The sequence below is a fragment of the Salvia splendens genome, chromosome 5 (genome assembly GCF_004379255.2).
Source record: "Salvia splendens isolate huo1 chromosome 5, SspV2, whole genome shotgun sequence".
NCBI classification, from domain to species: domain Eukaryota; kingdom Viridiplantae; phylum Streptophyta; class Magnoliopsida; order Lamiales; family Lamiaceae; genus Salvia; species Salvia splendens.
In genome coordinates this window covers 1,434,139-1,503,317 of record NC_056036.1, presented here as the reverse complement: position 1 = coordinate 1,503,317, position 69,179 = coordinate 1,434,139, and the positions used below count along the sequence as shown (strand labels likewise).

General features: G+C 36.8%; 11 protein-coding genes and 1 pseudogene across 14 annotated transcripts in view; 8 read left to right on the top strand and 4 right to left on the bottom strand.

Annotated features, from left to right (window-relative positions):
• LOC121801809 (eukaryotic peptide chain release factor subunit 1-3-like) overlaps positions 1–217 on the bottom strand; it is a 3,247-nt gene extending 3,030 nt beyond the window's left edge. Inside the window, exon 1 of one of the 2 annotated variants that reach the window (XM_042201225.1) lies at positions 102–217. The gene's annotated coding sequence lies outside the window, so the exon portion shown is untranslated. The remainder of the gene's footprint in view (positions 1–101) is intronic. The other variant, XM_042201226.1, reaches the window with a different exon arrangement.
• Positions 218–2,883: 2,666 nt separating this feature from the next.
• LOC121804650 (beta-1,3-galactosyltransferase 7-like) lies at positions 2,884–6,390 on the top strand. Its single transcript, XM_042204280.1, has 11 exons — positions 2,884–3,183; positions 3,274–3,373; positions 3,664–3,722; positions 3,796–3,998; positions 4,071–4,134; positions 4,589–4,661; positions 4,742–4,862; positions 4,950–5,037; positions 5,122–5,247; positions 5,522–5,631; positions 5,810–6,390. The coding sequence occupies exons 1-11, from the start codon at positions 3,095–3,097 to the stop codon at positions 5,956–5,958; spliced, it is 1,182 nt and encodes a 393-aa protein (XP_042060214.1). The 5' UTR covers positions 2,884–3,094; the 3' UTR covers positions 5,959–6,390.
• A 1,596-nt stretch (positions 6,391–7,986) lies between these two features.
• LOC121802619 lies at positions 7,987–8,457 on the top strand. Its single transcript, XM_042202298.1, has one exon. It carries the CDS (start codon positions 7,987–7,989, stop codon positions 8,455–8,457), a length of 471 nt encoding a protein of 156 aa, XP_042058232.1.
• Positions 8,458–14,062: 5,605 nt separating this feature from the next.
• Positions 14,063–16,286, top strand: LOC121803057 (annotated as a pseudogene).
• Positions 16,287–20,676: 4,390 nt separating this feature from the next.
• LOC121805762 (putative late blight resistance protein homolog R1B-16) lies at positions 20,677–25,525 on the bottom strand. 2 transcript variants are annotated; one of them, XM_042205753.1, is made up of 2 exons: positions 22,868–25,525; positions 20,677–21,249 (listed from the first exon to the last, which is right to left on the bottom strand). In XM_042205753.1, exons 1-2 carry the CDS (start codon positions 25,438–25,440, stop codon positions 21,228–21,230), a joined length of 2,595 nt encoding a protein of 864 aa, XP_042061687.1. In that variant the 5' UTR covers positions 25,441–25,525; the 3' UTR covers positions 20,677–21,227. The 2 variants fall into 2 exon arrangements, with proteins under 2 accessions (XP_042061687.1, XP_042061686.1); XM_042205752.1 differs by lacking the exon at positions 20,677–21,249 and adding an exon at positions 21,260–22,592.
• Positions 25,526–28,619: 3,094 nt separating this feature from the next.
• Positions 28,620–32,540, bottom strand: LOC121803037 (putative late blight resistance protein homolog R1B-16). Its single transcript, XM_042202746.1, has 2 exons — positions 29,830–32,540; positions 28,620–28,963 (listed from the first exon to the last, which is right to left on the bottom strand). Exons 1-2 carry the CDS (start codon positions 32,413–32,415, stop codon positions 28,961–28,963), a joined length of 2,589 nt encoding a protein of 862 aa, XP_042058680.1. The 5' UTR covers positions 32,416–32,540; the 3' UTR covers positions 28,620–28,960.
• A 1,425-nt stretch (positions 32,541–33,965) lies between these two features.
• LOC121805450 (transmembrane protein 50 homolog) lies at positions 33,966–35,864 on the top strand. Its single transcript, XM_042205299.1, has 4 exons — positions 33,966–34,350; positions 34,423–34,510; positions 35,285–35,437; positions 35,542–35,864. Exons 1-4 carry the CDS (start codon positions 34,218–34,220, stop codon positions 35,576–35,578), a joined length of 411 nt encoding a protein of 136 aa, XP_042061233.1. The 5' UTR covers positions 33,966–34,217; the 3' UTR covers positions 35,579–35,864.
• A 2,006-nt stretch (positions 35,865–37,870) lies between these two features.
• On the top strand, positions 37,871–41,860 carry LOC121801905 (mitogen-activated protein kinase kinase kinase 1-like). The gene is made up of 9 exons (XM_042201366.1): positions 37,871–39,080; positions 39,394–39,478; positions 39,596–39,658; positions 39,819–39,976; positions 40,277–40,349; positions 40,486–40,545; positions 40,797–40,901; positions 41,225–41,430; positions 41,633–41,860. Exons 1-8 carry the CDS (start codon positions 38,113–38,115, stop codon positions 41,420–41,422), a joined length of 1,710 nt encoding a protein of 569 aa, XP_042057300.1. The 5' UTR covers positions 37,871–38,112; the 3' UTR covers positions 41,423–41,430; positions 41,633–41,860.
• Positions 41,861–44,406: 2,546 nt separating this feature from the next.
• Positions 44,407–47,716, top strand: LOC121805280. 2 transcript variants are annotated; one of them, XM_042205084.1, is made up of 2 exons: positions 44,407–44,639; positions 46,526–47,716. In XM_042205084.1, exon 2 carries the CDS (start codon positions 46,556–46,558, stop codon positions 47,525–47,527), a length of 972 nt encoding a protein of 323 aa, XP_042061018.1. In that variant the 5' UTR covers positions 44,407–44,639; positions 46,526–46,555; the 3' UTR covers positions 47,528–47,716. The 2 variants fall into 2 exon arrangements, with proteins under 2 accessions (XP_042061018.1, XP_042061017.1); XM_042205083.1 differs by having other exon boundaries at positions 46,522–47,716.
• A 1,076-nt stretch (positions 47,717–48,792) lies between these two features.
• On the top strand, positions 48,793–53,788 carry LOC121802567 (mitogen-activated protein kinase homolog MMK1-like). The gene is made up of 6 exons (XM_042202256.1): positions 48,793–49,074; positions 49,155–49,284; positions 51,659–51,796; positions 52,619–52,951; positions 53,118–53,298; positions 53,409–53,788. The coding sequence occupies exons 1-6, from the start codon at positions 48,860–48,862 to the stop codon at positions 53,582–53,584; spliced, it is 1,173 nt and encodes a 390-aa protein (XP_042058190.1). The 5' UTR covers positions 48,793–48,859; the 3' UTR covers positions 53,585–53,788.
• Positions 53,789–54,681: 893 nt separating this feature from the next.
• LOC121802764 (probable calcium-binding protein CML29) lies at positions 54,682–55,297 on the top strand. Its single transcript, XM_042202458.1, has one exon. The coding sequence runs from the start codon at positions 54,683–54,685 to the stop codon at positions 55,175–55,177; it is 495 nt and encodes a 164-aa protein (XP_042058392.1). The 5' UTR covers position 54,682; the 3' UTR covers positions 55,178–55,297.
• Positions 55,298–62,506: 7,209 nt separating this feature from the next.
• On the bottom strand, positions 62,507–66,647 carry LOC121803608 (phosphatidylinositol 4-phosphate 5-kinase 1-like). The gene is made up of 8 exons (XM_042203239.1): positions 65,170–66,647; positions 64,912–65,076; positions 64,602–64,767; positions 64,332–64,442; positions 64,044–64,237; positions 63,826–63,956; positions 63,660–63,753; positions 62,507–63,224 (listed from the first exon to the last, which is right to left on the bottom strand). The coding sequence occupies exons 1-8, from the start codon at positions 66,339–66,341 to the stop codon at positions 62,915–62,917; spliced, it is 2,343 nt and encodes a 780-aa protein (XP_042059173.1). The 5' UTR covers positions 66,342–66,647; the 3' UTR covers positions 62,507–62,914.
• Between the last annotated feature and the right edge of the window lie 2,532 nt (positions 66,648–69,179).

The following is a 69,179-nucleotide window of genomic DNA, read 5'->3' as shown; positions in this document are numbered from 1 at the left end:
TCTCAGAAAAGAAACACATCAATCAGAAACCAAAAATCGGATACCCAGATATTCAATCAAATATGTAAAAACAAAAAAAAGGGCGAAAATCAGAGAATTACCTCGGACGATGAGAGCAAAAGCGTAATGGAGACGCGGCAGCAGCGGTTGTAGATACCGAAAACAATCTACCAAATATATATAGTGTGAAAAAAGGGAGGAAAAAAGTAAATGAAAAACCCTTCTTCAATTAGGAATTGTACACGGCGCCTCAAAAATGCCAAAAAAAAAAAGGAAAAAACACTTTATTTTAAAAAACCAATTTTTATTTGTTAGGATTTTGTCTTTAATTTTAAAATCCAATTTTTATTTGTTAGGATTTTTCCTGTAAAAAGAATCTGATTCCTTAATTTATAAAATCATTTAGGATTTTAGAAGTACACTTAATCTTTTAAAATCTAGTGTTTATTTGTTAGGATTTTGTTTGTGAAAAGAATTTGATTACTTAATTTTTAATTTTTTTTTGTTTTAATTTTTAATCAAACTGAAAAATTAATTAGAATACTGACAATAAAGAAAGTAGTATAGTACAACTTTAAACTTTAGATTCCTAACTTTTATTAGGTATTCCTTTTTCCGATTTTGAAGATTCTTATATAATTAGATGGAGTATTTAATATAATATATAATTTTATTACTTTACACAATAATTATTATTATTACTACTACTATAAATATAATATAAAAGTAACAATTATATATTACTATTATTATTTATACTATTAATTTTTAGTATTATTATACCATAAAATAATGAATAATATATTAAAAATTATAATATAATTATCTATATTATCAATCATAGTATAAAATAAAAATAATAGTTTATTGTAATTTAAACTAATCATAAATTATTAATGAAATTTTAAAATTATAAAATCATAATAATAACCATAATTATTATTACAGTTGTAGTTGTTGTTTATTGGTACTATTATAAAACTTATTAGTAAAATCTTAAACCAATTACTAAAATTATATTATTATAATATAATTAATATCATAATTTTTTAATAAAATTTTTATTAAGAAAACATTTAATATAATTTTAAAATTATTGATTATATGATTATTTATTATTATTTTAGTTTAGTATTGAAATTTGTAAAACTTAAAATCTTGAATTTTTCTAAATTAAAGTTGTTAATAATCATATTCCAAATATTTATTTTTTTCATAAATTATTTTTCTTGTTAGCTTTACTTTTCCGTAAAAAACATGACCTTATTGTATTTTTCACGTATATATGTTTGGAAATTCAGCTTTTTAGAGAGTATTCGATGGTCGATTCTTGGATAGCTAAATCGATTAAGGTAGATTATTGATCAATTAATAATTAAGAAAAAAATTAGTTATACTATAGCTAAATAAATGAAAATATTATAGATTTAATAAAATATTATAAAGATAGTTATTTATATGTATAGTGTTTGTTTCTACCCATAGGTGTTGTAGATTTTTTATCGTGGCCAATTGATTGGGGTTATAGTTATGAGTTTGGATTCGACACAAATTCTTCCTTTCACAACCCTAATCCCTAATCCCTATGCAATTGGACAAAGTTCAAAATCTATTTATTCATAAATAAAATTTAAAAGTTCAAAATTTATTTATTCATAAATAAAATTAATAACCCATGAGTTAAGAGAACATTCCGGCCACAAAGCCCATCTTCCAACCTATTGGGCTGAGGGTGGATAGATGTTTATGATTCTGTGTTATTTTCAAGTTCAATTTATTTTCAATTTCATTTAATAGCATGGTGGACATGGATCCCTTGCAGTGGCAAAATGAACGGCAGGGGCTGCTGTGCAGATCAAAGTCACTCATTTATGAATAAAAGAAAATAATCTAACTTAATAAAAATTAATGGAGGGATATGATCTGCACAACAATCTCTGCTGTGCATTTTGCCACAACAGGGATCCAATCTCTAGCATGGTTCCAAAAAGTGTATATTTTACTCATATTTAATATTGGTCTTTTTAACAATACATGTGATTTCTCATAATTCCATAAGTTTTTTTTAGCCTAAATAGTTTTGAATTTGAGAAGAGAGAACGTGCAATGTTTCATTTTAACTGGTTTTGATTCTCACTTTGTATTATGTGTGATTCACTCACCCAAAGTTTTAAAAAATACTAATGGAGAAATATTTACCTAAAGAGCTTGATTTTAATTATATTTATTATTGCATATAGACTCTTTCACTTTCGTTCCTCTAAAGAAAAAAAAATATTTTGGGTGAGGTGTGTCAGGTACTTACTCCATTATCAAGTTAATAAATAGACCATTAAACAATCTTCCCTCTTATTTAAGTGCCTAGTAAATACTCATACTATAACTAACCACTAATAAAAATATAAATATGAAACTGCAGCTTCATTAAATGTAATTAACATATCATTTATGGAACTTTGATTTAATTTACCTTATAATTCATATTTTCGGGAAATTATGTTTTTAGCACCATTTATAGTAAAAAAACAATTTAAATGACCGCAAACTACTCTATAGCATGATATAGATTATAGTTACATCAAATAACCCCATTAAGATGAAATTAAATAGTTACAACACAATAAATTTAACATTCAATAAGCTAATTTGACAAATTGTGACACTAGCATATCTGCATATGACACATGACCCACCTAACTTCTTGCCAAACATAAACTCAGTCAACAATTCTTCCAATAAGAGTATTACTTACTATATTCATCCAAAATACTAGTACTACTATTTTAATTATGATATGGGCCAAAATTTGAAGAAAATTGATAATTCTGGTGGCAACTTGGCAACTTTTAATAAAACAAGAATTCGAATTTTCAAATTAGACGTATTTCACATTACTATAATTATCTTGTGATTTTATTCCCGAATTTCAATAGACATTCTTCCTCCATTTTCTCCCAGCTCAATCTCAATCTCCGAGTTGATTCATCCCAGATTTCGAACAAATAATTCAGTTCGAATTCTGGATTTTGCCTCTTCTCCTTCTCCTTCGTGATTCCGTCTACCGAATCGAAGAAGGGGAAGAAGAGAAGAAGCGATGAAGGGTAAAAATGCCAAGGTTTCAGCGAAATGGATTCCCATTTTCTCCATTTCCTTCTTCCTGATTGGCATGGTTTTCACCAACAAGTGCGTGATTGCTGCGAGAATTCGTGATTTTCTATTGAAGATTTTGGGGATTTAGGTGTAATTATTGATTCCGTGTGGTTGATTTTGCAGATTTTGGGTTTCGTTGGAATCGAATAATCAGCTCATAACTCAGCAGAGAAGGGATCAGGAGCTGCAGATCGTCTCCGAGGATTGCAATACTAAGAAAAAGGTTGGATTTTTATTCTATTTTTCAGGTTAGAGATTCAGTTTTTTTTGGATTAGATCAGTTAAAGTTATCTTACTTTCCCTAATCTGATTGCTATCACTCCCATTTTTGCCCAAGATTCTAAAGCCCTTTTTGATTCAAATATCTCTAGTTTTTTGAGGCACTTGTGAATTGCAAAAATTGTCATTTAAATCACAATTTTTCAGAAGTTATGGATTTGACTTGAAATTAACGGTTATCCTTATAAATTTTTATGTATTCAATTAATTGTATATTTGTATGTACATCTGTAGAAGGCAGAAGATAGGAATGATGTAATGAAGGAGGTTTATAAAACACATGAAGCAATCCAGTGAGTTGTCTTCCCATATATAAAAGTATCAAAGCTAAATGATGGGTAAAATCTAATTGTGATGTTGATTCAGAGGATTGGACAAATCGATTTCGATGCTCCAGATGGAGCTCTCTGCATCTAGAAGTGTTCAAGAGAAGAGTAGAGACGATGTCCCTTTGCCAACTGCTAATCAAGAGCCTGTCAGGAAGAAGGCATTCATGATCATTGGTATAAACACGGCGTTTAGTAGTCGAAAGAGGCGTGATTCTGTCCGGGAAACTTGGATGCCTCAAGGTAACGCGTCTGAATGGAAGCATATTCTTGTATGCTTACGAGAAAATGATCTGTGATTGGTTGTGTTTTCAGGTGATAAACTCCGCAGATTGGAGGACGAGAAGGGGATTGTTGTGAGGTTTATGATTGGCCACAGGTATATGCTACTGCTAATCGTAAAATTGGAAATTTTGTGCCATTTAATTTTCTTCTTTATATATGCTTCCTTAAAATATTGTAGAATATTATAGAATTTCCTAACATTGATTTCATTGGTTTGAATATTTCCTCTTTATCTTGATTCTTACCTTAAACTGTGAAGTTTGGATAAGAATAAGTTTTGGAATTAGTCCTGCTAGGTTGTGACATAGATTGTGAGATTCGAGTACTCTTTAAGGGACTATATTGATGTGAATCGAGGACATTATAAAAAATGTAGACGTGGATAGGCATTATGTGACAGGAGGGTATTGTTGCTAGTTGCTGAATAGTTCTTCGCGATTAAATGGACGAAGTCCAGTTTTCCATTCGATGATTTTCTGAATATTTTTTTTCAAATGTTTACTGCATGAAGTGAAATGAACTAACAGGGTAGCTTCTTGATTGATCAGTGCAACGTCGAACAGCATATTGGATAGAGCTCTCGACTCCGAAGAAGCTCAACATAAGGACTTTCTGAGGCTGGTAAAAAACATTTCTGCCCAACACCCTTTTTTTGTTTTCTCCCTCATTGAAAACCTTCATCGCGTCATAAAATATTGCAGGAGCACATTGAGGGATATCATGAATTGTCGGCAAAAACAAAGATTTTCTTTGCAACTGCAGTTGCGAAGTGGGATGCTGATTTTTACGTGAAGGTGGACGATGATGTTCATGTTAATTTGGGTAATTGCCCCCTGCCATTAATGCCTCACCTTCATATAGTTCCGTCTAAATCTTTATCTCGCAATTGAACTGTGTGTGATCCTACAGGTACTTTTGCTGCAACTCTTGCTCGTCATCGATCAAAACCCAGAGTCTACATCGGTTGTATGAAATCCGGACCCGTTCTTGCTCAGAAGTAATCTTCAAGACTCAACGAATTGATACCCTTTCGTGTCCCTTAATTTTGGATTTTTACTAACTGGATATGTTCTTTCTGTAGGTCTGTTAAGTACCACGAGCCCGAGTACTGGAAATTTGGAGAAGACGGAAATAAATATTTCCGCCATGCAACTGGGCAGATTTATGCCATTTCGAAAGATCTGGCAACTTACATCTCGATTAACCAGTAAGAATCTCCTGCTTTTGGTCTAACACACTTGTGCTTCTTTTGTTTTGTGCATCAACTGGTATTTTCGAAACAAAACTCTTTTCTCATGAACACAGAAAGCAATTGATGAAGCTAAAAAACTCCTAAAACAAAGTTGGAGTTTTTCATTTTTCCTATATTTGGTTTATAGTTGCCATGATAAGTACATATGAAGAGGCGTGGTGTGTAGTCGAGTTCGAATTTGCTTTCTATCCATGCAATTGCAATATAACACGACAATTGCAATCTGTAGGCACATACTGCACAAGTATGCCAATGAAGATGTGTCGCTTGGTTCTTGGTTTATTGGTCTTGAAGTCGAGCACATTGACGAGCGTAATATGTGTTGTGGTACTCCGCCAGGTATCGTCTTCTATACATGCCATCTATATGAGAACTTCATAGAAACAGAAAAACGAAAAAAACACTACTAATGGGACACAGAAAAGTGTGATAAAGGATCACGTGTGTAATTCCAGGCAAAGATAAGCTTCTCCACTATAATGCCTCGAGATTTATACTTCGTGTTGCCAATTTGCAGATTGTGAATGGAAGGCACAAGCAGGCAATGTGTGCATCGCCTCGTTCGACTGGAGCTGCAGTGGAATCTGCAAATCAGTAGAAAAGATCAAATTCGTACACGAACAATGTGGTGAAGGAGAAGAGGCCCTTTGGCATGCTTTATTGTAGGATCTCTCACACAAGAAAAGAAAGAAAGAAAAAAGAAACGCACGCAGTAGACTGCACAAGGCTCGTAGATCATCAACACCATCATCACACAGCAAGACTTGTATGCGTATAAACAGGTTGTATACCTTACTCAAGATATTTCTTCAAATACGAATAGACGAGGAGCTATATTGAGTAGACTACGTTTCTCCTAGCCGGGTTCTTTTTCATGAAATGGGAGGTCGGATACATGTATACATTGTTTAGATACTTGAGAGAAACGCGAACTTGCACGCGTTTAGTAGGAGTAGGGCTGGTGGTTTTCGCCATTCGAGTTTGTTGTAGTGGCGGTGGTAGTGTTTCTGCATTGTTTGTGGAAGCACCTTTGTTGGATTTTTGTTGCTTGTATGGACTACTATAAGTTTTGTGCGTGCCTATTCATCTCTTCATCTATGTTCCCTTGTCTTTTTCGGAGGAACGGGGCCGAATTCCATCCTTGGCCCCGAGCTGACCGATACATTCCTTTTTTTTTTGGTAAAAAAGAATTATTTTCTCTCCTACTTTATTTTTCATTATATTTTCATTTTTTTGTGCTTTATTATTTTCTGTGCTATTTATTTATTTAATTTTCGGAAATGTATTACTCAGGTGAGTTAGGTCAGGATGGGGAAGAATTATTTTTTTGGTATCTGCGCGATTAGAAATGTTTCACGTTCACTTGTCTGCTAATTAATTGGATCACAGACTAACAGTAACATAATTTTTTTTCATTTATTGAAAATTAAAGAAAAATGACAAAATAATCTTGTTCGTTTGATTTGATTAATCCATTGGATCTGCAAGCAGAAATGAAAATATTAGACAATACGATGACAACCTGCAAACACAAGCAACTATAGCTTAATTATTTTAATTTTGTGTCAGTTTTTGCCTCTTCAAAACCAGGCATCACATTGATGTAGTATTTTTTTTCTTAGTAAAAGAAGACAATTTTTTTTTTAGTTTTTCCATATACAGTCGTAGTAACAATTAGATCTATATTTATTTACCACGAGCAATCTATTTTTCAATACTCCATATATTAGAATGAAAAATATTTATTAGAGGAATCACGTGTTTTCCACATGATGTCGGCTTTCAAGACGCGTGTCCACCGCCAACCATGTGCCAGGCTTACACCATATAGTTTAATTTATGCAATTTATTTTGGAGAATATGGAGTTAAAAATATTTAAAGAATTGTAGATATTTATTTTTGTTGTTCATTTAACAATTTAAGTAATAGAATTGGCTAATTTAAGCAAAATTTGACTAACACCATATAGTCTTGATTTATGCAATTTATTTATTGGAATTAGATATATTAAAGAACTGCATATTTATTTTGTTGTTCATTTAATAATTTAAGTACAAAAATTGTCTAATTTAAGCTAAATTTGTGTCAAGAGTCCGATATTAAAATTGTTGACATGCGAATATTTTATATATTCAATACCTTAAGTTTTATTCGAAGCAATGGCGTTCTTACATTACCCATTAATAATAAAAATAAGTGTAAATGGATTGGAAAATCCATGAATTTTGGTAATGATCCACTGCACAATTTTAAAATTAGTGATAAAAATAATAATGCAGTTGAATTATTTGTTAAGTATATTAAGAAAAAATAGTAAAATTTACAGGTAATATGTAGAAATTTTCAGACTCATACAATATTTACTAAAATACAATTCACTTAAATTAGATTCCATGACAATATTGAAAGAAATACTATCAAAATTCATTAATATATCGTTGGCAATTTACCTTAAAAACAAGATTATATTTTTGTAATTTATTGGTTGGAAGGTCATAATGATTCATACTTTTGGTGCCCAAAAAAGACACGGTAATTAATTTCCCTTCGAGACACGAGTCATATTTAAATACAACTATATATCTACAGACTCGAATCTCGATCCAGCCCTTCACATTTGAATCTACCATTCTCAAAAACACACACATATACATAAATACACACATCAACACACACACAAAGAAAAACAAAACATGGGGAGCGTATACGACCGCCGCTGCCGCCAGCAGCAGCAGCTCATCCACCACAAAACCATCTTCCTCCCACTCTTCTGCCGCTTGTCCCTCAAAGACATACGCCGCCGCGATCCATCCCCCTCCTCCCCCAGAGTCGGCTGCATGGGCCAACTCAAGAGAAGCAGCCGCCGCGATCCATCTCCCGCCACCCCCCACAACCGCACCTACTCCAAGCTCAGGAAACTCTTCTCCAGCAAAACCCTCCTTCCCTCCACCACCGGGATTAATTGCGGGAGTAGGAAGGTGAGTTCGAAGGATGATAGGGCGAAGGTGGTGGATGTGGGGGAGCTTGATCCGCCGCTGCCGGTGGTGAAGAAGGCGGAGGGGAATGCGAATCTGTGGAAGAGGAGATTTAATGGGGCGCCGATTCAGACGTTGCAGATCCGAAACATGACTCATATTGCTGCTTCTCCGCCGCCGACTGTGTGAATGCATCAAATGTAGAAATAATTCCAGGTGATTGATAATCATATTTTGTTACCTCTAGCTCTAGTTAATGAGGCTGTAAATGGATTCAACAATTTTTAGATTCTTTTTTAAATATTTCTTAAGTACAGCATGCTTAATATTTTTTAGATTATGCTATTGTCCCATTTTTGCAGTTCATGCTTAATATTTTCTACTGCATGCGTACTAAAAATATGTACTGCTCTGTATATTTTTTTTGTCACTACTACTAGCATTTAAGGAAGTTGAAGAATTAAATAAAGTGATGACTGATACAGCATCAATATTACCCACGAAGATACTGGGGTGAGTTGGATCTTGCTAATAAGTTCTGTGTTTTTCAATTTAATATTACCACTGTTTGACTGTACTTAATGATAAAATTTGTTTTTTACTTCAAACTGAATTATTGTGATTGCTTACAAACTAATTTTAAATCCAACTAAACGATTAATAACATGCGCTTATTGGTCTGGCCACGATCAGCAAAGTCGAATAGAAGTAATACTCCAAAATAATAAACTCAAGAATTTATATCTAATAAATGTTATTTCAGTATACGTATCACACTAAATCATAATATTACAATATTAAAACAAAAAGTTTTTTCTTTTCAAGCCCTAGCAACAATAATATTAAAACAAAAAATTACTACTACTAACATTTTTACAAAAAAAAAAAAAAGGTCAAGAGCCACTTTTTGACCATGTAAATAACCATTATTGTACAGTGTCACGCGTCCATTTACACGCTACAATAATTGACCACACTATATAATTACACGAAATTCAAATTAGTCACAAACTATGTAATCTAATAATTTAGCCCTCAAATTCGAACTTTATAGGTATGAAGTCTATGAACTATGCATGTTTATGTTTATATAATAAAATAATGTAATCAAAATTTGAATATTAAGGCTTTATGAAAAATATTAAACAAAAATATTAACTTTTAAAAACTAATGATGAGAATTTTAAAAAAATGATGATGAAATTAATCAATATAATCAAACTTCCTCTATAACAAGAGAAAGATAATGAAAAAGTACTATTCAATGAAAGTTTTATGTGAGACCATCCACAATGCCGCCCAGCCGAGCGCCGGCGCTGGGCGGTCGCGTGGCGCTGGGCGGTCCGCTCGGCGCTATTGCAGCGCCCGGATCGCCCAGCGCACCGCCTAGCACGAAATTTAATTTTTTTTCCGAAACACTATATATACGCGCTTTGCTCGTCATTTTCATTCGCACCACTTGTTTTAACGAGTACTCTCTCTATCTTAATTTCTGTACAAGATCAACAACGCGAAATGAGTAACGCTGGTGGTGGTAGCGGAGCGGATGCTGAGGAGTACGAACGTCGAATGGCCGAAGCGTTGGACGCCTATACGACCAACGCGATAAACCAATGGATGGAAAGGGCCTTGCAGCCGGCGATACCTCGACCTCCCCCAGTGGTCCACCGCCGCAGTGTGTTTGATCGGGATCACGTAGCTGCACATCAGCGCCTATTAATTTTTTTTAATTAATGTACTTTTTAAATTTTATTAATATTAGTGGATTTTCTTGTTTTTGTGTCGTAAATTTAATTCTGTATATTGTGTGATTGTTAATTATTTCATTTTGTATATATTTGTTAATAGTTATGTGGATATTATGTGGCTAGGCTATGACTGGGCTATTGCTGGGCTATTTGCTTGTTTTGATGATGTGGCAGGAGGATTTTTAGTGCTGATGATGTGGCAGTGGCTAGGCTATGACTGGGCTATTGCTGGGCTATTCCTATTGTGGATGGTCTGAAAGGTAGTACGTAAGAAAAAATTTAAAGGAAAACGGTTAATACACAAATCCAAAAAAACCCTTCGTCCCCACACCGCCGCTGCCGCCACCTGCTCCGCCGCATCCCGCGCGATGGTTAGGGTATCCACTACGGGGTGCCCGCGGCTATAGCCGCGGGTTGGGGCGGGTGGAGGGCGCGGGCGGACGGCGATTTGGGGGCGGTAGGGGGCGGACAGGCTTCAGCCGACTCCGGGGCGAGGACGCGCCTATAGCCGCGGCGCCTATAGTGGAGGCACCGACCGCCGCGGCTATAGCCGGAATTTTTTTTTTACATTTCAATTCACCTATAAATACACCCCACTCCATTCTTTATTTTCACACCATTCCAACTCTACAGTTATAAAAATTTCTCTCACTACAATTTGGGGTCGGAAATGAACAATTTTAATTTTAATTTTAATTTAATTTTAATTAATTCTAATTCTAATTCTAATTCTAATTCTAATTCTAATTCTAATTCTAATTCTAATTCTAATTCTAATTCTAATTCTAATTCTACTTCGTATAGTCGTGTTCTTCTAATTACGTATAGCCCGATAAGTTTGTTCATAATTACTTGAAACATTATAAAATGAAAGTTGATTATAAATTTGAGGATTATTGGAGGTGTCCACTATAGTGGTGGAAATAGAATTTTAGGGCTATGGACAACAAAACTGGGGCTATGGACAAAAACTGGGGCAGGGCTATTGTGCGTGTCCACCTTATAGTGGACACTCTTAGGCCATCCACAACGTTGTTCCTATACCGTTCCTAAACCGTTCCTTAAACTACTATTTGCGGGCCCCACTGTACTTTTTTACTCCATTCCTTAACTAAGGAACGGAACCTGCAACCCCTCCGTTCCTTAAATTACTATTCATTCAATTTCATTTTTTATTTTTATTTCCAACTCAATTCAATTAAAACAAACACACTTTAATAAAATTAAAATAACATTACAACTTAAAATTTAAAAAAATAGAAAAAGAAATAATTAAAATCCTAAAAAAATAAAAATTGACATAATTTAAAATACAATTTTATAGAGAGAACCAAGAATAAGTTTGTCCCACATCGAAAGTGGAACATAAAACATTCAAGGATGTCTCTATAAAATAGAGACAACCAAGAATGAGTTTGTCCCACATCGAAAGTAGAACATAAAACATTCAAGGTTGTCTCTATAAAATAGAGATAACCAAGAATGAGTTTGTCCCACATCGAAAGTGGAACATGAAACATTCAAGGATGTCTCTATAAAAGAGAGACAACCAAGAATGGGTTTCATAAATTCGCAAGCCCATCAAATATATATGGGCTAATACGAATTTATAGTATTCATTTATTTGTAAAAATTGTTTTTAAATATAAAAAACAATTTTTATAAATAAAAAATATTTTTTTTATTAAATTCGATTTTTTTTTAAAAAAAATTGAATTATTGCGTCACCGTGACGACGCCCACTCGCGGGGCAGCGAGTGGGCGTCATGCGTCGAATGGGAGGCCGCCACGTCGCCTCGGCGCGTGGCGGAACGTGTCGTGCCGCGTCTCGCGGGAACGGCACCCGGCACTGGCACGGAATGACGACGACACGGGCGGCTGCAACGCGTGCCACCGCGATTCCGTTCCTCCGGAACGAAATAAGGCACCGCAACGGCACGCGTTGCGGGTGCTCTTAGTCTACCAATCACCGCCGGAAACCAGCGCTTTTCTCAATACATGACAGAAAAAGCTTAGAGCATCCACAACCGTGCTCTTGCCAGCGGCACGGTTGTGGGCCCGGGCGGTACTATTCATGCCTGCTCTCTGGCAAGAGCACAACACCCACAACTGTGCTCTTCCGCAAGGACGAGCACAATTAATATAAAATTCAATTACACAACAACATTTTCATAATACTAAAATTCATTAAAAAAACCACAATAAAAATTACAAATTACAAATAAAATAAAAAGACATAATTAAAATCCTAAAAATTAAAAATTACATAATTAAAATACTAAAAATTAAAAATTACATAATTAAACTCCTAAAAATTAAAAATTACATAATTATTGGCTAATATAACCCGAGGAAGACTACGCATCCGGCGGCACCAACCCCAATTGTTTTTGGAGACCCAATATCATGGACTCGTGCGTTTGAAGTTGCGTGGGGGTCATAGTTGACCTATCGGCCATATTGAGTTGGGCCAAAAGGGCCCACAACGAGTTGTTCGGGGGTGGAGGTGGAACATAGGGTGCGGGTTCGGGAGCAGGGGCAGATGGAGTCGCGGCGCGACGTCGTTCGGCCGCCGCCTTCTTCCTACCTTGCGGTCGGCGTCGGGAACCGCTTGGTCCGGCATCGGGGCTACCCAAGTTAGCTCCGGCGAGTTGGCTAGCCACTTCTTCCGAGCCGGAGTCGGATAGTGCTACCGACCGTGAGCGTTTGGAGGAGCCGCTAGAGGAGGATGTTATGCCTCCCTTATACTTCGGGTGCGTCCGCGTCTCCTGCCAAACGTTAAGATATTTGAACGACTTACCGTTCATGGATTGGTAGGTGCTCAGCGAGGCGGTGATGATGTCGACCTCGCTTTGGCCGCTCCCGGCATTCCGGGACTCCTGGATGAAATAGCCGTTGAACTTGCCAATTTCTTCGTTGGCTCGGCCGATGCAGTTGCGCACCATACTCTCGTTGCGCTCGATCGTTCCCGGCGGCCGGTGTGCATTGTACCGGCTAGAGACGCGCCACCAAAAGTGATCGCCGGATTGGTTCGTTCCAACCACCGCATCTTCGGAGATTTCCAAGTACGCCTTGAACAATCTTTCCATCTCCGCCGGTGAGTACGGTGTGCGGACACCGGCGCGAGATGGAGGATTCGACATTTGGGAAGGGGCGCGAGGCCTAGGCTCCGGTGTCCACCCGTAGCGCCCATCGGAGGCACCTTGATCGTCGATTGGGTATGGCCGGTAGCCACTCGGAACGCCCGAATCTTGGGTGAGAGGAGGGGCCGAATATTCCGTTTCCGGACTAGGAAACGGTTGCGAACCGAACCATTCGGGGGTTCCAACCGTGAGAGCCGCTTGGGTGTCGTCGTTACCGGACATAGTGGTGTTGTAGGGTGTGTGAGAGGAAGATGAAAATGGATATGAGAGATTGAAGATGAGAATGGAGATGAGAGAATGATGATGAGAATTGTGTAGTGAAAGTGTGAATTTTTGGGAGTGAAATTGGGGGTATTTATAGATGAAAGTGTGTATTTTTGGGGGTAAAAAAAATAAAAAAAAAATTAAAAAGTGGGGAAAAACGGTTATAAACGGATATAATTTTTTGGGGAAGTGAAAATTTTTTTTTTTATTTTTTATCGGTTTTTTTAATAAAAAACCGATTTTTTTTAAAAAAAAATAAAAAATTGTTTGAAACCAACGGCTATGCCGTTGGCGAATGGGAGAGTGACACGTGTGCGTCCGCTGGCACGGACGTGCTCGATACATCGAGCAGCGCCGTGCCAGCGGCGCGGTTGCAGCGGCGGCGGTTCTTCGCCTTGCCGCTGGCACGGACGGCGGTGGCGCCAACCGCCACCGCTGCGGATGCTCTTATTAGGTTGTTTATTTACCGTCAGTAAATTGTAGGTTGAGTTGAAATACATTAATTAATTGTTAATTACATCAATCTAAGTCATTAATTTCGTCGATTACTGTCATTAAATTGGAATTTACCTTGAAGTCGGTGTTTTTTACTTGAAATCATTAAAATAGGTTGAATTACAAACATGAATCCTAGGGTTATCTGGAAATTTCGCGCTTCTAATACTTTTATTCAATGATTAACATAAATTATTCAATAATAGTGTGTATGAACACATGATTTCTGGCTGGGTTTTGTGGAATCTGTTGAGCTTCAACTCTTCGGCTGATATGTGGAATTGGCAGTGGAAAAATTGTTCTGCCTGAGGAGGAGGTGAGGCGGTTGTTCAAAGCCATGAAAACGGTGCTGCAAATGCTGAGGGAGAGGGGTTATGTGGTGACTGATGATGAGATTGCGATGACCATGGAAGGATTCACTGCCAAGTATGGTGACAATATGAAGAGAGAGGACCTTATGCTTGTCAAAGCCAAGCGTGACAGTGGAGAAAAGGTATTCTTGCTAAATTTTGTTGAGTTTTTTGGAGCACAATCTGTGTGTGTCGATTTTATTGAGGCGTTGGATGTCTATTAAATGCAATAAGATGACTGAGATGTATTTTTGGTTTGGTTGATCTTCTTAACATGAGTCTGGTATATGGAATTCCGAAGTGATCTATTAGTCCACTAATAAGTCGTTTCATGGCAGTTCCGTCAGCGAGCCCTCCTTTGAGTTGGCCTTATTCTGCATCGGGTGCATAATCTCCGTGTGTGGGTATTGTGTGACATAAGTGCATTACACAGTGGATATTTGTCCAATAAATTCAGATTTTCACATCTTATTCCTAACTCTGTCCAATCTCTCAAATTGGATGTCACATGCTTTGATAGTTATTTGACTGTTAGGCTTTCATGCTTGTAATATCTAGTCTCTGCTTTTGTCCAGTTAGCCTTCAACTCTTGCACAGACGATGGATTTTAGGGGATATTTTTGTTTCTCTAAATGGATCGTTAGTGCTTGGTGTGCTTGTGCACAACTATCTATCATTTCTCTTTCTTTCCCCAACTTATTTATAGTTTTTTTTACTTATTTCCAGATATATGTGTTCTTTCCTGAGGAGGCCAAGGTTGGAGCTAAGACAATAAGGACTTTGATCAGTCGAATGAACGATGACAATGTTACTCGGGCGATCCTAGTTTCACAGCAGAATTTGACTCCTGCTAATAAAATGATAAAGGAAGTAGCCAAAATATTTCAGGTGGAAGTTTTCCAGGTAAATGTTTTCCAGTTCTATTGTTCTTTAATCACACATGTGTCATGTTTTGGATAAATGTATGGCCTTGATTATTCCCAATATTTATAAAATGGTGGGTTGATTTGTTTTAAGATGTGATACACTAGAAGGCGGAGATGAGTAAGTCGTATCGCAACCTTTTTAGGTGGGATATATATCCCTCATAATCAATCAAATCTAAAATAAGCATGGGAACTTGATTCATGCCTTCGTTTATAATCAAGAAGAGTAAACACTATGGACAATGGGATAAGTTCTAGAAACCCAGCCCTTATCCGCCAAAGTAAACGAGACCTTGTAGCTCTTTACTTGACTGTTGTGTTTTACTGGTGTGGCTATTATTTTTGGACCTTGGTTATACTAATGTCTAAATATTGCAATACGAAGGAGGCTGAGTAGCTAGTTAACATCCACCATCACGAGCTTGTTCCCTGCATCAAGTCCTCACGGCTGAAGAAAAAACAACTCTGCTTGCAAGATACACTGTCAAAGAAACTCAGGTTAGTATATGCTAATTGTAGCACGCGTTTAAGCATCTGGAATAATCATTTTCGAACTCTGCTATAGTTACAATATGCTGTATTCTCTCGTCCTTTCTTCATTCGGGTGCTGCATAAATGCCTTAAACGATCATAATCATGGAACTTCTGTTAAATTGAAAATCAAGTCATGACTGATGAGAGCTCTGTTTGGTTTTATTTAGCATCTCCATTTTCACATTATTTTAACGTTCTATGTTGCACCAGCTGCCTCGTATTCAGGTAACTGACCCTGTTGCAAGATATCACGGGCTGAAAAGTGGGGATGTCGTGAAGATCATCTGCCCTAGTGAAACTGCCGGAAGATACATCACTTACAGATACGCAGTTTGAACATTCTAGAACATTTTGTGTCGTAGCTTGTATAAACATAGAAGTAGAAGAGAGTTTTGTAGGGACTTACTCGGGTTCATGACTTCATTCTTAGTAGTGTTTATATAGTTAAAGAACTTATCATTCTAGATCTGAGAATACTACCTTGAGTCTTATCAATTGTTTTAGGTTTGATCATATTGAATGGTTATATACATATAAATGCAAAAATAGTTAGACTAATTTCCTAAGTTTTTATTTTCTTTTTCTTTTTAATTTCCTAAGTAGTGAAATGTAGGCAAACACATTCAAAAGTTCTTGCACTAGGAGTATTTTTTTTTATTAGATCTCTTCACAATTTTTCGTTTAAAAATCGACATTGATAGTCGTTGCAGTGCCTCTATTTTGACGACCTTTTTTACTGTGTCTGTTTCCACGTGTTCTATTTTCTGAATACGCCATTAATCGTCAGCATCGGTGGTGGGATTACGCGGAAGAAGCAACATAACATAGCACATGTATAACAGTATAAGTCGTGAAAAAGTAATACTAATGCAATTGTGATCATGTTCACAAAACCTAATATACGTGGGAAACGAATAATTTTGAGTTGGATTTCCATCATCATATTCATGCCTAAGCGATAACGATAAAAAGTTGTTGTAACTAAATCATAAGAATTTTGCTCCACTTGTCACTACTTTAGTGCCCTAAACTTTTAGTTTTTATTAATAAATTAGTTATAATTATATCAACATTTGTTTTGCTTAATTATTTAATTCGGTATTAGTAAACACAAAATCCACAAGTACATAATTTTATTGGTTCATACTACATTTGAGTTGAACTCCAAACATACCCGCACCAAAATAAACTCAGTTGTTGATGAAGTGTATTTCCAACTAGGATTTTCAATTAGGGTAACATATTTTTCTCTAAAGCATGAGTAACATTTCCCATTTTTATTCTTCTATTAGTAACATTGGCAATATTTAAAAGCTTAAATATTATTAACACTTTTACAATTTTATTTTAAATCAAACTAGAATAGTTGCCGTGATATTTTAACACCTCGTTCCTAAGAGTGAACCATTTGGCCGGTCCTCTATTGGTATGTTTTGTATAACAATCTTTCATTTATGTTTCGAGATTAATTATACAACTATATACTAAAAAAATAATTTGATAATTGGATAATGGGAAACAGCAAAAGCTCAGTAGTAAGAGAAATCTGGAAGGTGTGATTGGTTAATGGACCACACTCTCTCTTCTCTCTCTGAGATTGGCTATAAATAGGTGATCATGCATGCATAGAATATCAACAAACAAACATGGCTGCAAACAAATTTGTTTCTCTTCTTTTCTTTGTAATTTTGTTTGCGGCGATATGTTCCGCCGCGAGGCTCAGTGTGGGTGTCGATGCTGGTGTCTATGCCGGCGGTGGAGGCGGAGGCGGAGGTGAAGGCGGCGGCGGCGCTTATGCCGGAGATGGATATGCCGGCGGCAGTGGGGCAGGGCATGGTGCGGGTGGGGGATACGGCGGTGGCGGTGGAGGAGCTCACGGCGGCGGCGGCGGTGGGGGTTCCGGTGGCGGCGGAGGTGGTGGTAGTGCGGCCGCCGGAGGGGGCCATGCCGGCGGATACGGTGGAGGTGAAGGAGGTGGAAGTGGAGGCGGCGCTGCTGGTGGAGCGCATGGCGGCGGCGGTGGTGGAGGTTCCGGCGGTGGTGGTGCGGCGGCCGGCGGGGGACATGCCGGTGGATACGGTGGAGGCGAAGGAGGTGGTGAAGGAGCCGGTGCCGGTGCCGGAGGATATGGCGGCGGCGGAGGTCATGGTGGCGGTGGAGGAGGTGCGTCGGCCGGGGGCGACGGAAGTGCCTCGGGGTCGGGATATGGGAGCGGTGGAGGTGCCGGTGGCGGCGCAGGAGGGGCCCACGGCGGAGGATATGGTGGAGGTGCAGGAGGAGGTGGTGGCGGCGGCAGTGCGTCCGCGGGTGGGGGACATGCCGGTGGATACGGTGGCGGCGCCGGTGGTGGCGAAGGTGGTGGTCATGGTGGCTATGCACCTTGATTTACTTCTATGCTACCTTAAAATGGCATTATCCAAAAATGGATGATCAATTATATATAGTCCGTATTAATATAAATGCGAAAACCAAGAATGAATAACTTCTACTAATGTTTTCATGAGCTTAAAACGTACACTATGTATCCAATATTGTGTTGTTACGTATAAAAAAGTGAAGTGATATTGACAGTTAATATCATACAACTTTTAAAATTTTGAGTTTTTTATAAGAATTTTCAGTTTGACAAATAATATTACAAATTTTATCCGAGTTTGTTGTTTCTACAAGCAAAAAACTCCGATAAATAATACTTATGATATGAACTTTTTTCATAATTTCTTGACAATAACTTCAAGAGCTTCAGTTATTCAATATTTGAGGATAGTTTTTCTTGAAGCACACCTTCAATCCAGTGGAAAATAATATGGTAAAGTTTGTGATATTATTTGTCAACTTGAAAATTTATGGAAAGAATTCAACTTTTTGAAAGTTCATTAAATTAAATTTATGAATATTGTTGGTATGATGTAATTGGTGAAGAGGTGTGATTTCATGATTGATATTGATTCTATTAAATTTCTCTAGTATTTTAAAAATGTTATTGTATAAATATTTGATTGTGTTACCATCGTCCTCATGAGGTCATGTTTATTACTCCGTATTATCTTTTGTTCGATTATGTCCTTTATTTACAAAATTTGGTCGTGTAATATATACTGATCCACCTATTTAGTATTAAGACTATAATGTGTGACGGGATTATTCATCTCACTCCATTTATATGAGTATTTTGGATTGATTCGATATTGGCATATTATAGCTCAATAACGTACCAAACAAAGCATAATATCGTGATTGTATTAATGAGTGTGGTTTGGAGTATAAAATAATGTTCATATTTGTTGTCGATTGAATGATCATTTGGATTTTTGCATCACAGTGCTGCATACAACAGCAGCAGTTGGGAGCAATGTAAGGTTTGCAAATTCCACAATCTTGGTATTCTATAAAGGCAATTAGTAGGTTGAGAAGCTCAAACATTACAGTTGGGAATTCGGCGGAATAGAATTCCATTAAGTCTAAAGCAATCCAAATTGCACCAAATGCGTATAACAGATCGAGTTAGTGAATCATTAACATCTTCCAATTCGGCTGATGTGTGAAAACTCATGCGGCGTGAATTACAGAAAGTGAACTTGTTGGAACTATTCAGAAACATGTCTTCAGCTGATGCATATATATATATATCCCTCAACATATCATAGTTCGCCACATCAGATTCCAACTTTCAGACTCGCTAAGCAGTTGCACTTGATGCTGCGATCTCCAAGAGTTCGCCACATCAGATTCCCTAGTGGTGAGTGATTATAATGCGACTCCCGTTGTTGTTGTCCAATAAGTACATCCTTATCTCATCCAAGAATCTCCTACTCCATATATCATCTAACACAATCAAGTATTTTCTACCCAACAAGCTCTTATACAACATTTCTTTTAACTCATTAGTAGGTTCATCACATTCGTTTCCAGTTATGCATCGAAGAAGGCTTTTGAGAATTTGCCGCATATTTTAATCTTGTGAGATAGTGGTCCAAGCACGACATGCAAAGTGAGCAACAATCAATGGTTCTTCATAAAGCTTTCGAGCGAGAGTTGTTTTACCTACTCCACCCATACCAACGATGGATGGGGACGATCTCCAGCCTTTTCTGCTGCTGACCGACAGCCGATCCTTGAGCTGCATTAGATCTTCATCTATTCCCACCACGGGCATCTTCTTATCCTCCATCTCCACGAGATTCAGTTGTTCCATAGCAGAATCAAGCTCTCGCAGCATCTTCTCATCCCCCATCTCCAACAGCTTCTCTGCTTGCTCCATCAGAGAATCAAGATCTAGTATTACTTGCTGCAGATCTGGTGTGGTAAAAGTGAATATGGCGGAATCATATCCAGATTTCATTTGATGAACCATGCGGGATTCAATGATGTCTTCAGCTCGATGTGCTACTTCTCTAATTTGGGTGTCTAGTTTGGTGAGTGAAGATTTATCAAGAAGCTGCTGCAAAGAAGTAGCTTTATCGAGGATGGATTGGAATTGTGGGTTGTTTTCATCAACAATCCATCGTGATTGGTGAGGATCAAGGAGTCCTTCCAGAATGGTGATGAGTGGTTGAAGATTGTACGCCATTTTTCAGTTATCTTCTTGCTTGGAAAACAGAGGAAGCAAAGCTTGTTGAAAAATGCAACCGCACAAAAACTTGATGTGATTGAATCCAAACAGCTCAACAAAGCATAGATGACCTTGAGGCTTGAGTTGAGCAAACACTATTTCTGTAGCTCATTGGTATCTATACTTCTCGCATCGTCTTGTAACCCATATTACAGTTCTTTCGGCGACAGAAACACCGAAATATATACTAGACTATGGCCCAAATATAAAAATCCTGACTCCGTCATTATTTGTTGCTGCTACTCCATAATTGAGGCATTATATACATAACAGTATAACACTCCAACAGAGGACATGGACATCACTCAGATCAGTGTATTATCAAACTTATACTCACAAGTCACAATCATACTTATAATACTCATAAGTAAATGCTAATACAAGAATATCCAAATTAAAACACAATAAAACAAAAATGAAGCATTCCAAAATTAACATCACAAGTAAACACAATATGTCTATTTAAAGCTATAGTCTTCATTCATTTAGATAGTTTTCTATAATTTTCTCCTTGACAATTTTCTATAATCCAAGCCCCTTGGCCTAGCGGTAAAGGGTGCTGGATACCGCGTCCATCCTGGAGGTCTCGAGTTCGAACCCTAGGTGGCGTAATTTGTCTTTCCTCCTTGTTATAGGAGTTGATTTGTAATTTCCTCCTTCATATATATGATATAAATATATGAAGTTAATTTTTTAAAAAAAAAAAAAAAAAAAAAAAAAAAATCTTCTCCCCCTTATACAAACGTCTCTTGTGTCTTCAATAATCAGCTGCTACATTATTTCTTTTTGGACAGATGATGCCAAAGGTTGTTGTACATTGGCAAATGTAGTTGTGTGTTTATCATGGATATGTTTGCTCACTGTTGGGGCTATTTGATTCACCATCATCATTCACCGCCACCACCACCGCTGCATGATGCAATATCACAAGATTATTTGTAGAACCATTAATAAAATCATAGATTATTAACATCAGCATTAACGTCACAGGTTATTAACATCAACACTAGCGTTAGTATTAACATTAACATTAACAAAGCATTAACATTAGAATAAGCATTAACATGGCATTAAGAGCAAAGATTGTTATTATCAGCATTAATATCAGTATTAACATTATCATTAGCATTAACAGGGCACTAACATCACACAACATTAGCATTAGTATTGGCATTAACCCTAATAGAGCATTAGTATTAACATTAGAAATAGCATCAACAGGGCATTACCATCACAGATAATTGACATTAGCATTAACACCACAAATTATGAGCAATATCCGGGCACTGTTATCAGCATATTGATGGGAAACTAATTTATAGGGCAAAAACAATCGATTAAACCATTATACGATCACAAACTACTTCATCTGTTTAATGCTACTCCCACTTTTTTGTTTCAATTCACCCCAAACTACTTACAATTATTTCTATTTTAAATAAAAAGTAGCGCATTTAATTAATATGCTAATTAGAGTTAATTAAATGTTCTCGCATTAAATAATAAGATGCTAATACTTTTTGGAAATCTTAGTGTGTGTATATATTAAGGGCCTGTTCAAGTAGGCTGATATGTCCAGAAATGGGCCTATATCATGGTCTATTTGGCTGTTCAAGATCATGGGGTATTCCAAGGGAAGCCCGTTGTTAATGTCCGGGCCCGACCTGTTCACTCCAGGTATGGGCTGAAACCAAATCAGAAGCAGGAGGTGCTAATTCATTTCATGTCTCGATTTCCGGCTCCAGATATGGGAGCATTTTACTATTATCACCCTGAATCATTCAATAGAAGCTACTGATTTTCCCCCCTTCTACAAACGTTGCCCCATTATCTACTGACTTTCTGCATCTTTTCTCCATCCTTCAACTCATATTCCCAATTGGATTCCCCTAATTTTCAGTTTCCCCCCAAAATCATGGACCTTCAATTTCCGCTAACATCCAATCCCCTTCCTCTCTTCTTCGCCGGCTATTTGCTCCTCTACCTCATCGCCTATTCAATCCTCTTCCGCACCTGGGCCTCCAAGCTCCGCCCTGAAGCTTCAAGCTGCGCTATCTCCCTAGCTCACGGCACCCCCCGCAGTATTCCTCGCCGCCCGCGCTATTCTCTCCAACCCGGCCCCGGATTTCCACTCCTCCAACACGCCGCTGCAAAGTCTCGTATTGGATTACAGCATTGCCTATTTCCTCATGGATCTCGTCCACTATCTCATCTTCTACCCCACTGAACACGCCCTTAAGGTTCCCATGAAACTATAAATTAATAATTAAAAAATGATCAGATACAATAGTAGTATCCACTTGATCTTTGCAAGACAAATTCAGTGAAATACACTATCAAACTACAAGGTACTACTTAATAACTACTATTAAGATCCTCATTTAAAGTTTGTGTATACGTTTTTAATGAAATTAATCTCCGATTGAAAAGTGTATGAATGAATGCGCGAGCAAAATCAGAGTGCTGCATACAAGTGATACAACTAAGCATTCAAAATCTTCTTCAAGTTAAAGAAATGATTAAGTACCTTTTGGAAGTGTGGTCACGGCTGTCGATGCGAAGTTTGAGGTCGTTTTCATTTTCAGATTGCTCCTCCACAATCCTTTCTGCTGAGGCCACTGCTGATTCACTGCATTTTTCTAACTCGATTAATTGGAGTGTTGGGATTTCTCCAATGCCGCTTGGGATTTCCTCTAGATAGTAGCAGTCATATACACGGAGGTGGCGGAGTCTAGGGAAATTGGTCTCATCTGCTTTCCAACGCTCAATCCACAAAGTTACAAGATGTAGAAACTGCAGTGAGGGGAACACATCATTATCTGCTAACTCCCACCCTTCATGATACCGTGTCCCATTAAAACTGCAGTTATGTATCTTGAGAACTTCCAGCTTATGTAGTGCACACAGAGTCCTCCACTCTCCCAAAAACATTTCACAATCATACAGATATAGTTTTCTAATATTACAAGGAAATATAACTGTTAAACAATGACCAAAACCGTTTGGAGAGGATATAGTTCTCATACAACCGAAATCTAATATTTCGAGCTTGTGAAGATGGCTAAGATCAATTGCCGTGGATCTAGTTCGGAGACTATCATCAATTACCAACTGTTTGATATTTGGAACGCTTTTGAGGAAACCATCCAAACTTGTTGCCTCATCTTTACGTACTTTCACTGAAGCAATACTTTGCAGCTTCTTCAGTACACTATACTTCATTGCCTCATCTTTTAACAACTCAATTCCATCCACTTCGAGATGTCTTAACTCAGAGAGCTTCCATAGCTCAGCTGGCTCATCAAACTTGCAATAACGAGCAATCAAGGTTTGCAAATTCCACAATCTTGATATTCCTCTCGGTATGCTGAAACGGCCATGGACACATAAGAAGCGTAGGTTAACAAATTCAAATATTTTAGTTGAGAAACTATCGAAACTCGTATCCGTTAAGTCCAACACCCTTAGCAATCTTGCCGCACACAATGCACCAGACGGAAACTTAGCCCTACGAAAACCAATGTATATAACAGATCGAGTTAGTGACATTGACTCTGTTGAATCATTAACATCTTCCATTTCGTCTGATGTGTGAAAAATCATGCGGCGTGGATTAGAGAATGTGAACTTGTTGGGACCATTCATAAACTTGTCTTCATCACATTTCCGAATGCATAGATCCCTCAACATATCATGCATGCTGTAACTCTTTGGTTGTCCATACTGATATAGTCTAACCATAAATAGATTTCTGTCTACTAGAGACTTTAGCCAATCCTCAGCCTCTTCCTCCAAACATCTTTCCCTGTTCAATTTTACAAATCCTTCTGCAACCCACAATTGTACGAGTCTGGATCCACTAATCTCGTAGTCTTCAGGCAAAGCTCCCATGTATAAGAAACATGGCTTCAAGTGATTTGGCAAGTGGTTATAACTTAAAGACAATATACTATAGCATCGCTCGTCTGATCCAGAAATTGCTGCTATAACATTGTCCCCAATTTTCCTCCAAACATCTTCTGATCTTTCCATCTTAGATAGTAACCCTCCAATCACACTGATGGCTAGAGGAAGCCCAGCGCAATCCTTAGCGATCTTTCGACCAATCTCTTGTAAAACAAGAGGGCACTCCTCTTCTCCAAACACAAGTTGGTGAAGCAGATTCCAACTTTCATACTCGCTAAGCAACTGCACCTGATGCTGTAGACTCGAGGAGTCAGCATAGTTCCCCACATCGGATTCCCTAGTGGTAATCACAATGCGACTTCCATTGTTGTTGCCTGGGAAGTAAATCTTTATCTCATCCCAGAATCTCGTACTCCATATATCATCTAACACAATCAAGTACTTACTACCGAACAAGTTCTGGTGCAACATAACTTTTAACTCATCAATATGATTATCACATTCTTTTCCAGTTATGCAACGAAGAAGGCTTTTGAGAATTTGCCGCGTATTGTAATCTTGTGAGATAGTAGCCCAAGCACGATATGCAAAGTGATCAACAGTCAAAGGATCTTCATAAAGCTTTTGAGCGAGAGTGGTTTTACCTATTCCACCCATACCAACGATGGGGACGATCTCCAGCTTCTTCTGCTGCTGACCGATCAGCCGATCTTTGAGTTGCATCAGATCTTCATCAATTCCCACCAGCACAGCACTCTTGGAAATGGATGAACTGCTAGACGGCATCTTCTTATCCACGAGCTTCAGTTGTTCCATAGAAGAATCAAGGTCTCGCAGCATCTTCTCATCCCCCATCTCCAACAGCTTCTCTGCTTGCTCCATCAGAGAATCAAGATGTCGTGTTACTTGCTGCAGATCTGGTGTGGAAAGAGTGAACCTCACACAATCCGATCCAGAGAGCATATGATGAACCATGTGGGATTCAAGGATGTCTTCAGCTTGGTGTGTTACTTCTCTGATTTGGGTGTCTAGTTTGGTGAATGAAGAATTACTATGAAGGAGGTTTTGAAGAGAAGTAGCTTTATCGAAGAGGGATTGGAGTTGTGGGTTGTTTTCATCAACAATCCATCGAGGTTGGTGAGGATCAAGGATTCCTTCAAGAATGGTGATGAGAGGTTGAAGATTGTAAGCCATTTTTCAGATCTCCTCTGGCTCAAAAAACAAAGGAAGCAAAGGTTGTTGCAAATTGCAATAGCACAAAAACAAGATGATTGTTGACCTTGAGGCTGGAACAGATAATACTATAAAACTGTTACTCTATTTGATAGTAATATATTATTGTGTAGTTGGATATAATTTTATTAAGATTGTTGTACTTGGCCTTGACCCTATCCAAGATTTGCATTATTTTAGAAGGGGAATCAATTATGATCGGTAAAATTAACATGCTAGTGTTCTGATGTTCTTCATATTGCTCTATCTCAAAAATATGAATTTTTAATTGTAATATCAACGCCTCTTTCACCACCCTTTTTTTGTAGTGTGTGATATGCTTATGTTGATCACAGTTTTCTTTTCGGATTATGCAACTAAGAAGGCTTAAGAAATCAAATTGCTTGATTATGACCTATACATTGATAATGATACATAATTTCAGGTGCACCAACTTTTAATCCACAAAGATAGTAAATTGATATAGGCAGTAATTTATTCAAAAACTATCCCATGGATAAAGAATCATACTCACCCATCCAGTGGGCTTATTATGGATTGAGTTGATGCTAGTATCTAGTATCATATTACTAATGCTAACTTTGAAATAATATTTTTAGCACTACATTGTCTAGTTGTTTTTACAATATTTTGGTACTTGCATAGGGGTGATGCTATAGTTACTGCTACATAATTGATCATCTCCAACAATTTACAGTAAACTCAAACTCATTTTAGTGTAAATTTCACATCAATATGATTTTATTTCAACCATTTACACTAAATTCAAACTTAAAAGAATATTCTCTATATTATGCCTTTTTTATTCATAAAGTTTGAAAAACTTTTGGGTTTAGGTTTAGTGTAAACCTAAAGATAAGCATTTTTTTTTCAAAAATAAAAAATGAGATTGATTTTAGAGCACTATTGGAACTAATTACCTATCTCATTTTAGTTTTAATTTTGGTGTTAAACACTCAAACAATCAAATCAGTTTATTACTCAAATGATGCAAAATTGCCAAGGGTATGTTTGTCATGGAAATGTTTGCTCCTTAGCTCATAGATAGGGCCTTGAGGCCATCTAATTCCTCATCATACTTTGGTGCATGATTATTACAACATCATCACTTTAGCATCACATGTACAATTTCTTTACTTCAACAAATTTATGATCTACTGAAAATAAGTAGTGTAGATCATACGGTAGTAAATTTCATGTTTTTAAAATTTAAATTACACTACTATCTATTTATAATAAAAATTCAAAATTCTAAAATCCACTGATTATGATAACTTGTCTGTAAATTTCTAAATCTTCACTAAATTCAAATTTTGCATATCAACTTTCAAATCCACTACATGTAAATATTGATCTATTAATTTGTTCTAATTATGCAACAAAACTAGAACAAATATTACGAGATTATGCAGTGCAGTCAGAGTGAAGCAAATCTTCATCTACTAACTCCCACATCTTCATCTGCTAAATACTGATCCAACGCACAAGATGAAGCAAATCTTGAAGATACAGACACTGCAGTGAGGGGAACACATCTTCATCTGCTAACTCCCACTTTTCATCACATGTCTCCTCCTCCCTTTTAAATCTGCATTGCTTTATCGTGGGTTATGCAGTGCACTCAGAGTCCCCCACACTCCCGAATTTATTTCACATGTATACAATTCTAGTTTTCTAATATTACGAGGAAATATTACTCTGAAACGAACCGACTGGAGAGGATATAATACTCATATAACTGCATCTTAAGTTTTCGAGCTTGTGCAGATGGCTAAGATCAATTACCGATGGCTAGAGGAAGCCCACCACAGTCGCTAGCAATCTTTTGTCCAATGCCTAGCAATTCAGGAGGACAATCTTCTACTCCAAACACAAGTTGGTGAAGCAGATTCCAACTTTCAGTTGCACTTAGATGCTGAGGACTCGAGGAGTCAGCATAGTTCCCCACATCGGATTCCCTAGTGGTGATCACAATGCGACTTCCATTGTTGTTGCCTGGGAAGTACATCTTTATCTCATCCCAGAATCTCCTACTCCATATATCATCTAACACAATCAAGTATTTTCTACCGAACAAGCTCTTATACAACATAAGTATCTTTTAACTCATCAGTATGTTGATCACATTCTTGTCCAGTTATGCAACTAAGAAGGCTTTTCAGAATTTGCCGCATATTGTAATCTTGTGAGACAGTGGCCCAAGCACGATATGCAAAGTGATTAACAATCAAAGGATCTTCAAGAGTGGTTTTACCTACTCCACCCATACCAACGATGGGGACGATCTCCAGCTTTGTTTGCATCCCGGCCAGCCGATCCTTGAGCTGCATCAGATCTTTATCAATTCCCACCACAGCAACACTGGATGACCTGCTTGATAGCATCTTCTTATCTTCCATAGCAGAATCTATCTCTCGCGGCATCTTCTTGTCCTCCATCTCCATGAGCGTCTCCGCTTGCTCCATAACAGAATCAAGATGTCGTGTTACTTGCTGCAGATCCGGTGTTGAAAGAGTGAACCTCACACAATCCGATCCAGAGAGCATACAATCAACCATGTGGGATTCAAGGATGTCTTCAGCTTGGTGTGTTACTTCTCTTATTTGGGTGAATGAAGATTTACTATCAAGGAGCTTTTGAAGAGAAGTAGCTTTGTTGTAAAGGGATTGGAGTTGAGGGTTGTTTTCATCAACGATCCATCGCGATTGATGAATTATATACTTATAATATTGGTAAAATAAGATGAATTATATCTTGACCTATCTAGTAAATTTTGAAATTGATTATTTTAGAAAACAAATTTTCTCGATATTATCGCATCTTTCGACAATTTGGCTATTTCGATTGACAGACACAAGTGTATATCTAGATTCTATCACTGATCAGTTAGTTTTTTTAGCTTATTAGTATCTATACTTCTCGCATCGTCCTGCCACCCATATTGTAGTTCTTTCGGCGACAGAAACACCGAAATATATACTAGACTATGGCCCCAGTATAAAAATCCTAGACTCCGTCATTATTTGTTACTGCTACTCCATAATTGAGACATTATATACATAACAGTAAAACACTCCAATAGAGGACATGAATAACACTCAGATCAATGTATTATCAAACTTATACTCACAAGTCACAATCATACTTAAAATACTAATAAGTAAATGCTAATATAAGAATACCCAAATCAAAACACAACAAAACAAAAATGAGGCATTCCAAAATTAACATCACAAGTAAACACAATATGTCTATTTAAAGCTATAGTCTTCATTCATTTAGATAGTTTTCTATCATTTTCTCCCTGACAATCTTCTCACCCTTATACATGCGTCTCCTGTGTCTTCAATAATCAGCTGCTATATTATTTCTTTTTGGACAGATGATGCCAATGGTTGTTGTACAGTGGCAAATGTAGTTGTATGTTTGTCATGGATATGTTTGCTCACTGTTGGGGCCATTTGATTCATCATCATCATCATCACTGCATGATGCAATATCACAAGATTATTTGTAGAATTATTAATAAAATCATAGATTATTAACATCAGCATTAACGTCAAAGGTTATTAACACCAACACTAGCGTTTGTATTAACATTAACATTAACATTAACATTAACAAAGCATTAACATTAGAATAAGCATTAACATGGCATTAAGAGCAAAGATTGTTATTATCAGCATTAATATCAGTATTAACATTATCATTAGGGCATTAACATCACACAACATTAGCATTAGTATTGGCATTAACCCTAATAGAGCATTAGTATTAACATTAGAAATAGCATCAACTGTGCATTACCATCACAAATAATTGACATTAGCATTAACACCACAAATTATGAGCATTATCCGGGCACTGTTATTAGCATATTGATGGGAAACTAATTTATAGGGCAAAAACAATCGATTAAACCATTATACGATCACAAACTACTCCCTTTGTTTAATGCTACTAACACTTTTCTGTTTCAGTTCACCCCAAACTATTTACTATTATTTCTATTTTAAATAAAAAGTAGAGCATTTGATTAATATGCTTATTAGAGTTAATTAAGTGTGTGTATGTATTTAAGGTTCCCATGAAACTATAAATTAATAATTAAAAAATGATCAGATACAATAGTAGTATCCACTTGATCTTTGTAAGACAAATTCAGTGAAATACACTATCAAACTACAATGTACTACTTAATAACTACTATTAAAATCCTCATTTAAATACATTTTATATGAAATTAATCTCCGATTGAAAATTGTATGCATGAATGCGCTAGCAAAATCAGAGTGCTGCATACAACTAAGCATTCAAAATCTTCTTCAACTTAAAGAAATGGTTAAGTACCTGTCGGAAATCAGACCACTTTTTGATGCGAAGTTTGAGGTCGTTGTTTCCATTTTCAGATTGCTCCTCCACAATCCTTTCTGCTGAGGCCACTGCAGATTTGCTGCATTCTACTAACTCGATTAATTGGAGTGTTGGGATTTCTCCAATGCCGCTTGGGATTTCCTCTAGTTTCCTGCAGCCAACTACGCAGAGGTGGCGGAGTCTAGGGAAATTGGTCTCATCGGCTATCCAACGCACAATCCTCAAATGTGCAAGATGTAGAAACTGCAGTGAGGGGAACACATCTCTATCTGCTAACTCCCACTCTTCATCATACCATTTCTTATTAAAACTGCAGCCATATATCTCGAGAACTTCCAGCTTATGTAGTGCACACACAGTCCTCCACGCTCCCAAAATCATTTCACATTCATGCAGATATAGTTTTCTAATATTACAAGGAAATATAACTGTGAAACAATGACCAAAACCGTTTGGAGAGGATATATTTCTCATCCACCAGAATCTTAATATTTCGAGCATGTGAAGATGGCTAAGATCAATTGCCATGGATCTAGTTCGGTCCCTATCATCAATTACCAACTTTTTGATATTTGGAACTCTTTTGAGGAAACCATCCAAACTTGTTGCCTCATCTTTAGGTACTATCACTGAAACAATACTTTGCAGCTTCTTCAGTACACTATACTTCATTGCCTCATCTTTTAACAACTCAATTCCATCCACTTCGAGATGTCTTAACTCAGAGAGCTTCCATAGCTCAGCTGGCTCATCAAACTTGCAATAACGAGCAATCAAAGTTTGCAAATTCCACAATCTTGATATTCCTCTCGGTAGATTTAAAGAGCAGTAAACACCTAAGAAGCGTAGGTTGACAAATTCAAATATTTCGGCTGGGAAAGTAGAGAAACGCATATCCCTTAAGTCCAATACCCTTAGCAATCTTGCCGCAAACAATGCACCAGACGGAAACTTAGCCCTACGAAAACCAATGCATATAACAACAGATCGAGTTAGTGACATTGACTCTGTTGAATCATTAACATCTTCCAATTCGTTTGATGAGTGAAAACTCATGCGGCGTGGATTACAGTATGTGAACTTGTTGGGACCATTCATAAACTTGTCTTCATCACATTTCCGAATGCATAGATCCCTCAACATATCATGCATGCTGTAACTCTTTGGTTGTCCATACTTATATAGTCTAACCATAAATAGATTTCTGTCTACTAGAGACTTTAGCCAATCCTCAGCCTCTTCCTCCAAACATCTTTCCCCGTTCGATTTTACAAATCCTTCTGCAACCCACAATTGTACGAGTCTGGATCCACTAATCTCGTAGTCTTCAGGGAAAGCTCCCATGTATAAGAAACATGGCTTCAAGTGATTTGGCAAGTGGTTATAACTTAAAGACAATATACTATAGCATCGCTCGTCTGATCCAGAAATTGCTGCTATAACATTGTCCCCAATTTTCCTCCAAACATCTTCTGATCTTTCCATCTTAGATACTAACCCTCCAATCACACTGATGGCTAGAGGAAGCCCACCGCAATCCTTGGCGATCTTTCGACCAATCTCTTGTAAAACAAGAGGGCACTCCTCTTCTCCAAACACAAGTTGGTGAAGTAGATTCCAACTTTCAGACTCGCTAAGCAGTTGCACTTGATGCTGCAATCTCGAAGAGTCAGCATGGTTCGCCACATCGGATTCCCTAGTGGTAATCACAATGCGACTTCCATTGTTGTTGCCTGGGAAGTACATCTTTATCTCATCCCAGAATCTCGTACTCCATATATCATCTAACACAATCAAGTATTTTCTACAGAACAAGCTCTTATACAACATATCTTTTAACTCATGTATTCCCTTGCCCTTATGTTGATCAAGTTCTTCTTTTTTGATTATGCAACTAAGAAGGCTTAAGAGAATTTGTTGCATATTGAAATCTTGTGAGATAGTGGCCCAAGCGCGATATGCAAAGTGATCAACAATCAAAGGATCTTCATAAAGCTTTTGAGCGAGAGTGGTTTTACCTATTCCACCCATACCAACGATGGGGACGATCTCCAGCTTCTTCTCCAAACGGGTCAGCCGATCCTGGAGCTGCATCAGATCTTCATCAATTCCAACAACAACACTCTTGGAACTGGATGAACTTCTAGACGGCATCTTGTTATCCACGAGCTTCAGTTGTTCCATAGAAGAATCAAGGTCTCGCAGCATCTTCTCATCCCCCATCTCCAACAGCTTCTCTGCTTGCTCCATCAGAGAATCAAGATGTCGTGTTACTTGCTGCAGATCTGGTGTGGAAAGAGTGAACCTCACACAATCCGATCCAGAGAGCATATGATGAACCATGTGGGATTCAAGGATGTCTTCAGCTTGGTGTGTCACTTCTCTGATTTGGGTGTCTAGTTTGGTGAATGAAGAATTACTATGAAGGAGCTTTTGAAGAGAAGTAGCTTTATCGAAGAGGGATTGGAGTTGTGGGTTGTTTTCATCAACAATCCATCGTGGTTGGTGAGGATCAAGGATTCCTTCAAGAATGGTGATGAGAGGTTGAAGATTGTAAGCCATTTTTCAGATATCTTCTTGCTTGGAAAACAAAGGAAGCAAAGCTTGTTGAAAAATGCAATCGCACAAAAACAAGATGTGATTGAATCCAAACAGCTCAACAAAGCATTGATGACCTTGAGGCTTGAGTTGAACACACAATAATAAATTGTTAATTGAGTAGTTGCCTATAATTTTATCAAGGTGGCTGCACTTAGCGTTGAATCTGTCCAAGATTTGCAATATTTTAAGTAAGGGAATCAATAACAACCTGTAAAAGTAACATGCTGAAATCCCAACAGTACTTACTTAAAATAGAACATTAATCATTAATTAGGACAACCTACTTTCGTCATTCGTGTTAATGAGGAATAATGAATCTTAATTTAGTCCGTAGTGGAGCAATCGTTACAATTGATAACAACTTAATCGAAAGAGATCAACATAATAGGCGAGGTTTAATTATGAGAGAAAAACTGATGGCCTTCGGAAGGTTCTAGAACATAAGCACGAGAATCACAACTTTATAGTACTAAACTGATGCCATACTTGGGGATTGACACGAGATTTTAGGAGAAATTGTTTTGTGTGTTAAGTAAATGAAGAGAGAAAATAATATATAAATATTAATGTGAGAGAGAACTTTTTTCAAAAAAAAATATATCGTGGAACAAACTAAAAATAAAATAGTAAGAGACAGAGAGAATAGTATTTATAACTAATTTTATTCTACATCTCACTCTCTCAAAAATCTACATTTTGTATATAAGGAAGAGGCCCAGGCCCCAGGCCCAATTATGATCTACTCTATAAAATAGTAGTCCCCAATAATAGTAACAAAATAGTGAAAGTCACTTTGCAGTAAAGTAATCTCTCATCTCATATGAGAATAAACCCTTTAATTCTTAATCCGTTCCAAAATATTATATATTTTTTAATTTTAAAATTTTTTTTCTATTGAAATAAAGCTCAATCTACTAATTATACATTAAAATTTGTGTCCAACTAAATATACATATATTTGTGGGACGGATGAAGTATGTATTACTAAAAAAAATGTAATCATAATTTCTTGTTTTTTAACATTTAAATAATATCCATTTATTATAAAATTCAAAAATCAATTTCAATAACACTATATATTACAGTTTAATCAAGAAATAATAATTTATGATCACTCACATAATCTTTCTATATCTAAAAACCAGATTCTAGCATACTCCCTCCGTCCCACAAAGATTGTCTCACTTTGACCGGCACGGAATTTAAGAAATATAATGAAAAGTGAGTTAAAAAAGTTCGTAGAATGTGAGTTCTACTTTTATATATTAGTTTTATAATAAAATGTGAGTAGGAATGAGTTAGTGGAATATGAGGTCCACTACCAAAAATGGTAAAAACTGAAATGAGACAAACTTTGTGAGATGACGGAAATGGAAAAATGTGACAATCTTTGTGGGACAGACGAGATTTGATCCATCTAAGATATTTTACGCTAAATAGATGAAAAAATCAAGTACTATTAAGTCTATAATTTAGTATAGTTTCATTAAAAATATATAAATCGTAGAGTGAAAGAAAGAGAGAGAGAGAGAGAGAGAGAGAGAGCGTGAGAGTTGTATAATCAAAGCAAAAAGTGGCAAAAGAACCGATTTTTCTCGACTCGTAGTATCAAACCCCTAATTCAAAAATCCTCCAATTCTAGAACCCCTCACATCCAATTCATCATAATTTACCCCAATTCGAGGTATTTTCGATCCCATCCGACAATCGGCGGATCGAAAACGATCAAAATCACCCAACTCGGAATCAGTAGTTGCGTATAAATGGAGTTGTCTGAGCTTTTGGCAATATTCGGACCGGGAATCTCCGGCGCGGTGTTCGGCGCTGGGTGGTGGTTTTGGGTGGATGCCGTCGTGTGCAGCGCCGTACAAGTCCCTTTCCTCCACTACCTACCAGGTATTTGCGTGCGAATTATGCCTCAAATTCATTCTTTTTTGCTTAATTTAGTTTAATTATTTGTTTTTATAGGAATTTTCGCTTCCTTGTCTGCTCTGATGTTCAATTGCGTGAGGAAAGAGGATATTGACTACTCTCCATACGATGAGGGTGAATGGAGGTTATTGCCAGTTTTCTCATTTATCTTTGATAAATTTTTTCGTGAAAACTCTCTAATTAGGGTGTGGTGTGGTGTGATGTAATATTATAAATAAGTGGAGGAAGTTTGGATAAAAGATTGATAATATTGTGTTTTTGATGATCATATTTGCAATTTGCAACTTGATGGTTAGTTTTGGGTGGAGTGTTTACTCTTTAATGTGATAAAAAAAAAAACTTCGATTTTAGTTATATGTTTTCTCGATGACAGTTTTATGTATTCTTAATGAGTTCAGCCAGCTTGAGTTAGGGGAGAAGAAGTTGAGGGAACCATGTTTTGATGGTATTAATAGAAATGTGTTTGGATGTCAGTAATGTTAGGGGAGAAGAAGTTGAGGGAATAACGATGTTTGATGATGTTTTGGTATTGAATTTCATATGGCAGGTAGCTTAGTTAAAACCGGTTTTGGCAGAGAAATCATTGCAGTGGCTTTTCATAGATGATGTCTTGATTGCATCTTCCTCCTACTTTTATATTGTGAAACGAGGAAATAACAATGTTGATGATATTAAAATTCTTGTCAATGTTTTGGTATTGTATTTCATATTGCCAAGTAGTTTAGTAGAGTACTATTGTTGGAAAAATAATTGTAGTGGCTTTGCATATATGAAGTCTTGATTGCATCTTCCTCCCACTTTTATGCTGTGAAACGAGGAAGCACTGAGTTTATGAATAAAGGTCATGATGTTTCCCATCTTACCTCTCTGGTTGCTTCTTCACTTTTGTTCTCAACAGGTTGAAACTCTGGCTTTTCATTGCATATGTTGTGTCATTTGTCTCGTTAGCTGCTTCAGTCGGACTCTTGATACAAGATGCACTGGTGGAGACTGGTCCTTCAGCATGGACTGGAATTGCAGGTGTTCTTCAATGCGTCTTTGTGTTAATCAGGTGTGATTGTCTTTCCCTTTTTTGCCCTTGTGCACGTGATATAAAGCCGTAAATGAACTGCTACATTGATTATCATTCCTGGTCTTGGAAAAATCTTATTGCAGTGGCCTGATATATTGGATATCTCATTCCTCTGAATAACCTTCCTGTGCAAAGAGTTTCCACCGTTATTTAATCTGTGCTGAAATTACCCGAACGAGAGAGACTGGAGTTATTCATGTCGTCTGAGTCTTTAGCTGTTCGTTGGTTTGTGCCATTCGGCCATGTGCATAAACCTTGCTGAATTATTATTGTGTGAAAAACCCGGGTTGATAAGTCATCGAAGAGTGTTGTTCATTTACTGTTTTGTTGGTGCAAAAAATTTCAACTACTATTCATATCTTGTCTATATATTACTAGTATCATGCTACCACAGAATTTCACTTCACCAGCTCTTTGAACTCATTGTGCTCTGTGTTTGTGAGTGTTGTGTGGGGGAGAGATGATCCAAATCAAATTGAATCTTTTTTTTATAGGCAAATAAACATAAATGTAAGGACGATGGATGAGTCGAATCTATTTTGCCTAGTTGGCATAGTGGTTCAGGCAGCTTTGTTTACGTGGCATACATGAAATGATAAAACATAAAGAATATACCAAAATTACAAGATACGAACCCTGTTTCATGTTCATGGATTACCGAGTCACGTCATTCTTTTTCTTGACTCGCCAACTCAGGGCCGTCGTCTCTGCTTCCCTCTTCCTTGTGTTGGCCGGGCACATTGAGTTGCCGTGTGTTCGAACTTTGCGCTTGGTAACAATTTTCTCACTAGGAAGGTTTCCTGGGAGGGGGGCGAAATTGCTTAAGCACACTGAGCTATGTAACATCATTTGCAGCATGACATATTGTGTTTGCACATGCTCTCTCTTCTTGTTGCGATCGTCATAAACTAGATAAGTCTAAACTAAAAAATATTTCATCCGTCTCAAGAAAGATGACTCATTCCTTGGACGACATGAGATTTTATATAGTTTTATTTGTGTGTTAAATAGAAATAGTAAAGTAGAGATAAATGTGTTTTTAATTTTAATAATAAGTCATCTTAGTCGGAATAAATTAAAAAGGGAAGTGAACTAGTTATCATCAATTGGACGAAGAGGATACATAATTGAATAATACTCCTTTTGCAATTGGACATGTGGCGCATGGGTTAAGAGAAAGTATTATACTCCTACTACTCATTAATTTTATAATATATTCTATATTATGTTGGAATTAAGAATGATGTAAATAATTATTTGAATTTATTATTTTAATTTGTTGTTATGTTTACGTATTTTGTTAAACAAAATTAGTTTATTGAAAATGAATTTATATGTAATTGGGTAGATTTAATGTCATTTTAAGTTATTATGTATGCTGATATTATAATATATATTTAATTATATATATGCTACAGTATTCTAGCTCGACGAGTGGTTCGACCGGTCCGACCAGTTAAACCGTGAACCGATAGTTACACCGGTTCGCTTACCAGTCCGGTTTTTAAAACAGTGTTCAATATAAACTGCATACGCAAAAAGTTTTAGTTGACCGAAACCAAAAGTCATAAATGTGAAAATGAATTTAAATTTATATATTTATATTTTTTTAATTAATGTATATGAGTAATTAGGTATTTTTATATTTCTTTAATTAATGTATATGAGTAATGAGGTAGAGATAACTTTACATGAATTGAAATTCTAATTTTTTTTATGAAATGGACGGAAATGAAAAGTGTAAATATTCATATTCTTATAGGATGAGGGAGTGGCCAAAAGTGTAATTTTGTATTAATGGAAAAAATGGAAAAATACTATAAGAGCATCTCCAATGGCGGACGTCCGGTCGGACATCCGGTCGGACATCACGACGGGCGACCGGGACGTCCGCCATTGTGGCGTTTAGGGTCGGATACGGACGTCCCGTGAGGACGTCGGGTGTCCTCGGACGTCGGCGCGACGGGCGGGCGGACGTCCGCCATTGTGGCGTCTAGTCGGACGTCCGGTCGGACGTCCCGTTTTTAAATTTTTTTTTTTTGAGTATGTATTTTTTTTTTCGAATCATGTATGTTTTTCCCGATGAAGTAGTTAATTTTTCCCGATGAAGTAGTTAATTTTCCCGTTCGTATTCTCGGTCAAATTTTATTTCCGTAAACGTAAATTGTTTTATTTGTGAATTTATGATTTTTTTTATTGCGGGATGTCCTAGTGGGAAGGGCGATGGGAAGGGCGGATTGTGCAGGGGATGTCCTAGTGATGTGGCAGTGGAATGGGATGTCCTAGTGACGTGGCAGGAGGTGTTTTTGGGATGTCCTAGTGGATGTCCTAGTGGGATGTCCGCCCACTGGAGATGCTCTAAGATGCTCTTTTTTCTCCAAAGTAAAAAACAAAACAAAAAGATAATTATTGACCAATTGAAGAGAATGACAATTCAGATTCCAATGTATACAAAAAAAAATCAGTTCTTTGATCCTTCGCTCTTCTCTCTAACACACACTGCTGCTTCTCGGAGCCCAAAAAGTAGCTGAATTCCACGAATTCCGCGCAATTATTGAAGATCACAGACGAGGAATTAAGTTCGAAATCGAATCCAATTGCTAGAAAGGAGCTGAGATTTCTGCTTGCCCAATTGATGGATTTTGCTTCGGGTGATGAAAATGCATCGATTTCCGAAGCTCTTCTCCCATAGGCGCGCCGATTCCAGCTCCAGCCGCCGGCCGGCGAAGCCGAGGAGGCTTGAGCGGAGCAACGCACTCAGGAATGTCACCTACGAGTTCTCTCCGTCTACTTCTTCTTCGTCGTCGCCGGAGGAGTCCCAGCGCGCGAGCTCCTTGGATTCGTACGCCGAGAACACGACGAGCTTCCGCGTGGATGGGACCGAGGGCGGATTTGAGGTTATCTGCGAAGCCTTTGGTTTTTCTGGAATAGACGATTTCGCTATTTCACCGGAGGATTATGTGGCGATGAAGGTGGGGCCTTCTTATTCTTCTTCCGGTAAGAAATTGGAGCCTTTGTGTCGAGAAATTGAAGTTGATTGTGATGATGTTGTTCAATATTCTTATGGTGATGGTTATATTGGGGGTCTTGATGTGATTCATCGGAGAATGGAGGGTTTGTGTGTTGGAAATTTAGATAATAGTTATGGTAAGAAATTGGGGGAAAGTGGGGTATCGAAGAGGTTAGAGGATGGTGTAAATTATAGTGATAAGTTAAGAGTGAGATCGAAAGCAGCTCGGATGAATGGTATTAAGGGGGCGCGGCCGAGTATAGTGGTGCCCGATTGGGATACGAAGGCAGGTTTTTTGCGGGAGAGTGATCCATGTATTCCAAAGTTTCAAAGCAGATTCTTTTCAAATAATGGAGAGACTGAGGGGGTTGGCCGGGATAGGACCGAGCAAGAGAAGGGTGAGAGGATAGGGGGGTTGACAATAGAAGAGAACCGTGCATTATCAGAGTCTTGCTCTTTCTCTTCAAATGAGTATGATTCCTCAAGTTCCATGACTGAACCTTTGTCTAGCATTTCATCTAATGATAGATATGGGCGCGTCATTCATGACTGGCAGAAGGGTGAGCTTTTGGGGCGTGGAACATTTGGATCTGTGTATGAAGGAATTGCGGAGTAAGTACTTTATTTTGAGTATGCAGCTATTTGTTGCTTGCGTGATTAAATTTCTAGGATTTAGAGTGTATCGTCAGGTGTATGTAATCCGAGCAGGTGAAGTGTGCTGTTACTGAATGGTAGGCTGTGGAATTAGTTGTGGTCATAGTTTTGGGAGGATCTTTATGTTACTCTGAATTTACTCAGAGAAACCTAAATATGTAAAAATAGTAAAAAATAAAACTAGTGGTGAATTTTAGTCTTTTGTTAGCAGAGGAGTAGTTGCTGTATGTAATTTCGGGAAGAAGTAATTTCATTATTTTCTATGATGCAGTGGCGGATTCTTTTTTGCTGTAAAGGAAGTGTCTTTGCTTGATCAAGGAGAGGATGGAAAGCAATGTGTCGTCCAACTTGAACAGGTCTAGCATTTTTGTAATGATGTTTGTTTACTAACCATCTTTGTAAAATTGACCAAAGCGGAAGTTGCTCTTTCTGTTCCAACACTCTGATCTTCTAGTTCCTCTTAATCTGTTCAGGAAATTGCTCTTCTGAGTCAATTCGAACATGAAAACATCGTCCGGTATTATGGGACGGAGAAGGTACCACTTGTTAAAATATTTCTGCCCAGCTTTTCTATTTTTGTAATTTCTCTTCTAGATTTAATTTTAGATTCTCCACAGTCTCATCATCTGCTTTCTTCTTTGCCCGTGAGTGTAAGTTATCCTAACTTCTATTATTTTCCCGTTTACGATAAAATAGAAGGGGTCGCATCTCTGTATTTTTCTTGAGCTGGTCACACAAGGCTCCCTTTTGAGACTGTACCAGAAATATGACCTTCGAGTTCCACAAGTGTCCAATTATACAAGGCAGATTCTACATGGTTTGAAGTATTTGCATGACAGAGATGTCATCCATAGGTGATTACTCTTCAATTTCTTGTCATTACAGCATACACCTTTTTCCACATCATTGTATTGATTGCAGCATTAACTATGTTCTTTGTGTATGTATCCTTAAAGAACTTTTTCTTTTAAATTGTTGGAATCCAACCTAGTCCCATGGCTTGCATCCGAGGAAGTAAGGCTTACAATAATTATATTAAGACTACTTCCTATGTCAAGGGAGCTTTATTTGATCTTAGCTTTTTTTGTGGGTAACTTCTGCTAAACTGAGTTCTAAGTGTTCAATTATCTTATCTTTTGTCTTGCATATTGCAGAGATATAAAATGTGCCAATATATTGGTGCACACAAATGGTTTGGTGAAGCTTGCTGATTTTGGTCTTGCTAAGGTGATCTCTTATTTTGACCTTATAAATATATATGCAATGTATACGTATATGCATATTTTGCACAATGCTTCTCATGGCATGCAAATGGTTTGATAAATAATATTGTCATGTCTCTTGTGATTATTTGATTATGCAGGCTGCCAAGTTGAATGATGTGAAGTCTTGCAAGGGGACTGCATTTTGGATGGCTCCTGAGGTCTCTATTATCTCGTTTAGATGCTGATTTGTTTGATATTCGGGTGTTGGCTTTGGGTGACGGCTTAAATAGATAATAAAAGTAACACAAAGTAAACGCACCGTTCAATATATCACCTACTCGTGGAGTGTCTAGTATTTCAAATTGATGAAATGTAAATCTGCTTAAAGATAGGAGGTTGTTGTGTCTTTCAGATAAATTGTATCGAAGAATATGCTACATCTACTTAATAGCATCTCGTGCTGCTGCAGGTTGTTTGGAGCAAGGGCTATGGGCTTGCAGCAGATATATGGAGTCTCGGATGTACAGTCTTGGAGATGTTGACCAGAAGTTTTCCTTATTTCGGTTTGGAATATGTAAGTGAAAGCATCTTGCTGTTTTAGATTTTCTAAATGACTTGAAAGCTTCTTGCGTTGTTGAGGTATTTTGTCAGTTGTGTGTGATTTACTATAGTTCTGAATGTATATCTCCGCCGAGTTTCTGATGATTGCAAAGTTTTGGAAAGCCATCAACTGTCGAACTCAGTTTTATCACTCGAAGTTCATTTTTCCGTCTTCTTCTTGCTATCACGGAACACTTGCGTTCACAGTTATATATGCACGACGTTTCTTGGTATGGTCGTATTGATAATATCCCACTAACGACTTTAGATCTTGATAGTCATTCTCTCTGATGACAGATGACGGCTTTATTCCACATAGGACAGGGCGTGAGACCAGATGTCCCGAACACTCTTTCAAGTGATGCACGTGATTTCATACTTCAGTGCTTACAAGTCGACCCAGCCTTACGCCCAACAGCTGCCCAGCTCCTAAACCACCCCTTTGTGAAGCAGCCACTTACATCATCTTCTCACAGCGTTGGCTGGCAGTTTTGACAGTCGAGGTAAGCCTCACAACCGTTAGCTCATGCAATATACGAACGATGAATCTCTGTCTTCATCAATACCACAATACGAAATAATTGATGAATGATGATAAACTACTGGAACACATGCTTCTCACTTCTAAACGAACTAAATGATCGTTTTTTATTTATTTCCGTGTTCTTTTTCTTCCTGTCACACGGTTCTTTCTTATTTCCGTAGGTTGATGGTGTTTACGTACTGAAAAACCCGAGGAATTCACATTATTTTGTGAATATAAGGCTCAAGAGTTTCCACTCTTCAATTATTTCAAGATTTTAAGGTCTCTCTCTCTCTGTATGTTGATTTCTGTGTAGTGTTGTAGTGTATGTGATTCTTGTAAGTGTAGATAATAGTACTAACTGTTATTGATGCTGCTTCTATTCTACAGAATTTCTTGGTTTTGTGAAATTTTTATTCATTTGACATTTGTTGATGCAGACAATTAGTCATATTAGCTTTTAATACATAGAAAGTGATTGAAAAATTTCAATTCTTGAAATTTCTGACTACTTTCGTGGAAGTGTGTATGAAGAGACCAGCATAATTGGTTGATTTTTCATACTAAATTTATTTGTAATTTCTTTGCCTCTATTTGACTTTGAAATTAGTTCCATTACTTATCTATTTGTTTAATAGTCCTCCATTATCTGCAGTGGTTGACCTTTTTTCAACATTAAAGTCAATTTGAATCATCCAATCCATCATTTAAATCATTTTGCAAAATGGAAAAATGAATTTGGTCGTTTAGATTTTGGTTTACTGCTAATTTGAATCGTTGTAGTTCTCGCAATATCATGATTCTCATTTAAATTTCTACATAGATATATATGTGTGGTAATTTTTGTAGCATTATTATTTAAGTTTGTTAATATTGTTTTGAAAAAAATGGACATGTAAATAGGGGATAAAGTTATGTTACTTTGCTATTTGGAAACAAAATTAAATTAATGCATAAAGAAACTAGAGGCTTTGGGCTCAATAAATAATTTATACTAATGGAAAATAAGGAAATGCTAATGTTTTTGTAAAAGATTCAAGATCCTTTCTTAGTTTTTCCTTTTTCTCTTTTTTTGAAGCTTTATAATCTTTCCATGTACGTAATTTAAATAAATTGTATTACGATTAAAGGCCCTTCATTCACTATCTACACTTTCACTCTCTAAAAATGCATGGTGGAGACGACGAATCCCCCGACTCGCACGAATCAGTATATGGCGGCAATCCTTCCCAGCCGTCGGGATATGGCGGCTATCCTTCTCAGCCATCGGGATATGGCTGCTATCCTTCTCAGTCTTCGGGATATGGCGGCTCTCCGTCCCAGACATGGAGTTGGAATCAATCTCCCCCGCCGTGGGCATCGAGTCCAACTCCTCCACCATCTCAGCCGTGGAGGTCTTCTCCCACGCCCCAACCTTTGTCGAGGAATCTGAGCCGCTCGGCGTTTGGAGATTACAGACCCAACCTCGATGCCCTTCACCATCCGCGTCCGGAGACCCCTTTCCAATCCGGCAACTCTCCTTTCACTGAGGCAGATCAAGACGCACTAGATACGATATTCGATCTGCTTAGTTCTGGCGTACCGGATACGCCCATTGCGACGAGAGTCGGGGGGTCCGAACGCGGTGGCGGTGGCGGATCGGGCAATGTCAGCGGAGCCGGCGGATCGAGCAGCAGCGTCGGCTCCGGTGGTGGCAGTTCGGCCAGCGGCTCAGTTCAAGCCGGAAAAAAAGGCCACGCACTACACCAAAGCGGATTCCGTTGTTGTGGCGAGGGCGTGGGATGCTGCCACATCAGACCCCATAGTGGGCACCGATCAGACCGAGGGGAGCTTTTGGAAGCGCGTCGTGCAGGCGTACAACGAGTTCAAACCTCGCGGCGCCAACCAGCGTGCCGGGGAACAGCTCCGCAAGAAGTGGTCTAGGATTCTGCCGGCCACCCGGGGGTTCGCGGGCATATACCAGAACAACCTGCTCCATGCGGAGAGTGGCCGAAGCAAGGCTGACGTGAAAGAACTTTCGATAGAGCAATACAACACACTCGGCCATACGAAGTTCACAATGTGGGAGGAGTTTCTAGTTCTCCAGGACTGCCCGAAATTCAAGGCCATCTGTGCCCAAGAGCAGGCTCTGGCGTCGAATCGGACAAGACACAACATTGTCGGGGACTACAGCAGCGGCAGCGGCTCGCAATCGTTCGACCTGAACGAAGAGCAAGCCGCAGAGCCCTCCGCTACACACTCTAGGCGCGCCCGCCCTCCGGGACAACGTGCATCTATCCGACGCGCTAGAGAAGTTGGCGGTTCCTCCCGCCGATCGTCGGCAGCGTCTGGATCGCGCACCCCGCAGCCCGCGCATATACCGCTGTCAAGGGCCCCTTTTGCCAGCGAGGTCTTGAGGGATAACGTATATGTGCAGCTGACGCATGAATTGAGTGAAGTCTGCAGTAAATATGAGGCCGCAACCGACCCGTACATCAAGAATATATACTCCGACCTCATACATCGGATCCAGCGCCGTCTGCGCTTGGCTGATGAGGGTCCTGGGGCAGCGGCGGCCGGCGATGGAGAAGCGGCGGAGGAATCGGACGACGCCACCGACTAGACGGTGGCGGCGTTTTTATTTGTATTTTCTTTTTTGACGTTCGTTGTATAATTTTACCTTTGCCAATACAAAGAATATTCGGTCTCAATCACCTCGTTTTATAATTATTTCAATTCAGTTGATTTAAAAACGAAATGAAAAAATTAAAATGAAAATTGGTTATAAAATTTCGGGACTATTGGAAGTGTCCTTCTATAGTGGGGCAGTGGAGGAAAAAAATAGGGTCATGGATAAAAAAATTGGGGTTGTGGACAAAAAGAGGGGCGGAGCTATTGGGGAAGGTCGCCTGTAGTGGATGCTCTAAGTATACAATTATTCCAAATCTACTTCCCAACACAAAATCAGACCCATAATTAGTCGCAAGATCTAAATCCAAATCAACCTATGCATATAGAAAATTTATATTTATAATATTTAGATCTGCATTCCATTTTTATGAATTTTAATCAATTTGGCAAATGAATGCCATTTTAAATCTTCTTTGTTACATTTCGTGGTGAAATTCTATTCCCTCTCTCTCAGTATAAAAAAGCTTTGAAACTGTAACTTCTGCATCCATTTCTTCTACTGCTTCGGAGAAGATTCAGGTAAACTTCAATTTGCGACTTACTTTTTCGTTTCCGATTTTTATACGAATTTTGAAAATGGATTATAGTTGAACTGAAAGAGGTGAAGCGGCGCTATCCTGATTTTTTTTTCAATAGGCTGTTGTTGGTGACTTTTTTCCCTCCTTGAAATTTATGAATATCTGCTCTACATATGCGTGCTGCTAAATCAGTGATGTGAGATTTGAGGGGATAACTTTTTTGTGGTCTTCTTGTCGGATTCGTGAAAATGGAGTTACCTAGGGCTCGCTGATGAGTGATGAATAACAGCAACTAAAAATAATCAGGTGTTTAAAATTAATCCAAAATGCTTTTAAGAGTGCGTAATTAATGTTTTTTTTGCCTAAATTCGTCGATGAGCTTTGAAATTTAGGGTTTTTGGACGACAACGTTGCGATTCTGGTGACTTTTTTCATGAAGTGCACAGATGAACTTCAAATAAGTGAACTACATTTATTAAATTTCAGTTTTTTCTAGAAGTTTTCTCGAAGATTAAGTTTTAGTAGTGGTAAATATCATTAAATTGGTGCTGAAAACCCCAAATTCATGTGTGAAGGACTAGATTGCGTGTGTGTATTGGAACTTGGAAGTGTTTTTATGTTTATTTGGCATTTGCCCCTTTACGAACTGAAAAGATATTTTCTTGCTGACATTCTTTTCTTGTTTTAATGATAACTATTTATGATTAGAACATGTTAGTTAAATGAGAGTGTTATTTTGGTCGTATATTGCGTGTGTGCATTGGAATTGCATGAAGAATTCATGAAGCTGACTATATGCAATCATATGGTTGTTAATTGTGGTATTCTTTGTTCAGATTTCCAGTAAAATTTTAACAATCGAGTAACTTCATGACACTAGGGGTGTTACTTGATAACATGTTAGCAAAGACTGTAATCTTTTAAAGTCTTTTAATCTTTTGTTATATGTTTATATTAACTCTGGAAAATAGTCTTTGGAATGAAAGCTTGGGATAGTGGATACAGAGGTTATGTACATATATACAGCTCTATCCTACTTGTAGGGTACTTTTGCCTGCTTTAAAGTCTTATGCTTTGATTGGATACTATCTTTTTCTGTTACCTCTCTATCGTTGTTGGGTCGTATAATTGTATTACAGTTTACTGTGATCTTTATTATGGCACATTAATAGGACCAATGGCTTTTTCTTTAAAATCTCACAATTTAGAAGATGGAAAATTGATGATAGTTTGTGTTTTGCTAATATATGAGGAAATTTTCTCTTTCTATTGGTCTATATATTGTATCTTTTATTATTGCTGCTATGACTCACCAGGATAATTTTTTGAGTTGTGATTTATGAACAAAGATATCTTGGTATAATGATGCAAAGGCTAAAAGGAATCCAACAAATGAATCATCCCTATGTGTGCAGATGTAGGTCTTTTATGGATTTATTCATTTTTTCTAGTCTGGCTGGAGTTGTATCTTGTTCAGTTCCGTTACTTAGGGGATAGATATATGAAAATTCACCCATTCCAGGGTTAAATCATTGTGGTCCCAATGACATTCTGTATGTTTCTCTGTGGTAGTTTTAGGTATTATTGTATGTCCAAATATGGTTGATATCTCTGAAACCATCAATGATTGATGAACTGGCATATATCATAGTCTTTTTGATTGATGAGTCGATGATTACTTAAATATGTTCATATTGTTGGAAAATCATGGGTCACCAAACAAGCTTTATAACAGTGACGTAGAAGATAATTGGAACTTTGTTCTATTTCTTAATGAAATATAACAATAAAAGGGTGATGCTGATTGATATCTGAGTTGCTCACAAAAGCTTTTTCCTTTCGGGTTTCTGTTTATTTATCATTGTATGTTTCTTGGTGGTCAGGCAGGGGTGTGATACGGGTGGTCCAATTGTTTAAATGGCAAAATCCAAGAAGATGCAGCCGGAAGTTGGCTCCCAAGGCCATGGAGCTATCCTGCATAAGTTATCATCTCGACGTAAGAAGGCTTGTGGAGACACGCACCATGAAAAGCTACAACCGAGGGCATCAGAAAAGAAAGAGTGGGACATCGCTGTATGTTCCATCTGCTTAGAGTCTCCTCACAATGCTGTCCTCCTGCTTTGTTCCTCGTATGAAAAGGGTTGCCGTCCCTATATGTGCGCTACGAGCAACCGATACTCTAACTGTCTTGAGCAGTACAGTAAGGCCTCCGCCAAGGTAACCTCGAACCCCCAAGCACAATCCTGGCAAGGGTCAATTGCTAGTTTTAATTTCTCAGAAGAATCCAGTTGTCTCGATATGAAGAGTAAATTATCCGAGCTTCTGTGCCCACTTTGTCGTTCGGAGGTGAAAGGTTGGACTGTTCTGGAGCCTGCTCGCCGGTACCTGAATTCCAAGAACCGAGCCTGCGCACAAGAGAATTGCTCGTTTGTTGGAACTTACAAGGAGATCAAGAAACATGTAAAGGTGGAGCACCCAAAGGCATGCCCTCGGGATGTAGATCCTTCGCTGGCGGAGAAGTGGAAAAAGCTCGAGAGGGAGCAAGATCTAAGCGACGTGTTCAGTACAATCAGAGCTAGTATGCCTGGGGCGGTCGTCTTCGGCGACTACGTGATAGAGGGGAACCACGGAATCTCCGGTGGCAGCGACGATGATGACGGGCTCTTCGACGGCACATTCTTCAGGTTTCCAACTCGCGGTGGTGGTGGATGGAACGACTCCCCTTTCGCTCCCGAGGGCGATTACGACTCTCTCGGCGAGGGGTTCTTCCGCAGGCTACAGGCTAGACTTGCCTCAAGAACCACCGGCCGTAACATCTCCCGGATCGCGCGTCCACACGCCCGGCTCTTGTTCACGAGGCAGGCGAGGAGGTCGAGAGACCGCAGGTAAAGCTCAGCTCGGCTCGTACAACAAACTCCGACCGTTTTGAGATTGTTTTAAAATTATAATCTGGGCACAGCTATGCCTGGGGGAATTTGCTTTATGTTGTTGAGCAAAATTTGACAATTTAGGTCCCGAAATAGTTAGCACAGGATTTGTCATAAAATAAGAAATATTCACCACAACTTTTTTGATCAATGTTTGTGCTGTTGCTCCTCATTTCTACTGTACTACTTTCTACTCCATTTTCTTTTACTCTCTTGCAGTTTGAGTTTTTTCATGATTTTTCCTGATTTAATTGTAATTATCAATAATTTTAATTATACTATTCATATTTTAATGGTTTAGGATTAAAGTGTAATTTATCCAAAAAAAGAATAAATGAGCTTAGGACTATTTAACTATTTGAGTACTTGCATTGGTTGAAATAAGTGGGAATCAACATCAAACACTTTATTATTTGGAGCTTCATATTCATAGCTTCCTTTAATTATAACCCTAACATACTTTAGCCTTGATTATGGATTAAAACCCCTAATAATTCGCTCTTTGATTCAAACAACTAATTATGAATTCAGATATCTGTAACATCGTCTTAAACTGAAACTCACATCTTATTTCATGTTCAAAATTTGTCATACTTTACTAACACTGTATGTAACATCATCTTAAATTTATACAATGTTATATGTGTATTTAAACAGATTAATAAATAAATAATATTGACATGGAAATAAAGAACATGGATACTAAAATAAATTAAACATATAGGGACAATAACTATTTACCTCATAAAATTTGATTCTGATCAATTCCGTAACGTTTGAATACAAAATATTACTAAATCATAGTTTCATTTTATCTCATTTGTATACAATGACTTTTAGTCATGTCGGGAAATGTGTTGTTCATTTAAATAAGTTTTTTTTAATTAAATAACGTTATATTGAGCATCATTGAACACCTCATTTTGTGATAATTGAAAAAAAGTTGAAATTTAATGATTATTAAAATAGAAAGAAAAAAAGTTGAATGAAAGAGCAATTTTCCCTGAATAAAATAAAATTAATTTTATGAACAAATCAAAATGAAAAATAAAACTATAAATGGAAGAAAAATAATGTTGATATCAACAATGAAACTCCCATCTGTTCAGATTTTTGAGTTTTCAAGTAACTGAATATTTTTTTATAATAATAAAAAAAATTATTCTTTTTCTTATCTCACTTCATTCTATATTTGCATAATCATTAATTACAATTTTCTAAAATTTTATGACCTAAAAATACATACATTTTCTTGTTTCCCTTTCTCTTCAGCAACTGACAATACACACACAAAATGGTGGACGGAAATCACCCGGCCGACGACGAGATGTCGGAGGCGGAGCCGCAGCTGCATCCTCCGCCGGCGCCGGCGCCAGATCAGATACCCGCCGCGCTCAGCCACGGCGGCCGCTTCATCCAGTACAACATCTTCGGCAACGTCTTCGAGGTCACCTCCAGATACAAACCCCCAATCATGCCAATCGGAAAAGGCGCATACGGCATCGTTTGGTAACCTTAAATCCTCGATTGTTGTAAAAAGCAGCTGAGATTAATTTTGTTTTGATTTTGATTTTGTGTGTTTTTGGTAGCTCGGCTGTGAATTCGGAGACGGGTGAGCATGTTGCTATTAAGAAGATAGCGAATGCTTTCGATAATAAAATCGATGCGAAGAGGACTCTCCGTGAGATCAAGCTTCTGCGACACATGGATCATGAAAATGTTAGTGCCTTTTTCTTCATTATTTGGGAGCTTCTGATGTAATTGTTGCTTTTCTATGAGTTTTATTTGCTTTCTGATTTTTATGAGCTGTGGAAGCTGGTTTACATGGTACATTTTGTGTTTGATTTATGATTTGGATGATTCTGCTACTGATTCAATTTATGAGTTTGATTCAGTAGCTGGTGATTAATTTTAGGTTTTCCTTTTTTGAAAGGTTAAGAGTTGGTTTTTTTTCCAGGAAGGAACATGATTTCATTCTAATTTGTGTTCTGTAACTATGCATAGCCTTCCTAATTTGATGGCTATGGATCTGTGGATAGCACAAGAAGACAAGTTTTTTTACTTTTAATGTGTGAAAAAGTTGGAATATGAACCATAAATGTAAGTTTTATATGTCTATAGTAAGTTTTTGGCATTTTTTTGATTCATGATGAGAGATACTGTTAAGCTTTAGTGTCCTTTTAAGAAAGACTAGCCCTTTTTAGTAACTCTTTACCCCTTTGTTTTCTCTCTGTATAGATTTGTGCAATTATAATATAATGATCTTATTTCAAACGTGGGAAGTCATTAAGCATGGTAGTTTTTTGTTACTGTTGTTGTTCACATGGAGGGAAAGGCGGTGGTACCGAATTCAGTCAGCGTGATAATAATGGTGGATTGATGAATATGAAAGATAACAAAAAGGAACAAGTCTTAACCAAGAAAGGAACAAAGTCGTAACCACACTCACGGCACTTGTCGGATACAACAATAGACTCAAACACCTGCTTCTCTAACATCAAAGGAGCTTAAATAGATATTGAAATAGACTCATACAGTCCTACTACAACTCGGACTTCTAAAAGATAAACACACATCAACTAAAGACTCCTAATTGAAATATAAAACCTAATGTACTTTAAGCAATAACTGACAACTTAGGATAAGTCTCTTGCACTCGGTTGCCCTCTTCCTTGCATTTCGATCTCTATCTTCCCATTCTATCGATCACGCCTTCATTCACCATGCACACAAGATTCCACTTTAATCGACCACGTCCCATGTGTATACGAGCAACGTGCGATCACTATGAGTTGTAGCTAGAGATTAAAACCACACCCATTATGCATACTCTCTATTTGGTGCCAATTTAAATAGGGGAGTTCACTCTCAATTAGTAGTGTTACTAAATACTAACATGATTATGTTTGCATAAATGATGAACGGGTAGGACTTGGGAGTGTGAGAGGACTTTTTTTCTAAACTACCAATTGTTAGTAAATTTAGTGTATCTTGCATTGGAGTTATTCTTTTTACCAACATAATTTTCTTTTCCTATAGCAATTATTTCCACTTTTCAGTGTTGAAGTTACTGGTATTTATTGAACTTTTCCTTTTTAAAATTATTCGAGGGTTTGACGTAAGACCATAAGGGAATGATATGCGGCTTTTTTACGTTCTTGTGCATGTTTACTGATGTGCTGCTTTGATTGAGCCATGTATTACTATTGTTTTCTTATAATAGTATTTATTGTATAATAAGGAACTTAAGAGAGTTAAATCAGAAATAAACAATCTTATTTTCCATTTCAATCATTCTTCTGAAATTTGAAATTAGGGTATTCAGCTCAATAAATTAATTCCAACAAAAGACCTTGTGTATTAAGTATTATCCTTATCCATATTTTCCACTTGTATACGCCTTAGAGCTTACTTTCTCTATGTCTTCTTGTTACCTCAAAATGACCCTTCGGGGAAAGGCTCAAGCTTTTACATTTAGAGTCTGATTAACCCTGAACTAAACCCTTAAAAAGCCAAATTTGCTAGCGAATAAAAAATCGCAGAAATAATTAACCTAATCTTGTTTGAGTATGCCGTTAAATATGAGGTTTCTATTACCTCGGGAAAATTTGTCACACATATACTGTTAATGCTGCTGTATTAGTTGCCATGATGGCATGCTATCCAACAACATCATGCCTACTGATTCTTCTAAAATTTTTTCACCTCCTTGGATGGTATCTGCCTTCTAGAGAAATCCCAATTCTTTTCATCAATTGGGTTGTCATGTAACTACTTGTTCTACTTTTACTTCTTCAAAAGGCAACTACAGGTATCTATTACCATTGCTGAACATCTCTTGGTGTTCGCAAAGTCCTTTTGATCCTCACTTTGTGCAACATGTCTTCCTATCACTTAACTGTTAACTGTTTTGTCTATCCACTTTTTGTCGTTTAGTAGCAGACTTTAAATCACTAAGCTATTTGGCAACTTCTATCTATCATACTTTCACGTGCCTAATTTTATCTGTTAATACATTTAATAAAGGTATCGTGTATTTTGTTGCCATGATTTCATTCATTTAATGATAGAATGAAATTCTTGTATGGTGCAGATTATTTCAATCAGAGATGTAATTCCACCGCCACAAAGGGAAGTGTTTAACGATGTTTACATTGCATATGAGCTTATGGATACTGATCTCCATCAAATTATTCGGTCTAATCAACCTTTGTCGGAGGAGCATTGTCAGGTTCGATTTTAGCATTATTCATGCCATGATTGGCTGTTTTACTGGATCTTTATTTTCCTCATTTAGCCATACAATTTATTGACATGGTGACAATTTTTTGTCTTATTTATGATGCAATTGGTAAACAAGGCAGCACGAGTTTAACTTTCTTTAGACTATTTTTACCTACTCGTTGGCCTGTCCTTAGCTAGACTGATTTGGATGGGTACTTTTAATTTACTTAATCTAGACATCTAGTTCGACCTAAAAGTGTGAATAATCTTGAGTTTGATTACAATTATAGAATATTCTCATTTTCTTACTGATTTCGGAGCCTTTTCCAAAGTTTCGTCTTTAAGAGATCAACCTCAACTTGACACATTGTGACAAAAGATAAATAAGGTTCCTTTGTCATGTTCTTTCTGGTAGTATTGGGTGAGCATACATACCAAAATTGCTAGAAAGTCTCTCTCCCTAGTCCCTCCGATGTGTGTGCTTGTTTATGTTATTATAATCCTCCCTCAAATGGGTGGAAAATATTTCACATTCACCTTCCACTTTCCAGTTCATAAATTTTCCTTTTTTCTATCAAATTATGGTTGGTCTTCTCATAATCATCTTGCAGTTCATAATTTTTGCACTTAAAAAAAGACCGAAGATTTTAATGTGTGTGTGTGTGTGAATAATTTTGTGTATGAGCATTTTCTTATACTTAAATCCAAGATGTAATCTTTGTTTACATTTTGTCTTTATCAATTTCGCACTTACTTTTCTTTAGAAGAAGTTTCTGCATTCATTGTTATAAATTTGATGGCAAAATAACTCATAATGTCATTTTTGCAGTATTTTTTGTATCAAATCCTCCGAGGGCTGAAATACATACATTCAGCAAATGTCCTACACCGGGATTTAAAGCCAAGCAATCTTCTTCTGAATGCAAATTGTGACCTAAAGATCTGTGATTTTGGACTGGCACGAGTCACGTCTGAAACTGATTTTATGACTGAATATGTCGTCACAAGATGGTACCGGCCGCCAGAACTTTTGTTAAATTCATCTGATTACACTGCAGCTATCGATATATGGTCAGTCGGGTGCATATTTATGGAATTGATGGACCGGAAACCACTGTTTCCAGGTAGAGATCACGTGCACCAGTTACGCCTGCTCATAGAGGTATCTCTCTGTGTATCTATCATCTAGTTTCAGATAAAGTCAAATTTACTTCCGTCGTTGTTTCCAACTACCGATGCTTGCTTATCGCTGTTATCACGATGTATTCATAAATTCGTCTCAGGTTAATTACTGATTTTTAGTTAATTGCTTGCTTGCTTGCTTGCAGCTGATTGGTACACCAACAGAGGCTGAGTTAGGTCTTCTGAATGAAAATGCAAAACGATATATCAGGCAACTCCCTCATTATCGTCGACAGTCATTCACCGAAAAGTTCCCTCAGGTGCACCCTCTTGCTGTTGATCTTGTCGAGAAGATGCTGACATTTGATCCCAGGCAACGGCTCACAGGTTAGAATCGTCACTTTCCTATAATCTACGCATCATGGAAACTATACTAGTCATCCTATGGTCCATGGAGCCTTCATCTGATCTATTTCTTGTCTGTCGTGGCTTTCCAGTCGAAGGCGCATTGGCCCACCCATACCTGAACTCGCTCCACGACATCAGCGACGAGCCCACTTGCTCGGTCCCTTTCAGCTTCGACTTCGAGCAGCACTCGCTCACAGAGGATCAGATGAGGGAGCTGATCTACCAGGAGGCGCTCGCGTTCAATCCGGATTATCGGCGCATGTGAGGAATCTGCTGTCCTGAACTTCTGTGTTTAAGTAATGAATGTTGTATGTGTTTTTGCTATTTAAAGTATCTGTGGTGTAGTGTACATTATCGTCCATCCCAAACATGGATGGCTTCCATTTTTAGAAATATTTAACAATGACATAAAACTACCATTTGATGTACTGCTTCAGACATTAATAAACTGATCGTGAGTTGCTTTCTACCTTCCTTAGCTAATATCAGTCTTTTTTCGACAGTTATTCGACTTTTCAATAAATTCAAACCGTAATTCTATTATTGAAATTGCACTATACACAATGTGTAAATGTATTAGTAATAATAAAGTGTGGCAGGGTCAATGTGTAATAATCACTCTCAAAACTTTTAAAATGGAAAGAAGCATACAAAATTTTCTGCTATAATAATCCAAAAAAGAAATAATTCATAATCTACCGAATAAAATTTTAAAGGTTGCAATGAAAATGAATCAAAGATAACAAATTCGAAAGGAAAAACTACCGTGTCAATCTAATTAGAAATTTATTTATTTTTGTAAACATGTAAAACAATTGCATCATTTGTATACCTAGATGACACAAAAAAAAAACTTAATTAACAAATCAATAAGCTCAATCTTGTTGTTAACAACATAGTTCCCCAATAAAAAATAAATTAATACTCCCTCCAATAAATATCTCATTTTTACCGGCTCATATTTTAAGAAATTGTTTAACATTGTAAATGAAAAATAGTAGAAAAAATTAGTCTAATATGGAAAAATGAGATATTTATGAAGGGAGAAATATAAATGAAAATGGTTGTGGCGAAGGCAGAGGTATCGTGGAATAAGAAATGGAGTTGACATGGATTATCGAACTGATTAATGCGCGGAATTTCACTACAACACTCATTGGCCGACGGTGGGCCCCGATAATCCAACCCCACCTCCATCCGTCACTGACTCTGAAGCTCATAGTACCACATAGTGGGCTCACTAGAATTATATACCCTCTCCACTAAATCAGGAATAGAGATATCCAAAGCATAAGCATCTATGCTAAAACTACCTCATATATTTATTCCCCTCTCTCCCCCTCCTATAAATAAACCCTAGCCAATGCAACCATATATTAAAACCCCATCCCAAAACCACACCATGTCTCAGCCAACTCCCACCCCGGTCGACGTCGACGCGCTCAACCACATCCTCGGCGTCATCGAGGCCTTCCGCGCCTTCGACTCCGACAACGACGGCTTGATCAACGCGCAGGAGCTCGGCGGGATCATGGCCTCGCTCGGGTACAACGTCACCGAGCGCGAGGTACAAACCCTCATGCACGGAGACGGGCAGCTGAGCCTGGCCGAGTTCGTCGAAATGAACACGCAGAGCCTCCAATTGAGCGGCCTCGGACCGCTCAAGGCGGCGATCCGAGGCCTCAACATGCAGGAAAACGACGTCGTGACGGCGGAGGAGCTCCACCGAGGCGTTTGTGATTTGGGGGTGGATCTGTCGTTGGATGATTGCAGGGAGATTGTGGGAGCGATGGACGGGGATGGAGATGGAGCTGTGAGTGTGGAGGAGCTTAATCTTATTGTTGATTCTCTTCTTTAGGTTTTTCATTTTTGGATGTTGTGATGAATGAAATTTATAACTAGTGTGAGAGGCAGCATAGGTTTATTTTATGTGTGTCACGTTCATCATATATGTGTTTATTGAATTTGGTTTGGTATATTTTTCGGTTTTCGATTCGGTTTAGTTTTTTACTCCGTTTTTTTGGTTCGGTTCGATTTTTGTTGTAAATACTGAAAAGTAATTATTGTTATTTCGGAATTAAGGTTATCAATAAAAACAAGTGTCAGTCATTTTTGGGATTATTGTTATTGGATACTGAAAAGTACTCCCCCGTCCTCTATAATTTGTCACCATTTGACCCTGCACAGATTTTAATAAATGTAATTAAAAAGTGAATTGAAAAAGTTGAGGATATATGTGTACTACTTTTATATATTAGTTTTATAATAAAATGTGAGTGAAAATGAGTTAGTGGAATGTGGGGTCTACTACCAGAAATGATAAGGACGAAAGGTAATAAATTTTTAGAGACATATGAAATTGTAAATAAGTGATAAATTTTCAGGAGGGAGTACTTGTTATTTCGAAAATAAGGTAATCAATAAAAATAAGTGTGGTACAGTAATTTTTAATCTAACTTTCAAAAATTTGTTTTCTAAGATAGTTACTTACAAAAAAAATATTACAAATTCTCATTCTGTTTGGAATTTTGGTTATTTTTAGTTTTTTTCTTTTTTGAATTTTTGTGCAAGTTTGATTTTTCGGTTCGGATTAATTTTCATGATTCAAGTTTAAGCTTTTTTGATAATTCGATTCGGATCAATTTGGGTAAAAAATTGAGTCGATAACCGATAGGCATCCATGATTGTAGGTTAAGATACCCACAAGGCCCACTAGGCAGCTGCGTTTCTATCAACATGGGCCGAGTTATTTATATAACAATCAGGCCCAAATTTGCCCTTGGTGGATTACTCGGCCCATCATTTGTAAGTTCAATTATGTAAATGATAAATGAATATATAAATCCAAGGACACAAATGATTATTCGTGCTACACATATATGTGGACAATATTGACTCAACGTAACAACATTCAAAACCTGCACTAATTACACATTAACATTTTGATATCCACCGTTTAGATAATGCTACAAAAATATCTTTTAAAAGGGGACAAATTGATTACTCGAGAAAAGAAGTGACTGAAGACGTTTTTGTGACACTATCTAAGTTCTAAACGTCATAATTATACAATTAAAACATTTTAGACATTTTGAAATATGTCTTGAAATTGGGTCAATATCCTATAATTTTCAATTAGTTTGATAAACAAATATGGAATGTGCTAAAAAAAAAGAGAATGTGAGCTGGTCAAAAGCAAGTATATTCAAGATCCAACCACACACAAAGTTTGTATTGGATAAATTTCATAAAGAATCAATTTTGAATTTTAGAACCATATATGTATGCATGTCTAGCAACAACAAGTCCCACTTTAGATCTAAAAACATTATCATGTTACTTTTTCATGTGTAAATTTCCTATGGTGGTTGTAAAGTTGAATGTGTTGTACCTACTCCTAACATGACATGTCTTAAATTTTTAACTCATTTAAGACATAAGCTTATGACATTGTTGCATTGTCAATCACATTAATCAAGTGATGGCGCAACTATTCTTGCACACACTTTTCATAATAAAGCAAATAACTAGTTATAAATTGTCGAACAAACATGAAATTTGGTCAAATTTTAGTCTGTCCCACAACTTAAAAATCAGTCGAAAAAGTCATAAAGTGTGAATTTGTTCACAACCTATCCCACAACTAACAAATCTAGTTGGCTACGTTCAATATATTGTTGAAAGATTGCATGTCCGTAATCATAATTTCTTTTACGAAAAGCATCAACAAGAATAGTAAGCAAAACATGAATAGTATGCAACAAGAATAGGTTATCCAATTCGATAATAACATAACTATCCAACATATGAAATTAAGATGCAAGAAGCTAGACAACAACTAACTATCTATAGGTGTGAACATAACTCGTTCACCACACCTAATTCCTAGTTCTTGGTGAGATATTTCATGCCTATGATATCTCCTTAAATAAAGGTGTCAAATAAACAAATATTTATGTTTAATCAACTTTTTATATGGAGGTCCCAAAGAATTATGGTTATAGCTTTAGTGGTTGACATACAATGGGCAATTCCAAGAGTGCACATCCACATACAAAAGACATGGTACAACACCATTTTATAATCCTGAAACATTTATTTTATACTATCAATTATGAGTTATTGTTATGGTGTGTGTATGGGATACCTTGTTGTGAATTTAAATTAAAAGAAGTTAAAAGACTATTGGCCCAAAGTCACCATAAATTAAAGGTTATTGATCCAAAGATATTCATTGTGTTTGTCAATTCCATTACTTATCAAACATGATCAAAATCTGCACCATCCCTAATCCCATCATGTTGGACCCATAACAATAATTTTTTGAAGTAAATCAACAAAATAATTATTCAAATACAACAAATTGCCTTATATTATTACAAACATATATTAGACATGTATCTTATATAATAAGCGAGCATCATTTAAAAATTAGTACCACAATTTTCTATTTTCTATTTTCTATTTTTTATATAATATAAAATGCTCACGCCAAATAGATGACGAGCTATAAACAGCTCAAAAGATAAACATAAAAAATAAAATAAACATTTTGTCTAAAATCATGATAAAAAAAAACAATAAAATCGAAGCATCTATCAATACTCATCCATCAAATAGCAATGGTCTCAACGGAGCTTAAACAAAATCCAAAGATCTTGTAATAAACTCAAAACAATTATTGGGTACCACTACATACTTCACTCATGTAAATTTATTCATACAAAAATAAATGGCTCACCTTAATTATTTATTTACAAGCATGACAAATCCCAACTCGACTATCAAACGGAAGTGGGTATTGCAACTGTAAACAAAATCAATTCTCTATTATAATATATTAAGATCATTATACAAAAACAATAGGCCCAATAATTAGGTACATGGGCACAAATTTTTTTTAATAAGTTATAGCATTTTATAAAATCTTAAGATGAAATTAAAAATATTGAAATTGTCATCAAGTATTGAAAGTGCCCTTGTCGGACTGTGGACAAGCCTTATGTTGGAAATACTCAGTATTCAATTTCTACCCCAACATATTGTCTCACCTAATTTAATGATATACAATACCACTTTACTAAGTCTGTGGAAATAAATTGATAGATGATGAGAAATTTATTGAATTTGTTGAGACCATAAATTTGTGACACGAATGGAATTTCAATGAATTTTCTTATTTGTATCAAAATGATTATATTTGGTATAGTTTCATCATGAATGGGTGTGCATGTTTGTGAGTCAGACAATTATATAATTATTGAACTTTTTAATTTTTTTGTTGAAAAGTATTTTTTTCTTCTGAATATATATCAAATGTTTTTTGCCCATTGTTTTGTGACTATTATTGTAGGAAACCTTGTTAAATTAGCAATTTATTTCCTTCACCTCTTTATTGGAAAATGACTTTGCCCTATTATGGGTTATAAAACGCTCAAGCCACAAATAAATAGCGTATGCTACATCTTTAATTTTCAATCTAGAATTTTTTACGCCGAAAGTTTAAAACCGATATAGATATTCTTTTTTATTTTGTAAATTACGTAAAATGGTTATATTTTTTATTTCATTATCGAAACGACGTCAAAACGAATTGTTTTGATGTCTGAAGAGCATCATAATAATGTTGAAAAATATAATTGCAACATCAAGACGACATCATTCTATCACTCAAATGAAAAGTATATCTTCATATAGCTTACAAAATAAAGTAGAACATTCACATCGGAATCATATATTTCATGATGTAATTTCTAGCTCGAACATATATATATATGAAACAAACTATTAACTCTATTATATAATCGAATTTTACGATATAATATGGTAAAGTAAATGCATTATTAAGTATTTTATTGACAATAATGGCACCAGAGATTCAGCATCTTGTCACGCTCGAAGGATGAGAAATAAATGGCTAAGTACATGTTTAAAATAATAGACAAGATTTTTCGACAAATGTGTGGATTTATTAAAATAGACTAAAATTTCAGGTAAAGATTAATAAAATATTGAATGTCAAATGTTGTTGACCTAAGCAAGGAAGTGCATGGCACGTTACTAAGCACTCAGACTTAATACTATGTTATCATAATTCAACAATTTATGTATGTAAAATATTGACTTTGCCTAAATAAATTAATTAATTACTGAAAAGCTAAAGGTAGTAGTAGTAGTATAATTATAAAACCTTACTAAGAGATGACAACTTTGATGTCTTGATAAACGAACTAGAAGTTGGTGTCCGAATTTTCCTTTATTACTGAAGTAGATGAAGGATGTTTTGAGTGAGGCCGGGACTGAATTGGTAGTACAAAATCACGAGTGATATCGACATTGGTGGACACACATATGCGCCCTTACCAAACTATTTTTTTTTAATTATATACATTATGATATTGTTAGTAATTTATGTAAATTAATGTTGCAAAAGTCTTTACTAAAATAACAAAATATAAGAAAATTATTAAGTATATATGTCATACAAAATTCAGAATATATAGCCCCTATTATAATCTGCTATAGTGCTATATCCTTCACTATAAGTCATTTTGAAACCAGATTTTTGATATAGCTCAAAGCATCCAATCACCACAATAATATTTTTTTTCTAATTTTTAATCAAGCACAAAATTTTGAAAAACCATTTTATTTTAAATATCTCAAATTGATCTCGCAACAATATAGAATAAATTGTCCAGAGTTTCTTATCGGACTTACCGAATGGGCCACCCGACCACGAGACAAGGCACGCCAACGGAGCTCGCTGCCACAATATATTCAAATTGTTGTCAATAAAAATTCAAAACCAAGCAAACAAACCGATATTTATTCTTCTTGTTTTTTTAAAAAATAAATAATAACATAATTATATTTCCTTTTATTTTTCCAAATGAACCATCATTTTTAGGTGATATTACCTTACCGTATATGTCCGAAAACCATATAATATTTCACATGGGATTATCAAATTATATACACCTCAAAACACAGAGACAGTAACGTAACGCCACTATATGTGGTCACTAACTTATATATTCACACTTTTTCGATTTTGGCCGGTGATATTTATATTTACATACAAAAATTTTTTACTTTTATTGTGGTTCATAAATTATTAATAGTCTCACTATTTTCACATTTGTTGATATTTTGGTTAAATAAAAGGATTTGAGCCTATTAGGATAATTTCCAAATGATTGATTGCCTTCAATCTAAAGTAGACCACAAGTTGATGTAATTTCAGCTATGAGGTCATAGATATTGTATATGGATATTTTGTTTTTACTACTATATATCTATTTGATGATTTATATAGGATAGTTTATTTTGTTTCAATATATTAAAACCTTATGGAAAAAATAAAAATTCTAGCTAGTCTCAAGATGTATAATTAGGTGGTGTTCGGTTTCCAAGATAAAATAATACCAAGATACAATCTAGGATTGAGTTATGAGATTATTTTAGTTATATGAGGTTAGCTATGACTAATTATCTCATAATTATCCATCTAGAATTGAGTTGTGGGGTTGAATCTCATGAACCATACACACTACAAATTTGATTTCGGATACAATCTTGCAAACCGAATACCCTTATTTTTTTTATGAAAATAAGATGAGTGATAACGCCAAATCTAACAATATGGAGTATTCTTTTTCGGTTATAATTTCTGGAGTTCATAAAGTCTGCGTTATTGATTATATAAGTTAGGTTCACAAGTATAGAAGGGTTCATTTTCTTTACAAGATAAACTAGTAATGTAATATACCATGTACTTATTTGTATATATTTTGGGTTTTAGTACTATTTGATACAATTCATATAAGTTACTTTTTGTGTTTAAATTTTTTCAAAATTGTTACAAAAATCATATTGTCGTACAATCTCATTATCATGTAAAATTGCAACCTATTTTGCGACAAAAGTTCGCCTCTTAGGAAAAGAGGATAACATTTAACCTTATCTATCTTCATACACATTAACATTGCAAAAAACTAGCTTCTTTAGGTGTGTTGGGTCAGGAAGAGATAAAAAGAGAAGAAAAAATAAAAAAAAAATAGTGAGAAATTAATTTTTTAATCCTGTGAAAAAAGAGAACAAGGTCAAAAAGAGGAGACAAACTCTAGTCCCCACTCTCAAAATCTTTGACCCACTTATAATAAAGGTATGAAACCCTATCATTATTCATTTCTATTCTCTATATCATTGCATCAAATTGACCAAAATGCCTACCACATTCCCAAGAAACAACCCACAAAGTTTGAATTATGTCATGTGTTATGTACTCCAATAATGTTCCACATAGGTTTTGTCAAGAAATATGGATGAAATTTAATAACCAATCGAGCTCTCTCTCCTATTTTAAATGAATTATCATGTTTTATCTATAATATTGATTTTTATTGAGAGGCTCAACAACTCAAAGTGGTGGCCCACCTGATATTGGCTTGGGAAATGAACGAGTTTCAACCGACGATGATGTTAGTACCTTGGAATTAGTTCTATTTTATCTAACATCTTGTTTCTTGAATAATTTTGATTGAGTTCTGGTAAATTCTGCAATTTTAAAAATCAGCCAAAAAGGTCATGAAGTTTAGATTTGTTCGTAATTATCTCACGACGACGTGTTATATATTATTGATATTTCTCAACCAAACGATAATGATGTGCAAATATAGTTCTCCAACTCTTATATCAGATACAATTTCATCAAAGTGGATGATTTTCTGTCTGATTTTTCATATTGCGAAACGGATTGAAATTTAACCAAAATTCATATTTTTTCGGCTAACTTTTATTAAATTATTATATATTTCACTCAACGCAGTAAATATAATTGAGGTGTCATGTTAGTTTGTTCCTTGATTGTTTTTTACTACTCCTTTTCTTGGTAGGGGGGGGTCAAAATGTTGTGGCAATTTCTTGGTGAAGAGATCGAAATTTATATTTTCCTGTTTTAAACAATATAGGGATTAGAAAGGAAATGAGTGATAAACAAAAGTGCTACAAACACATCGTTTTCTCCCTTTGCTTTCTCTCCTTTTCATGTATTATTATATCTACTTCATCTGTCCAAAGGCCACTCCCCTCTTCTCTTTCACTGCTGCAATCAAAAGAAAAAGCAAATGTCTCTCTCTCACACACACATACACACACACATATGAAAGAGAGAAGCTTTGAAATCTTAACAAAATTTTCTTCAATAATTTAATAACTCCTTTTCCTGTATATGCTGTACAATGCCATTATTCAAAATCCCATCTCCCATATTTGAATCTTTTTCTTGGGGAAACACTAATTTCCCCTTTTTCCTATCCCCCAAATCTTACATTCACTAACAAAAAATTAACCCAAAAAAGCCCACATTTGAATGTACAAACAAACTTACAAGTTACCAACTCGGCTCGTGCGCTCGATCCGCCATTCCCTTGGCTCGGCTGGACCCGTCGCTGGGTGCCCTGGCCGTGCTTATAATATACTTCTTGTAGCAGCGATTCAAGGTGTGGCGCGTTGGCATATCCTACATGGCAATGCTCATCCCGTAGAATTGAAGACTCGCCTAAGAACACAACACTCGACAATTGGCATAGGTTCACCTGTCCTCCATAAATATTCGCCCGACAAAATCCCGGAATCTTTTGGAATACAGTTTCGGATCAACGGCTGAGATTGAGGTCGAATCCACCTGCAATGATTTGTACGCATGTTCGAGCTTCTTGCTGATGTCGTAATCTTGTAAAATGTCAATGATCCCGAAGTAGAGAACTACTTCGTACACTTCACCACTGCGCGAGGGTCTCAAATTGCTAAGTCCTCCGCTAGAATACTTGTCAAAGTCGCTCCTCCGACCCACGCGCTCGGCTCGTGCCGGCATGTTGGCACCTAGCCTGATCAGTGGTTTCCTGATGATGAACAAAAGAATCAAATATTGCTATAAGAAGGTGTACACCTGTATGTATCTAGAGAGATGCATTTCTATTTCATTTCATGAAACCCCACAGATTTCATTTTGCTAAGAGAGGAAGGAAAACCAGCATGTCAACTTTGTCATTAAATGATATAGATTGGCAAATTATGTTAAGAACACAGCATTGCAAGAAAGGTACAATAAAAGCTAGCTATACCCCACAAACAACTGTCTTCTAATAAACTGCCTAAACTACATAGCCACCCCCATCCAAAAGGCTCTTTGAATTATTCAACTACCACATTCAAATTCTATATAAATACTAAAAAAGTAATTAATCAAAACCTAACCAGAAATTAAAGATCACATGCTGAAATTTTTGGAAGTGTACAAAAAAGAGAGCATAATCTGTGCGGTTGGAAAAATTTACCTGCCAGCTAGAACTCGATCCATGTCTTGCAGTTCTGCTTCGAGGAAACGACAGCCACGCATGAACTTCTCATTTTGAAATGAATCGCTCTTTCCTGAGAAGCAAGAGTTTAATGTAAGCGATCACAAATTAATTACCAAGCAATTGATAAGATATTGATAATTACCTGTGCGCAATAGAAAAGGCGACAATCCCATTTTGTCTCGAGTACTATCATCGCGGAAATGAAGACCTACTAAGAGACTGTAATCCATGATTCTCTCTGCCTCCAAGAACTCACAGTCGCGATCAATTTGCCTGTAATGATGCTTAAGCGGATTAGAACAAAGCTATCATCAAAAATTGAAAAATCTAAAGGTAAACAGGAGGGATCCAGGCACTAACTTGATAAGTTCTTGATACCAATTGGTCTGCAAACGAAATACAAAGTTCAAGTCGAGGTCCTTGAGAGTTGTGGTTTCATCAATCTCTCCCTCGGGCTTATCAGTTCTGCGGCCATGGGATGATCCTTTCAGATCAAACCTTCGATGAATTCGGTAGTCTGAGCAGAACATGTTTCCCATCACAATGAAACGCGTCTATTGTTCAAGAAAATGTTTCTAAAATTAGCTACCTCATAGAAGCTCATAACATCATCAGGGAGCCGAAATAATAATAATTACTATTATTTACCTTGACGCCCCCGACTGGTTTGACACAATGGACACCAAAGAATTTAGTCACAAGGGTATTTTCATAACGGCAAACATGCTGGTAATAGCTTGGAAGCATTTTAGTAAGCACCTGAACAAAATAATTCACCCAACTTCAATATTAATGACAATTATCAAGAGGAAGGTGGTCCAAGCCAAGTTGAACCAGTCCACCAATACAGAAATATCTTAATCTTATCTCTTTTTTTCCTTTTCCAACATAAACAAGTCAAAGAATTAGACAACAAACCTTGACTTCTGATTTCTTCACTGTCTTGATCATGAATCTATCATCCTGTGTCAAGTAAAAGAAACTTCCACTCTTCCCAGGAGATGAAAGCTCTCTCAGAGCATCGCTCCCGCAAATGGCTAGCATATAATCAGCAGGATCAACATGAAATAGCTCCCTTAAATGTCTGAACACGGAGATAGAGAAATCAAAATCCATCAGTAAATATGTTCAAAAAGTTCTATAATCTTTCTCATATGCCATAATAGTAATCAATGGTAAAATAACAGCTGAACATATTAAAATTAACTCATTAAACAAGCCTAATTACCTAAAAACCACAGGGCAATAGTCCTTCCAACGAAAGTCAGTGGATTGATGAGGGGGCGTAAGCTTCGATCCCTCAGGTGGAAACCTTGTCCAAAACTTTTCTTTAGGATCAAAATCACTGAGCTTAAGAGTAGGCGACACGGAAGCATGCTTCCCTATTGAATACCTAATCAACAAGCACAAGAAACAGAAGCATCTCAATACACAAAGATTAACACCAAAACATCATCAGAATCAAAACTAGGATCCCCATTATTACCTAATTCCCAGCTGGAGATTGAGCATCAGCTCGTAATTCTTATGCCCTTTGGAAATCGTCTCACCGGGCTTCTTCGCCTCCCCACTGAGGAAGCAAGGATTCTTCCTGAACTGCTTAATAGCATCCCTATCAATCACAAAACCATCTCTATACAACATAGACGCCTCCACATTATCAATAATGTCACACGTTATATCCCCTTCCTCACCATCCGACTCCCAAATGCACAGCCTCGGAAACGTCCTGTCCACCCCAACAGATGACCTCTTCTTCCCCGCGCCTCCCGCCACCATCACATCCACACTCTCCTCCCCCACAACCAGCAAGGGCGCCGACAATTTACACCCGAAATTGGCATTAAAACCCCCATTCCTCACTTCCTCATTCGTAACAACCCCATTCTTCGCATTGTGAGCTGGGTAAAAAGTCCCATTCAATGTCTGATTCAGATTCCGATTCCCATTCTTGGAAGAATCACTGGACCAACATCCCATGTAACAACTTCCATCTGGCCAAGTGAAAACCCCTTGCCCTTTAGGGCTCCCATTCTCCCAATTCCCATCATACCTATTCCCATTGCTCCACACCAAAACCCCTCTCCCGTGAATCACCCCACTCTTCCACTCCCCAATATACTCATTCCCGTTCCTCCACAGATACCTCCCCTGTCCATCCTGCAAATTCCTCTTCCACTGCCCCTCGTAGTAATCCCCATTGCTGTAATGCTTAACCCCGTAGCCGTGCTTCCGATCCCCGGACCACGAGCCGCGGTACATATCCCCATCCGACCCGATGAAAGTGCCGGTTCCCTCCATCCGACCCGACTTGAATTCGCCCTCAAACGTAGCCCCCGACGGCCAGGAGAACTTCCCCCTGCCGCTGGCCTTCCCCTTCTTCCAATCCCCTTCATACATGCACCCATCCTTCCACAGATACTTCCCCGATCCGTGAGGCGTATTGCTCGAGAACGTCCCGATGTACAGATCGCCGTTGGGGAGGCGCTTCTCCACAACATCCGGAATCGCCGCCGGCGTCACTCTCCTGCACGTCGCCTGAGATTTACTCCGCGGCACGATTATCACTGACCTCGGCGTGGTGGTGGTGGTGGAGCTATCTAGCGATTTCTCGTCGCAATTCTCAGCTGGCTTCACGCGTAGCAGCGTCTCAGGCATTTTACCCCTCTTTTTTCAGATGAAATTGGAAGAATTTCTCACTCAATCGAAGGAAGCTTTTGCTAGGTTTGCTGAATTCGGCTATGGCCGCGGAAATTGGCGCGGTGCAGGTGGGGAATCCAGCTTCTGTAGCATTTTCCGGCGTGTGAGGGCGGCTGATTGGTTTTCCGATGGGAGTAGTTAAGAGAGAACGTGTAGAGAGAGAGAGAGAGAGAGAGAGAGAGAGAGAGAGAGAGAGAAGGGATGAAGTGAGAAAAGAAGAGAAGTGAAAAAGCAGAGATGGAGAAAGAAGAGAAGAAAGAGAAAAGAAAGATGGGTTTTAGAGAGAGAGAGAGAGGGGTTTGGATTGTAATAAACCTATACATACAAAAACACTGGATCGTCTCTGTACGTATGTGTGTTTGTCTGCAGGTAATATGACAAAATTACCCCTCTCTGTTAGCTGCATCAAATAGCTGGAAATGGAAATCATACAAATTTATTTCATTTATTTATGGTTTTCTTGTGAATGGATATTCCTTCCATATAAATTGGATAAATTACCAAAAAAATCATGAATTTTGGTCAAACTCTTGATCATCCGACTATTTTAAACATCGGTTGTAAAAAATTAAAATCATGAGTTTTATAAACTTGTTAAATTTGGATGAAATTTATCTAACAAAATTCTACAAAAACGATATCGCCCGTGAATTTCTACGGATATTTGAAGTTCGGGAAGAAGTAATTACCTAAAGTTGCGAGTCTTGTAGTTAGAATAAAATATTACAATAGCTCGTGTATTAATTTTGTAATCACTTTACTAATTATAATGGAGAAATTTGCTCTATAGGAGAAAAAGGTGTAAAATAGAAAAGAAATAGTGCTAACAAGTGAAAAAAATAAAGTAAAAAATAAAGTATTTTTCCAAATATCTCTGGTGATATTTATTTTTGGATACAACAAATATGCAACATACATTCATCTATGACCAATTTTGTAGTTCACTCTTATTAAGATAAATTTGTATGCCATATGACTATATAATTTTCTTAATTTTAGATGCTGGCAATTAGGATCCAAATTTAAATAAGTTTTATCTATTCTATTAAAATATTCAAAAAAAAATCTTGTATTTTAACCCCTAACAACTTTCTTTATATTCTCATGTTCTTCAAAAAAAAACTGACCTTTTAAAACATTCGAAGTTTGATAACTTTGCTAAAATAAATATTACTAAGCTAGAAAAAAAATGAAATTAAAATATTTTAGTGTACAATAATATGTTCACAACAAATGGGAAAATTGACATTAACAAAGCAAAGGGCAGACTGTCATGTGAATATACAATAATACCCTCTTTATATGCCTTAAATTACCATAATTCCATCAACGTAAATCGCGGGAATTTTTTATACGGTGGTTCACGTGTAGGTGAACCATTCAAGGATTCTAACAGCTTCGATTTAAATACTCCTTTTTTAAATTATGGGCAGATTATGTGACCCTAATTATGGTAATTAGCAATAATTATGTCTTATTATACTTTTTATTTGTATCATATCTCAGTCTATCTAACATTCTAACTATACCACATTAAAAATTAGCCTTTCATTATGGGCATAAGTAGAAAAATTATTGGTCAAAACTCTCATTTAATATAATTTTTATAGTGATAGTAGGTTGGTTAGATAAACATCACTGATCACACAATTAATCCAATTTTACTTAAGTCGTTTTTAGCATAGAATTTAAGAAGCTAATGATTAATAAATTATATAGAGAGAAATTAGGAGAAAGAATCAACAAATATATTTAGAAAGAAAATAAAGTAAGAATCATAGTAATAAAAAAATACTCCATTCGTCTCACTTTAGCAGTCTCATTGACTTTTCTGCACTTGTTTGTTTAGCAGTCTCATTGACTTTTCTGCACTTGTTTTACAAAAATGATAGTAATAATTCGTTAAAGTAGAGAAATGATAAAATAAAATAGAGAATATTGTAAATAATTGGAGATTGAGTATATTATGAGATAATAAATAGAAATTAAATATGTTGATTTCATAAAAATGACAGAAATAGCATAGAGTTGAGAAGACTTTTTTATTTTAGTGATACCAATAAATAGAGATTAAATAGTATGTTGACTTATGACATAAAAATAACTGAAACAGTGTGGGACTGAAGACTTTTTTATTTTTGAAATAATAAGTAGAGATTAAATGCGATAGTTGAAAGATTTTATAACATTTTTTCTTTTCTCAAACCTATATTTTCATGCAAAGTTTATTTATTCTTCTTATCTTTATGGAACTTGTGTCCTTAATCCTTTGATTTCTAGAAATTTGGGTTCAATAGCAACAACTAAGTATGACTAAATATAAATTTTAGCGATTTCGACAAATTAAAGTAAAAAAATTTAAGAGCTTAGGCCCTTCACCTTACACATGTGTCCACTTATGCGTTCAACGTTAATCAATTTTTGGACGATTTTAATGTTAACTTAGATCATAATATAACCATACAATTATTGTTTTATTTGTATATTTTTTGTTGGTCGGAATTTTAATTGGTTGGTGTGCTATGAGGTAATGCAATCAAATCCCTATAATAAAAGAACAGAGGGATTAATTAGCAATCTGCCATCTGTGATCAAAATTTGTCAACTTAATATGATATTAAAATAAAGCTCTTAAATGCTGTAAAAATGATTTTTTTTTGTCAAAATGATTTAATTTGTTGAGAGACATGGTTGCAACGTCTTCCAAATTCATAATCATCAGTAGTTCAATATATTATTTTAGTATGTTTGTTATTAATTAGTATGAATAATTTTTGAAACTCTTCGCTTATCGTT

Excerpts from the sequence above, each read along its gene's own strand:
- LOC121804650 (XM_042204280.1), top strand. The coding sequence starts at position 3,095 with ATGAAGGGTAAAAATGCCAAGGTTTCAGCGAAATGGATTCCCATTTTC. Across the intron at positions 3,184-3,273 it reads GGCATGGTTTTCACCAACAA|ATTTTGGGTTTCGTTGGAAT; the intron begins GTGCGTGATTGC and ends TTGATTTTGCAG. Across the intron at positions 5,632-5,809 it reads GTGTTGTGGTACTCCGCCAG|ATTGTGAATGGAAGGCACAA; the intron begins GTATCGTCTTCT and ends GCCAATTTGCAG.
- LOC121802619 (XM_042202298.1), top strand. The coding sequence starts at position 7,987 with ATGGGGAGCGTATACGACCGCCGCTGCCGCCAGCAGCAGCAGCTCATC.
- LOC121805762 (XM_042205752.1), bottom strand. The coding sequence starts at position 25,440 with ATGGCTTACAATCTTCAACCTCTCATCACCATTCTTGAAGGAATCCTT. Across the intron at positions 22,593-22,867 it reads CGTGACCACACTTCCAAAAG|TTTCATGGGAACCTTAAGGG; the intron begins GTACTTAATCAT and ends ATTAATTTATAG.
- LOC121803037 (XM_042202746.1), bottom strand. The coding sequence starts at position 32,415 with ATGGCTTACAATCTTCAACCTCTCATCACCATTCTTGAAGGAATCCTT.
- LOC121805450 (XM_042205299.1), top strand. The coding sequence starts at position 34,218 with ATGGAGTTGTCTGAGCTTTTGGCAATATTCGGACCGGGAATCTCCGGC. Across the intron at positions 34,351-34,422 it reads TTTCCTCCACTACCTACCAG|GAATTTTCGCTTCCTTGTCT; the intron begins GTATTTGCGTGC and ends TTGTTTTTATAG. Across the intron at positions 34,511-35,284 it reads TACGATGAGGGTGAATGGAG|GTTGAAACTCTGGCTTTTCA; the intron begins GTTATTGCCAGT and ends TGTTCTCAACAG.
- LOC121801905 (XM_042201366.1), top strand. The coding sequence starts at position 38,113 with ATGAAAATGCATCGATTTCCGAAGCTCTTCTCCCATAGGCGCGCCGAT. Across the intron at positions 40,350-40,485 it reads CTGATTTTGGTCTTGCTAAG|GCTGCCAAGTTGAATGATGT; the intron begins GTGATCTCTTAT and ends TTGATTATGCAG. Across the intron at positions 40,902-41,224 it reads CTTATTTCGGTTTGGAATAT|ATGACGGCTTTATTCCACAT; the intron begins GTAAGTGAAAGC and ends CTCTGATGACAG.
- LOC121805280 (XM_042205084.1), top strand. The coding sequence starts at position 46,556 with ATGGCAAAATCCAAGAAGATGCAGCCGGAAGTTGGCTCCCAAGGCCAT.
- LOC121802567 (XM_042202256.1), top strand. The coding sequence starts at position 48,860 with ATGGTGGACGGAAATCACCCGGCCGACGACGAGATGTCGGAGGCGGAG. Across the intron at positions 49,285-51,658 it reads GACACATGGATCATGAAAAT|ATTATTTCAATCAGAGATGT; the intron begins GTTAGTGCCTTT and ends TGTATGGTGCAG. Across the intron at positions 51,797-52,618 it reads TGTCGGAGGAGCATTGTCAG|TATTTTTTGTATCAAATCCT; the intron begins GTTCGATTTTAG and ends TCATTTTTGCAG.
- LOC121802764 (XM_042202458.1), top strand. The coding sequence starts at position 54,683 with ATGCAACCATATATTAAAACCCCATCCCAAAACCACACCATGTCTCAG.
- LOC121803608 (XM_042203239.1), bottom strand. The coding sequence starts at position 66,341 with ATGCCTGAGACGCTGCTACGCGTGAAGCCAGCTGAGAATTGCGACGAG. Across the intron at positions 64,443-64,601 it reads TGAAGAAATCAGAAGTCAAG|GTGCTTACTAAAATGCTTCC; the intron begins GTTTGTTGTCTA and ends TATTTTGTTCAG. Across the intron at positions 63,754-63,825 it reads GCCTTTTCTATTGCGCACAG|GAAAGAGCGATTCATTTCAA; the intron begins GTAATTATCAAT and ends CTTGCTTCTCAG.